The sequence below is a fragment of the Cyrtonyx montezumae genome, unplaced genomic scaffold (genome assembly GCF_038088225.1).
Source record: "Cyrtonyx montezumae isolate F1298 unplaced genomic scaffold, pur_monq_1.0 scaffold_1, whole genome shotgun sequence".
NCBI lineage: Eukaryota > Metazoa > Chordata > Aves > Galliformes > Odontophoridae > Cyrtonyx > Cyrtonyx montezumae.
Genome location: NW_027071825.1, coordinates 14,547,588 through 14,619,098, shown reverse-complemented (window position 1 = coordinate 14,619,098; position 71,511 = coordinate 14,547,588). Strand labels below are relative to the sequence as shown.

The following is a 71,511-nucleotide window of genomic DNA, read 5'->3' as shown; positions in this document are numbered from 1 at the left end:
TGTGGGTCTAAGGACAAGTTATAGTCATAATATCAGGTTGTAATCATGAGCAAAGCCATTATCTCTTTATTTCTTAATTTGTCAGAGAAAAGGAAAGTATTTCATTTCATAGGTGACAGGCTTGGATCAAAACCTGCAATTCTGTGTCTCTAAAGTAATAAAACCTCATTGTAGGAAAAGGAAGACCTGACTCACCCAGGTCCAGAGTTCAAGCTTTTTATCTAACTAGAACCTGGGTCTGGTACAGCAGTCAGATATTTTCCCTCCCCAAGCTCAAGATGGCAGCAGATGCGAAGTCACAGACTTAGGAAAACAGCTGAGTGAAGAGTACTGTAGCCTGAGGATTTCTTCGATGAGCGTTCTAAAACTGAACTCCTGTCCATTCCCCATAATCACGAGAGAAACAGATGCAGATAAAATTGATAATCCCATCCAAAATATGTCCTTCTTCTAGCCTCATTGCTGACTACTCAGCCAAACGTGAGCTTGGGCAAAGCAGTGATTTCTAGGGCCTAACAATTTATATACCGATTTGTTTGTGCACCCATCCATTTACATATGCACTACTGTGCAAAATATACAAGTTTCTTGCATTAAATATGAAAATTACAGCTGGAAGGGGTGGCTGACACATCAGGATGCTGTACTACCACTCAACAAGACCTGGACAGACTGGAAAGTTGAGCAGGGGGAAACCTGATGAGGTCTAACAAGAGCAAGCGTAAAGTCTTGTTCCTGGGGCAGAATAACTGAATGCATCAGTACAGGTTAGGAGATGATCTGTTGGAGAGGAGTGCTGCAGAAAAGGGTGTCCTGGTGGATAACAGGTTGGCCATGAGCCAGCAGCATGCCCTTGTGGCCAAGAAACCAGTGGTATCCTGGGGTGGATTAAAAAAAGCATGGCCAGCAGGTTAAGGGAGGTAATCTTTCCCATCTACTCTGCCCCGGTGAGACCACATCAGCAGTACTGTGTCCAGTTCTGCACTCCCAAGTTCAAAAATAACAGGGATCTACTTTTAGGAGTCCAGCAGAGAGAAACAAAAATGATAGAGGGCCTGGAGCATCTCCTGTATGAGGAAAAGCTGGGTAATCTGGGTCTGTTCAGCCTGGGGAAGACTAAAGGAGGATCTGATTAATATTTATAAATATCTAAATGGAAGTGTGAGGCAAATGAATAAGGCCAGGCTCTTCTCAGTGGTGCACAGTGATAAGACAAGGTGCAGTAGCTAAAAATTTGGACATAGGAAGTTCCATACTGACATGTGGAAGAACTTCTTTACAGTAAGTGATAGAGCAATGGAAAAGGATGCCCAGAGAGATTGTGCATTCTCCTTCTTTGGAGATATTCAAGACCTGTCTGGACACCTACCTGTGTGACCTATTGTAGAGAACCTGCTTTAGCAAGGGGGCTGGACATGATGATCTCTTGAGGTCCCTTCCAACCCCTGCAATTCTGTGATTCTATCTCATCTTTGCAATACAGACTCCAACTCTGCTAAACACTGTCTGATCTGTGATCTTGTGTCTGTGAACAAGAATGAGCAGATGAGTGCATTGATGTACAAGCACAAGAGGTTTTGTTAGAAGGCACTTGCAGAGAGGGCCAGCTGCTTCTTGTCTCAGCAAGCTTGCCAAAGGCCTGTGCACCCTTTTAACACAACCTGGCACAAACACTGTCAGTCTCTTCTCAAGAAACAGAATATTTGAAGATTTTTCCCCATGCAAGATAACGTGTGGGCACAACTGTATGCATTTTCATCTGTGCTAAATAACATACAAGTGAGGAATTAAACAAATACACATATATTCACAAAATCCAAAGGCATCCAGGTAACAATTCAGAACAAATGTGGTGAGAATAAACTGATTTTCCCATGTGGTTTAAAACATGCAGTAGTCAAAATTTAAGTATCGTTTCTGCTTGAGAAATTCTGTACATGCTGCAGGATGAGTTACTGAGAAATGTACTGAGTGGATTCTCAACCATTTCCACTGAACTTGGCTGGATCAAGTGAGTTTGCAAATGAAAATGCTCTTGAGTAAGCAGCACCGAAGGGAGGACACCATACAGAATAGATAAAATTGTGTTAACTGGAAGGATGTACGCCTAACAGTTATTCAAAATAAACACAAAGATCCAGAAAACTTGATTCAACTGGATCAGTTGCTCCTAAGACTATTAAAGGCAAATGATTTAGCTGTTGCCTTGGAGTGAAACATAGTGAGGGATTCAACAGAAGAAACTCTCCAGTAAGCTACACAAGACAAAGAGACTACTGCATAAATGACAATAGGATTTAAAAGGGAGTGCCTGAGGGGAAAATACTGGGTTTGAACAGGAGATTGTTAAGATGACAAAGAAATTATTATGAAACGTTCAAGAGAAAGACCAAAGACAAGGAAGGAAAAAATAAAGGGAGGACTTGGAGAGGGGTATAAGGAGCAACCACCATATCCATGCGCCTAGGAGAGGAAGGATCTCCAGGGTCCTACTTTTGCAGGATCTGCTGCAAATTAGTTAACAGTACTAAGCATTTGCAGTGCCCGAGCAGATCTTCATAAATACCTCTGGACTTGAAAGGAGACCAAACATACCTAGAAATCCAACACAGCCCATCTTAGGCTCTGGATTTAATCTCAGAAATGGCTTCTAGATTTATAAGGCTGGCTAAACTGTGTCTTGACAGACTGAGAATGGGTAGAAGCAGGACCAAGGCATGTAGCAGTCCCCATTTGTAGGACATTATTCTGCTAAAGAACATTTTTTCTGTGACTAATCCATCGGAATATTTACTCATTGGAGTATCCTGGAAAATAAATGCAATAGGAGATGCAAGGAAGAGTAAATGCAATAGGAGTAAAGAAAAATCCAGCAGGACACTAATAGTAGTAACTGCCTATCAAGTTATAAGAATACATGCTTCTCTTTTTCTTACTACCCAGAGTTATGGGGTTAACCCTCTATATTATCTTACTTACGTTACACTAAAAATCTGGCTGCAAAAGCTCAGATACAGGGCCATGAGAAATCAGTGATCACTGAAATCAGAACAGACAATCATACAGACTTCAGGAAGCTCTGAGTTGGGCCCATGAATGTAAAATGTGGCAAAGTTGCTCGGAAATTGCGTGCAACACCCAAATGTTGTTATGGGAATTATTGCTCTCCTATGGGTCATTTCACCACCTGAGAAAGTTACTGACAGCTGAGGTGGTTGTTATGGGGACAAGAGGGAAAAAGTACATGACAAAGAGAGCATCAAATGACGAAAAATTTGTTCTTGTACCAAATAAATACTCCAGACACTAGACAGAGAAGTGGGGGCTTTTACATGCAGCCCTGAAAACATACAGATATATTTGGTCTTTTAGTGTTATTGTCCCAGAAGCAGAAGCTTTGGGAGAAGAAACTGTATCTGAGGGTAGAGGAAGGCTATAGCAGGTATAACATACAAGCCTTTGGATTCAATACAAACAGGTCAGCAAAAGCGTATTATTTTAGACTTAATTATGATCAATGGCCCACTGTTGCTTTGAGTCTTTTTAAAACAAAGGCTCCTTCTTTTCTCCCTGCAGGACTCCAAAAAGGAAAAATCTAATCTAAGCAAAGCAAAACAAAATGGAGACATAATAAGAGAAAGGGAACAGAACAGTATTGTACTTCAGTAGTTCCTGATGGTCAAAAATATGAATGTTTCACTTCAGTGCAGAATCTCCCTGTGCAATCCTGTTCTGCTCTTGAATTCATGTTTTGCTACTTCCTTGGTTTTGTTTTGTGTTTTGGTGGGGGCTTTTTGTAAATTCTTCAGAGTAGTACAGGGATAAGAGAACAATCAGTGATTTATCCAAGCACACACAGCAGCACGATTATTGTGAAATACAGCTCTTCTGTAGTTTGGTGCTGTAACTACCCACACCCTTCCCTCTGCTTTCCAAGTGCCATGTTTTCTACTAACCTTCCATTTAAAGCATTGTCTAAAACCTGAGGAAACTGTGTAAAATGTCTATCAATTGTAGCTAGCTGGTTAGCAACCAGGTACTAGCAACTAACGCTAACAAATCTGTATTTCAGTGTCGTGGAGTTGATCTAAATTTCACTGGCAATACTTGATGTGGGGGGGTCATTCTTCTGACCTTTGATGAAAACTCTCTGTCTCTTAACCCCGCTTAGAACAATTGTGACTGACATAATATCTACAGGAGTACATCTCTACACAGGCTGTTAAAACAGCATTCACAATAGTGGAATGTACACGTATTAATCTTTAACATACATCTCCACTCATGTGTTACATTTTCAGGAGACAGCCTTCTTTGTATTTTAAGACAATGGGGAATGGGACAGGAACATGAAAACTACATTGATTCCTTCTAGAAATCTGATTCCCTTAGATGTTAACACAGAGTCAGATCGTTCCATCTGAACCTAGCTGAAGAACCATGGTAACCATCCAGAACCATGCTGCTTTCAGTGGGCTCTGATGTCTGTCATCACAGCATAAATCAGAACCATAATATGATATATCCAAAGCTGGCATATTATGTCCTTTGCATGCATATACTATACAACACAAGCATAAGAAGTGTTCCAAAATTCAGCCTGAGGGAGTGGAAACATTCTAAAGCAGAACTATCTTAGTGATGTTATCTATTACCTCCAAAAAAGCAAACCAAAGAAAACAAGCAAAGAAAGAAAGGAAAAAAAGACAAACAAAAAAAAATTATGGAACGGATGAAAAGTCAAGCAAACTTAACTTACATGCCCCTTTACAAAAAGGGCTAGAAACTTTCAGATGCACCATAGCACCCATCTGCTGGAACTCGTGTGCTGCTATGGCCTCACTGGAGCCCCTTTGGCATCCCTCAAGCAGCGGCTGGCAGTTGCCAGAAAAAGCAATTGCTCTAACTTTTGAGTCACAATGGCCAAGAACTGAGCGCAACAGAACCCATTTTAGGCTTTGGTTTGAATTTGGCATGATTTCCCTCAGCTGGTTTGTTGGGAATAGAGAATACAGGCTCTGTTATCACACATCCCTAGAGGAAAAAGGATCTTTACAGAGCAACCTATCAGTAATTGGCAAATTATTAGTGAAGTGCTCTACTTTTCACACATACAAATACTTAGGAGCAATTATGCTTATTCCTTTTTTGGTTCACAACTTACACTTCCTTCACTCTCCCTGGAGGCCATCTCTAGTGTTACCTAATCCTGCAGGAGAGTGCTGCTGGACTTGTGAAGGACTCTGACTGGGCTTTTTTCCCTACAGCCTCCATGCTGAGAATCTCAAAGCTATGTAGCTGCTGTGCCGTTTTATTTATTTATTTATGTATCAGAAAGTTCACAAACCCAGTTACTTTTTCCTCACCAGAAACTCTGCTTTTAAGCAGATTTTATGATCTACCACTGTCTTACAGAGGGTAGCTGAAATACCAGTGTGCCATTCACAGCAAGAGTTTATTCATGCTGTTTTCCTAGAAAGTCTGAGTAGGCATATACATTTGAAACACTTTTTAGGTAGAAGCATGTATAAAAAGATGTGAGATTCCAAGATGATAAAAAACACAAAGATAAATAATGCAGCACATAGCAGCAGACAACTTATTTCTAAGTATAAAGACGTTATATACATTTCCCTTTAAAACTAAAGTTGCCATTAACAAAGGTACTGCTGTTGTGAGTGAAGACAAGAATGCAGAGCACGAAAATATCTCTTATTCTCAGAGATACAAGAAGGCACATAGCTTCTCCTATCAGAAAAAGAAAACTCATTCCTGCCTTAGGAACAGAAGAAAACACACAGAACTCTGCGGTGTTCAGTTGAATTCCTGTCCTTATCTCTGGCACACGGTAACATATTTGTTACTCTTGTAGGGAAATGGATTGAAGAGAACGTAGCTACACTTCTGCCATGCTGCAACAAGCTTAGAATATTTTCAGAGGGAAACCTCTTTACAATTATCATTCAAAAAAGTTAGGTGCTCTCTATGCTCCTGCCTCAATCCTCAAAACTCCCTGGGATCTCCTGCAGAGCTTAAAAATAAATTAAATAAAAAAGATCAAAAAAGGGGGTATGTTTATTTGCCCTTGCATCCACTTTCTGAGGTTTTGCTGTTGGACTTCATTCTTGAACTTTTCACTTTTCTCTGTGACTCTGAGCAACATTTTTTCTCATCTTTAATTTATCATCAATATTGTTATTTAAAGCTCAGGTTTCCGTGCTCACTTGAGTCAGACTCCAGAGACACACAGCAAACACACGAAGATCTGTGATAAAATCGCCAGAATGTCAACAGACTGCTTGACATAACGTTTCAGATATTTTTTACTGTACTTCCAAAGTAGTCTGTTCCAGGAACAATTTCCACGTGGCTCAACACATCCTGCCATCAGAGCGCTCAGCATTTTTTTCATTAAATTGTGTTATGCTTGTAAGCGTGAATGAGGGAGCTGGTCTGAAGAAGGTATTTTCCCATAGCACAGAAAGGGAAAATTGCCGTCTGCTTTTGCCAGATTTATGGTATAATGTGTACCCACTGGCATACAGTCAAGCTTTCATGCAGCAGTTTATTTCCAGGTTAGTGAAAATAAGCTCTGATAGGGGAATCAACACACGGTTGTGCAAAAACAAAGAACATATGCAGAATCCTTTAGAATGTGGCAGTAAATAGCTGCAGTCTGCTTCTCACACTTCATGCATTCTGCTTCCCATTCACTTCAAGGACGACAAAAATTTCAGCACTTTACCTTTCAAGGCCCGTAAAACCTGCATTTATAGCACCTGTTTCTGGATCACCTTTTCCCACATACTGTTTTTTTCTATAATCTGAGAATTCAATGCTGTAAGCAAGGTGTCTGCTTTCTGTTTGCTGTGCTTTGAATTCTCAGCACAGGGGAGCCTCTCATCCCAACATTCTGGTTTCTGTGAAACATCTGATGCTCGCACACAGCATTAGCTCAATAACAGGGTTATTAAGCCTACTTTGGAGCCTTTCCCTGGAGACAGAGGCAGGTTCAATCACCACAGAACGAAGGTGCTGGGCCACCCTCCACCACCTCCCACAGCCTCCACGTGTCAGCAGCCAGAGCAGCAGCTGCTGGTGTGGCATGAAGATGCAGCTCAGAAGCATGGGATTCTCAATGTTTGTCATCATCTGCCCCACTGGACCTGAGAGCACTTTGAAAGCAGCACTGTCTGTCTGTTAAAAGTCCTGGGGAAATGTGGATTTCCCTCAGCTCCATGCTTCAGAGGCTTGAACCTCCCAATCCAGCTTCATCCCCGTGGTGCCAATCCGGAGGCACGGTATGTGCAGATAACTCCATCCAGCAGTGATCACGGGCTTGAATACAAATGTACAAAACAGATTTTCCACACCTGCGCACACATCTTTTTTTTGAGGGCTTTTTAAAATCTCATTTTATTATTCTGTGTATGTGCAGTCACACCAGTAGCTGAGTCAGCTCCCACGAGAGGACTTTCTGATGGGCAGGGGCTCTATGGGCAGCCTTTCGCACCTGGTTTTGCTTCTATGGGCCACATAGGAGGGAACACCCTCAGGTAGAAGCACAAGCATGAACTGTACAATGAACCATAAGCTGATGCCACCACACTGCTGGACATACCATTGGATATTGCCATCAGAAGTACTGCTGGATGCACCTATCCTGACAGACATGCCTTGCACAAACACCAGTTCTTCAGTTTCTAGCCCCTGTGCATGAAGGCCCACTCAAGCTCCCTATTTCAGTCACGTGTGAGATGCCTACCCCACAAGACAATGGGGGCCAAACAGCTTGTGCCTTCATTTCATATTATGCGGAAGGTACAGGAAAGGAATTTTCTCATCCTGTGCTTATATGCAGATGGTGTCTGTGCTTGCAAAGCTTATAGTTCAGGTGTGGGTGCAAACAGGCACTCATTACCCCTTGCTGACCTGCTCCACTTCCAGCCAGACCAGCACCGGGTACCATCCTGCACTGTGATCTTGTCTTCTCCCTCGGCATATACACATGCCTCACGTGGAAATGTCAGAGATCTCTGCATGTTTTGTCACATCACAGAAAACAGTTTAGTGCTCAGTGTGAGATAGGGCTTGCTGAGGACACCAAGTGGAAGATGTGGGGCTTTGAATCAAACCTTCACATCTCCTCATACTACGTTAACCTGAGGATTTGAGCAAGAATAGGGAAAAATAAAATTATAGTTGCTTATAAAGTCTCACAGCTCCACCAGGACCAACTTCTTGAGTCAATTTAAGCCTCATATGTACTGACCACAACCATCAGGATGATGCCCCACTTGTCTGGGATCCATCTTGCCCAGAGAGACCACAGCAAATGTCTATGCACTATAAAGCTAGTTCCCATATGCCGTATGTCTCAAAAAGGGCAGAGCTACATATCAGCAACTGTGGATATGGCTTTGTCAATGCCAGCTCTCATATTAAATCGGTGCTCTCACTTCCTAACTGCTTCATGTGAAATGAAAACAAATCGAATTGATGGTGCTGGACCTTTTCCTAGCACGTTGGTGCCCACATCTCTGAGCTACTACAGCAAACTGCACTGCCTGGCTCTTCTCTGGAAGGCTGACAGCAACACACAGTGTGGACACAAAGAATGAACTCTGCCTTCTCAGCTTCGTGCCCAGCTTCCTTCTACTCCCTGGCTGAGGGCACCAGAGTAGGGTTGCGTGGCAGCCACTGCTGCTCGTTTCCTGCTGAACAGAACAGCAAAGGCAGGAGCAACATGCAGCTCTGACATCGTTGGCCACAAGCATGTTTCTTTGCCTGTTACTCATGCCCTTGTAAACATTTATACCCAAGTGACATTTTAAGAACCCTGATTCTGTTATGGTACTTGTATTTGCCCTTTGCACGCTTTGAATGGTGAAAATCAGTCACTGCAGTTTTACTTGCAGAAGCTTCAATTCAAGCCATGGTGTTAGCCCAGTAAACATGGCATACACAGAGCCCTTCATTTCCACAGAGAACTGCACTGAAGTATAAATATTGCAGGTACTTCTCCTGATTCTAGAGCTTATAAAAGGATATTGTTACAGAATCTGAAGGGCTGGATTGTGCAACACTTACAACACCGAACGCCTACTTGCACAAACAGCCCATTCAGGAAGTCTGGCATAGAAATGTTACCCACGAGTCTGTGGTTTCAACAAACCAGCAAATTAGTTAATGAAAGATGTAGCATCTTCAATGTAGCTGAGGTCTCATCCCCAGATTTTAGAGGGCACCTTTTTCTTGGAAACTTAGCATAACTGTACAGCAAGATCATTTCAGAAAACAAACCTGATACGGAGCTGTAGTAAAATGGTTCCTCCAAATCAGTGGAAGTTTTGTATCATATTTTAATAGGAAGCAGCGATGTAGTCAGACTCTACTGTTCCAGACTGGCAATCAAAAAGAAGAAAAAGTGTTTATCTGAGAAATTTATCTCAGCAGCTCCAGTCAGCCTGGAGTTTCTTACATGGAAATAATTGAAATTCAGAAATATATAAAAGGGTGGTCCAAATGTCATAGGCCCTTTAATCCAATAAAGGTGTTTTAGGCCACTGTCAACCTGACTGCAAGGAAGAAATCTATGGCAGAAAATAAACAAATAAATAAGAGGGAAAAAAAAGAGAAAGAGAAAATAAAGACTGCAGAGATTGTTTTCAAGCTTCTAGCAGGTTGAAATAGGAGCTGCCACGTACAATGGCTCGAGAGTGCAGTTTTCAAAAGAGGCAACTGGAAAAAACAAGGTTAGAATCACTTTGGCTGTAAAGCCAAAGGAAAGGGAAATAAACATATTGGGAACAGAGAGAAATCCATTAAGAGGGGGCAGGACAGAAGCAGCTCACCTCTCCACCCCAGCTATTGAGAATATAAGCTATATAGAATATAAGCTACCTTGAGAAGCAGCCCAGTGTTTTGGAGGATGGCCCCAGCAGATCTCGTTTAACCCCACACACTTTGTATGATAGGGCTTCAGAAGCTGAGTGGCAGAGAGGCAGAGCAGCCCTCTGAGCAGCTAGCAAGCTGACCTGCAGGATTCCTTTGCTTTTTGTGGTATTAAGACTGATTCCAAACTCCATGTAATTTCACAAGTTCTGCCTGACTTCAACTCTATGACATTAGAAACCGAACATTTCCAGCCCTGACTTCAACGGTCATTTAGCTACCATCCTTTGAGAATTCTGCAGGAGGAAGAACACACTGTTACCAGCACCCACTCTGTCAGAGGGCTCAGAGGAAGGGAGAGCTGCTGGGAAGGGGGTGGAGGCTGTGTGACAAACACAGTGGGATGGATACCCACTGATCCTTCTTCAGCTATGAAGAGCAGAATGGAGTGGAGCGGGCCATGGGACTGCCTAGGACAGGTGGGGTGGCACAGCTGAGGAGGGCTAAGTCCCAGGCTGCAGCAGGCACCACACAGTGTCTCCTTTGACAGATAATACCTCCATGCCAACACCGTGGGCTGGTCTGGGAAAAGCCAGAGGGATGTATGCTGTGGAGGGAGGGTAGAAGAAAGCAAGGCCAAGAACTGAGAAACTAGCTCTTCTTTCAGAGTTATCACAAATAACCCATAAACACTGTCATGGCACAGGAATGTACGTTCTGTCCGTGGCTACCAGCCACATGGTATCACTCTGGCCTGTCACCACTAGCTGTGTTTCCATTCATGCCATTCAGGACCATACCCTGAGAGGAGGCTTCTATGTAGTAGACATCACTGGGTTTCTCCCATACCAACTTCCCTTGCCTCCTCTTCAGCCTACAAAAATTCAAGGCAATCCTGCTATCCCGTAGCAAGGAATTTAAAAGCTCAACCCTCTACAACAGCACTGCACCAAAGAAAAAACATTCTTCTTGTGCTAAGGCAAACATGTTGGGGGCTGGTTTTGTGGGTTTTTTTTGTGATCTTTGTTAGGTTTTTTTTTTGCTTTTTTTTTTTTTTTTTTAAACCAGGACATGCAATCTACCACTACTGGCAGGAAGGGAGACACCCCTTCTGGTGGAGGGGCTGCTGAATGCAATAGCCCAGGGCTCAGGCCAGCCCAGGGTCCCAGCCCAGGTTGACTCCCCTGCTCCCCACCCCATTGTGCATAGTGCCAGGAACAGCACTGGGCTCAGTTTGCTGATGAGCACCACAAGCACAGCAAGTGGAGAACTGGTGCCTACACAGATTTTCTGCATTTCATAGGGCTGCTAGAGTGCCTACATTCCAAATGCATGAGCCTGTTCATCCTTTAAGCTGCTCTGAACTCTAGTCCTGCATGGAGCTTATCACACTGCAAACGTTTTCTAACATTAGCTGCAGCCCTTCAGGCTTCCAGAAGCACCATTCTGCAATACTGCAGTGGTGCTAGATCCACAAGGTATGGTAAAGCCAACCCCTCTCAGCCTGGTGAGGGTGGAGCAGCAGGCTGTGGGGCTAACACACTCATTTTGGGAGCCCCACGAGGCCCCACGCCTGCTGCTGTGCTTCTCTGAGCGAGTCAGCAATTAGGAACGTTAAAAGCATAATGAATACTAAAAGCAGTTAATTAAACGAACGAATATATTCAGAGTTAAACACGTTGCTAAGGCTGATCAACACAAGCATAACGCTAAACAAAGCCCTGCAGGCACCAGGACCTCGCCTGGGCAGGAAGGCGACCGGCAATTCTGTGCTCTGAAGGCACGCTGCCCTCGCAGCTCAATGCCCCTCTTACCCTGGACAATGGCAGCCAGCTGGTCCTGCTCTGAGCAGGTTGGCTCCAGATTCAATCTGTGCCCAAGGGCCAAGGCGGGGAGCGGCCTAACAGCTTCCCTGAGGGAAAGGCACTATAGTGTGCAGAGAAGCCCATAGCAAAATGCTCCCAACAGATGGGATTGGCATCCACCACGTTCAGGTGTGCCCTTGCACTGCAGAGGAGGTGAAGAGCAAACTCGAGTAGCAGACACCTGCCTCTGGGTGGGGGCACTGAGGCATGCAGCACCCTGGCATTCTTACCTGAAAACCATCAGACCAAATCACACTGAAAGAAAGAAAATCTGAACCCTTCACCTGGGCAATGCCAGGCATTCTGTATAACAAAAGCCCTGCAGACAACCTCTACAGGGCTGCCCAGGCTGAAGCAGTTCGTACCCTAGCTGAGATCATACATCCAACCAAGTTTGTCAGACAAAAAATCCTGAGAAAATTCAGAAGAGCAATAGGAGTGGTGAGCATTATAAAACAAACACACCCAAGCAACACATGAAGAAAGGCTGAAGAAATGAGTTTTAATCTATAGCAGAGAAAAAAATCCAAGGGGTGAAAAAGATGCACTCACTGCTGAGGGGGCTGTGACAAGTACAGGCACCAGGTGCGCTCCACACCCATTGCAAACAGTGTAAGAAACACTGTTATGGTTCTATGATTTTTGTTGTATTATTAATATTCCACATCATAACATCATAGAACCATAATCATAGAAATCATAAAATCATAGAACCATAACAAACACCCAACTCTGTTTCCAGCAGGCATCAAGGGAAGCCATTAGGACACAGAACAGAAAGAGACTGACTATGGTGGTGATGTTATGGGGACTGCTTCCATAAGAGGGCTGCAGTTCCCATGGGATGATAAAAACGGGTGGCAAACAGGCCCTGCATGTCCCCCAGACCTGCAGCACTCCCATGGGGCAGCCCCAGAGCTGGGGAGGGAGCCACAGACTCCCTGGGAGCCAGGGCTCTGCTTGTGCACTCATCACCTGCTAGGAGGAGCTGGGAGAATCCCAATCCCACCCTAAGGGGAAGCTGCAGGCCAAGACAGGGCCTGTCCCTTACAGCACAGCAGTTTCCCTGCAGGGCACTGATGGGTATTCAGCTAGAGGCCGTGCTGGTTGGTAGAGTTCTGGCCATGCTGCAGCATTAAATGCTCTGCAGGGCCAAGCTTATTGTAGGTACTGGGACTGGAGTGGGAGGGACACATGTAGGCAGCCGCAGCACTGGCATCTGAAGGTCCCAAGAGACAGATGTGCAAACAGGAAATAAACAATCCCAGGGTGGCCAGTGACTGAGCTCACCTGGAGGCAGAAGCAGCAGGCAGGATTTCACAGTCTAAAACCTCTGAAGTGTCATACTTCAGGGTGGATGGAGGCTCCATCTCCTCTCAGGACTTCTTTTTTTTCTTATCTGCATTTCCTCCTGTTATCAGGATCCCCATCTTCCAAATGCATTACTTGTCAATTTCAGCAGCAGCCTCTTTATGGCGCAGCCAGGGGAATGATTTTGCACAGGATTTCCCAGAGATGCATTCAGAGGAGCAAGACAAGCTCAGCAGCAAGGAATCCTGTGTGGGGGAGGGGGGGGGGAGGTGCTCCCCAGCCACCCCCAGACCAGCAGTGTCAGGGCAGCTCCAGCAGCAGGGATCTGTCTGCCCCGGGCTGCAGTGTTAGCTCCAGAGGTGCTACAGAATGATGTTACAGAAAAGGCCTTGAAATTCCACTTCTAAAAACCACCTGAAGCTGCAGAACTACCCAGAACTGGTTTCCAGAACAGCAGCGTGTTCATGCATTTATTTCTAATGGTCTATGCAACCCAATCCCAATCCACAGTTTTATTCTTTATGGGCACAACATGTTCATTTTATGGGAACAGACCTGCTCTGTGCTGGAAGGCTTCCGGCAAGAGTCTGTGGTGTTAATTTAGAAGATGGCATTCTTCCCAAACAGTCATTATTAAACCAGCAACCCTATGTTACCTCCAGCATCAAGGGGCAACGTGATGTTGGAGGCAAGACAGAACAAAGGTTCTGGCTCCAGCAATTGTAAGAGGGCTTTAGGGGCTGTTCTCTTCAGGGCAGGGAGATGCAGGCTGGCCCCCCTCCAGTGCCTGTGGTTTTACCGACCCCCACTTCAGCTGCATTGTGTAGAAGTGCACTGCTCCAGAGCTGCCACTTCTGCACCCATGCCTGGCTGAGTAATAGGAGCTATTTTCAGCATCTCTCTGCCAGATGCAACATCTCCCATGACTTTTAACATGGAATGGATGCTTGTTTGTAATCAGCCTGGAAAATCTGTTTCTGAGCTTAATTCCAGAGCTTCATCTTTGCTACAGAAACAACTCTACTTGGTGTCACAGCTTTCCCTCCCTGTAACAGCATGAGGAATGATTTGCTGTCCTGGGAAACTGGTCACAGCATAAACCCTCAGGGTTTTGCAACATCAGTGCTTGATGCCACTGGTTTAAGTGCTGAACACACTGTACAAGCACAAGTGGCCAGCCTGAACCGGGAACGTTTCTGCTAAAATCACCCATCATTCAGGAAACCCGAATGTAAGCTGATCAGCTGCTCATGTGGCAATTTTAACAACCTGCAGCAGTAGAAAAGAGGTTAAAGACAAGGTTAAAAATATGTATGATTTTTTCTTGATTCTTTTGGTAACATTAAGGCCCATTTTCTAGCACGTTCCTAAAAAAATCGAGAACAAACAAATAAACAAAAACCCCCAAAACTTGCACATAACAGGTTGCAGATGGTCTTACTGTCATTGGGGGATCTAACGCTTTTACACTACACTTGTAACAAAATAGTGGCTAATACATCTTCAGATTTATTTTCCAAGTGATCTCAAACTTCAGTCCACCTCAGCTGCTTGGCAATCAATACATTCAGGCAGAAGTCTGTCTCAGTCTGCACTTCCACAAACGAATAACTTTCTTATCTTTTGATTTGGTCCAAACAGAGCACTAGTAGTTGCTGACTGGCTCACATTCAAGTTGTGTTGCATTGACTGGGAAGAGGATTACTGGAATCACCATCACTAACCTGTTGCTAAGTCTTGGCAAATGTTTGGCTGGAATGAGTTAGGGAATAGTATTTCTGCATGTAGCAGGGTGACAGAGTCCAAGACATCCTGAGATTTCTTCTCATCTTACCTATGAGACTTCATCCAAATCAAATTGTCCTGGGATCACATCAGAAATGCACTGATAAGACTCTGCTAGGCAGCTAGTGTTGAGACTGCCTGTCTCTGTTCAATCATGCTATTTGGCCTCATTACTACATAACTGGTATTTTTAATAAAAGAAAAATACTTGAATGATTGTTAAAGAATCCTTGGCATTTAAACAGGAAATTTTAATATTTTTGTTACTTGTTTCCCCAGCTGAGGCAAACATCAGGGCAAAACCAGAAGTAGGTCCTAGGTCACAGGTCCAGTGCTCTTCTGGATTTTTAGCCACCTCTTCAGTTCAGACAGAACTGCAGTGCTGTACTCCCAGTTACCTGCAAGGCCAGTAATCCCATCACATCAGACCACAGGAGCTCCCTCAGCTCACTACCACTGTGGCCTATGGGCTCTGCCATTCACACTAGAACACCTCAGCAAATTCAATTCTTCTGTTCTCGTCCTTAGCACCCTCACAGGTTAATATCCCACACACCTCACAGAAGCCTCACTTTTGCCAACCGATACTGGAGAGCAAAGAATGGACCCCCCATGACCAAACATGAATGACAGTGCAGCAAAGGGGAAGCCCAGGACTGCAAAGCTATTTATTTAGCAGCAGAGCACCTTTGCTTAGTGCAACATATTCCTGCCTTCTCAGAACACAATAGTTCAGTTTGTGCCACAGGACACACCTTCCAAAAGGACAACTTACTGGAAAACTGAAGGATCTTCTCAGAATTGTGTTGCAGTGGTGAAAGCAAACAGAACGGGCATCTTCTATTTCCTCTTATCTAAAGTAGCACAAACACTTTTCTTCCAGAGCAACGGGTATACTGTGCAAAAATCTGCTAGTCAAGTAAAAGCGGTGGTATCTCATTTAAGTTATGTATATGAAAAAACAACCCCACCCATCTTGAAATGTGCTCTAGCTAGAAACCATACCTACAGAATTTACAGATCCTTACATCTTCTTAAATTTACAGGCACCAAAGAGCAAGTTCAGCACAAGACACTTGAAATTGGAGACTTCACTATGCAAACATGTTTTTCCCCCAAAAAGAATAGATTAGAAGAATATATAAACATCTTATTTATTAAATCAATAGGAAATGCAAAATATGTTTCACATGCCTTACATGGAAAAGAAATGAACTTCCAAGACCTTAAAGCAAGACTGTGTCAGTTGACAGGCAGGAAACGGGAACATTATAAACAGTTACAGAGAGGAGGAAGGCGACCTGGGGAAGATGGGCAGTTCCTCCCTATGCTGAGAAAGTTCTCCTAAAAACAGGAATGGAGGTTATGCTGAGTAAGCATCACAAGCTTGAAGTTAAAACACTTATTTGGAGGGAGTTGCCTAAATGAGTACAATTGGCTAACAACTAGTCATACAGGGACCTAATTTATTCATACCATACTCATATTAAGTGAACATGGGCTTATTTTGGAACAACGGTAGGGACACTAGGAGCATCAGAAACACCCAAAAAAGCTTTTAGAAAAAGCAGGATCAGTCCGTGGCTGCATTCTGTGTGACACTGCTATTAAAATAAGGAAGAAAAAAAACCATGAAAAATATAAAAATAGTTCTAAATGTTTTAATTACTTTGCCATCTTCCAACTCTTCCTCCCTCCTACACACAGTTTCTTGGAGACTGAAACGACAGTCAAATACAATGAACACACCAGTATTATATTCCACAGTTTTTCTAAGAATTATTAGTCCAGCAATTTTAAAGTGATCTATGTGCAAAAAATAAACATGTGAAAGAGTTTCTTAAAAGCAGAACCAAAAATCCACTGCAATCTCAGCAACTCCTACTTAAAAAAATAATACTCTGAGAATCAGCACAAACATTTCCCAGTGGAGAAGAGATCAGTAACTGTGAGTGTTCTGCCAAACCTGTGACTCGGTGCTGCAGAACTGTCAACATCCCAAGTTTACCGGCAGCTGGCAAGGAGAAGACAGACTGTGTCCCAAAAGTGGGAAAATCACCGTTCATTAACCAGTCTTCTGATACACATAAACATATGGTGTAGGTATGTATGTGGAGACTGCTACCTACAGCTGAGAACAGTCATCCCAGCATGACTAATAGTAAATGATTAACAATAAAATGTGCAAGAATCATAAGAGCAGTATTTAAATTATTTCTGACTGTTCAATGCCCCTAGGCCTAAACTATCCCCTCGTTAATAGTGGTGTAAGTCAGGGCAGCTCTGGTGAAGCTACAGTAGAAATTGCTGTGCATGAGGATTTGTGTGTGAGAAGAACGGTCCCTTGAACGACAGACTAGTTCAGTCCTGACCACACTACAATAGGGAATTGTGTTTAAACCATGAGTAATCATGTAATCATCTCCAAGCATAGTACTTCTTTTCTGCACACATGGAATGTAAATGGCTAGGATTTACAACTGATGATTTTGCAGATTTAATGGATTGTATTTCTTTAATGGTTCTGGCAATGCAAGCTCAGTTAAAAAACAGAAAAACAAAACAAAACAAAACAAAAAAAAAATCACCAAAACCAACCAAACAAAAAAATCCCACGCTCACTGCTGTCTGCTTTTTTCTTTATTTGATCAGTTATCTGGCACACATTTAGGGATTTCTAACAGTGCATAAATGTTCAAAAATATCAAATTACTGGGGCTGGGGTAAGGGTATCCTACAGTTAAAGTCTATGCATGGAAGATACGCTACAATAGGCGCTAAAGCTAAATCATGTTTGGGTAAATTCTAAGTCTCTGTCACTAGTCTGGAAAATAGAGCAGACAACCCCAATCCTATGCAAGGGCTGTGAAACAAAACAATCACTGACTCTTGTAAAACATCTAGAGTTTCCCAGATGGAAACTCTGAAGAGGAGCAAAACACCAGCAATAAAGTCACCTGCTGTTTAATGACTCTCAAAAGTTATCGTACAGAACAGTTCGAAATCAAACTATCCCCAACTTGAAAGGCCAGTGGCACTACTCTCCCTTCTACCACCCCCTGCTGTTTGGGACAAAGGAGTCTTACTGAAGCTGGGGTTGAGGAGCTGTAGAACAGTACAAGTCCTTGCAGCTCTGAAGCAGTCATACTATGTCAGAGACAAACCTCATCCAAAACCATGAGGCCTTGAGAATGAAGAATGAGGGCAGACACATCTGGCCCCATGCAAACCACATACCTTAGTGCAGGAAAATGGTGGCTTCATTTGCTGAGAATGGCTAAACACTAACAACACACCAACATGCGTTTCAAGTGCTGTTAGAACCATCCCATATACAACACTTATCTTTGTTTTTCCTCCCATAATGCACTAAATAATTCCAGACCTTAAAGAATAACTTGCATAGTAAGAAAAGGTCATCAATTTAATCATTTACTTTAAGCAGGCAAGCAAATTTGTAAACATTCAAAAGCGGCAGCATCCAAGTTACAAACAATTTAAGGAAAAAAGAATTGAGATTATTAAGGTTGGTTTTTTTTTTATCCTCTCAAAAATCTTGGAAATAATTTTTTAAAACACTGCAAACATTGAACACTCGGTTACATCTCATAATCCCACTAGTAGTCTTGCCTTCCAAGGATTCTGCTTTCTAAAAACGCATGGTCTCACAATAGCCACACTTTTTAGCATTTTCTGTTCGGAAGTTAGCTGCTTGAGCATTTCACCTCAGCTTAAATCCCATTAGCAAAGGGAATGCTTGTGTCTTGGTTCAGTACCTCTTTAACTTCCAAGGGCAAAGTGTCAAAGAGGTGATCTTCCACAACAAGCCCACTTTTCCTGAGAAGCTGACACTGCCCCAGCGTGGCTGGCAGACGGTCTAAGCAGTTTCCCTTCAGTTCCAGATGAGTCAGCTGCAACAACTGACCAACTTTATCTGGGATTGAGGTAATACAGTTTTGTCCCAGACTCAAAGTCCTCAATTTAACACATTTAAACAACTGTTTTGGCAAAACGTCGACTTTGTTTCCTGTGATGTGAAAATGCTGCAGATTTTGAAGCAAACTAATTTCCACTGGAATCATTGCAATTGAGTTGTAGCTTACATCTAAACATCTAAGTTTCTGTAAACTGAACACTGCAGCTGGTAAGGATTCGAGTTTGTTATTGGAGAGGTAAAGAGACTCTAAGTTCTTTACGTGGGTAATGGAGGAAGGAATGTTGACTATTTTATTGTGCCACAGCTTTAAACAAGTCAATCTTTTTAAATGCTGGAAACTGATGATTTCTTCAATTGTGCGTATGCTATTTGATTTTAAATCCAGTTCCTGTAAGTTGGAGAGGCTGAAGATGGCATGGGGAATTCTCTCCAGTTCACAGTTCTGCAGTTCCAACTCTGCAACATTCATCATCTTCTTAAGGCTATTCAGTACCACGAGCTTAGTGCCGTCATTATGAATGACCAGCTTTGTCAGATGCGGTGCCACATCTGTGATATTGGGGGGGATTTTGGTCAAATTGCTCTTCACATGGAGAATTTTAAGGTGTCTCAACTCTCTGAGAGACTCCAGTCCTATCATTTTATTGTTTTCAGAGTTCAAGTTGCCTATCAAGTACAATTCACGGAGGTTTTTGAGCAAATACACCCACGCAGGAATTTCTGCGACATCTGTGAATTTTACATAAAGGCATCTCAAATGGTCCCGGAGGAAGCTGAAGGCAGTCTGCTCGACCTTTGCAGGGCAGTGGCACAGATGAAGCTCCTGAAGATTTATCATCTGGGAGATTTTTGCTGGGATTTTTGCTTCGGGAATCAGCTCCAGTTTTAACACATCCAGATCCGTCAGATCAAAGACTGCATCAGGGACCCCCGACAGCATGAAAAGGTGCAGCTCTTGTTTATCCTGGGCGTTGCGGGAAACGTGTTGCCGCAGCTTTTCAAAAGTCCACTCGTGGTTTAAGCTAATTTCACGTAGTTTGTTCTCACTTACCTCCGACAAGAAGACACCAAACCTTTTAGAGTAAAGCTGGTCGTACTGATCCACCATATGCAAAAGAAACGCAAAGTCATTTTTGACATCAGGAATATCACTGAAACTACTCTCTTCTCTAACCTTTTCAAAGGAATATTCTTTTAAGGGTATTCGGAACAGCCAGAAGAGCGTGTAGAGGCAGATAAAACCGTAGACACAAATGAGAGAAATATAGCTGATAAGCAGCTTCTTCAACATGTAAGCCATGTTGTGCGTACATTCAAACTGCGTGTAGCCAATCAGGTGTTCCACTTTCGGGTTGCAGATGTGTTCAAAACTAATGGTGTTGACAAAGTTTGCAGTATAGCAGAGAATAAATATGAACTTGATAGTCTTGATGACAGTCTGGCCAACGTAGAGTTTGTAAATCAGATCACTGTCCTCCACGTGAGCCCGGAACTTACGGACCTTCTCAAACAGTGCTTTGGCTTGTTCTCCATCTTTTTTATCTAAAATAGTGACACTGGGAACTTCAATCATCGGCTTGTCAGCTGAAAATTTGAAGCCAGACTTTGTTATCATAGGGGTGCTGGCACTTGGGCTTCCTTCATCGCTGCTAGTGGAAACGTACTTGGGCAAGGACTGGGCACCAGTCAACCTCTGTTTGTTCTCCTCAGAGTCCTCACATGCTGTTTCAGACAGTGCTTTTGTAGTCCAGGGGGACTCAAAGCACTTCCCTAATATGGAAACAAAATGCTCAATTTTTGAGCAGGTCTTGGGATACTTGAACCAAAAATTGCTACTGACTATTAAAATAATGGTATGGATGAGAACAAGATAGGGAAAATACTTCGAATACCAAGGAAGAGCCAAATGATAACACATCTGGTTAATAAATACATATTGCTGAAAATCCAAATTTGTTTTACGGCCTAAAGAATCCTTCTGCTCCCTCTTTAGCTCCTGACCTGATTCAGTGGGTTGATACTGAGGAGAGGTAGCTCTGCTCAGAGGTACATCAGGTGTTACAGTGGGGGCACTTCCATAGGAAACCGTTCTCATTGACGCTTCTTCTCCTTGACCAGTGGTTGTTTCAACAGTGGTAAAGTCAGCCTTCCCTGATGTGCTGGGTTGTGCTTTTGAATTTATAGTAGATTGCAAAACTGGCAAGCAGACCACCTGGTCTTTGGTCAGTTGCATGGTTCCAGCAAAAATGGCAACCATTAACATAACGACCGCTAGATAATCCATAAATACATCCCACCATGGTTTCAAGATACGATAGGTTGGCTGGATGTCATTGAGCGATGCAACTTCTGCAAGGGTAAACATTCCTACAAGAAAACAAAAATGAAAACAGTGAGCAGGTTGTTTTACCACTTGAAAAACAATCACAACATGACATACAAGTCTTCAAGAAATTCAAGTTTTCATTATATTTGGTGAGGTATCACGCATTGTCTTTTGTTTCACTCAATAGGGTTCTCTCAAAATATATGTACGGAAACAACTCATTATTTAAGCATCAAAACAGGAAGATCCTCACTTCAGGCCAGATGTCATTTATTGAGCTTTCCCTCTTCACAGTACGAGCACCAAGGCCTGCTCTATACAACTGAAATATCTAAAAGATGTGTAGCTGATAACGTATTAACAACAATCAAAAAACTGACAACGTTGCATAACATCTGATTCTGTAAAAATGACTGTTAGAGTCTTTGAAAACGTGAAATTCACCATTGGCTGTTTTTGTAGTTTCTTGTACTGAAACAAAGTAGATAGCATTTTTTAGATGCTTGCACATTGCTCATGACTTGCACAGCACATTTTAGGTCTCTTGTACCATTATGAGCAAGGCCTCTCACTTCTTTTTGTCTAACCTTAAGTACCACCACACAAGAGAACATCTCGCCATTACTATATGAAAACCAGGTACTTTTTTTTTTTTAGCATGCTATTTAGGATGTTTTATACTGAGAAAGCTAAGACATATTTACTGGATCAAATAGTACTGTATACAAATATTTTTTTCCCCAATCAATGAATCACAGCACGGCTTGGATTGAAAGGAAACTTAAAGATCAGCTAATTCCAACCCCCTGCCACGAGCAGGGCTGCCACCCAGCAGATCAGGCTGCCCAGGGCCCCATCTAGCCTGGTCCTGAGCACTGCCAGGGATGGAGCACCCACAGCTACTGAGGGCAGTTGTGCCAGAGCCTCACCACTCACTGAGTGAAAAGATTTTCTCTTAATGTCTAATGCAAATCTCCTCTCTTCTAGTTAAGAGAAAAACAATATCCTTAACTTTACAGGGAAAATATTTATTTTTATATCATTATCACAGTGTGGTGATGGTGAACTTTGGTACCACAGGAGCACAGGTTGTAGGTTTCCACTTCAATGTGAATGTTCATACTGTGAGGCAAAAAGCTTGAAAACAGCTTGCTTTGCTTTTCGTTTTGACGAAGTCTAGAGGATTAAACTTATCAGCTTACAAAGAAAAGGAAAAAAAAAGCATCCTGTGCAAGCAGGACATGGTAAAATCATCATTTTAATTGTTGAACTCATAATCCAAATTTACCACTTCTAAAGTAAAATAGGCAGCTTGTATTCAACACATGGAGTGAGGAAGGATGAGACACTATCACCCTCAGCCTGTGTCCTTTTGGTTGAGAGAACTGAGCAAGGCACAAGATTACAGCAGACAGCATAAAGAAGCATCAGATTCATTCCTTATAACTTGCTGTACACCAGTTTGTACAGACCTGCACTATACAAACCCTATACAATACCGTCACTGGCCACAAATACACAACATGATGGTTTTATTATTTCTATCACACATTTCTCATTGTTACAGACCCCAGCAAGGAGCTCACGATGTAGGTATCACCTCAATCACAGGGTAGAATCCAGTCCCCCCGTTCTCCTCCCACAAACTTTTACTGGTTTGTGCACCTGCACAGTGTGGGTCTTGGTGAAGGCAGCCACAGAGGGGAGAGCTCCACCGCACCGCAGTATGTGCTCACTGCGTGGTGGGAAGTCATGTCCCAGTTGCTCAAAAAAAGGGCAGACAGAACTTCCAGATCTCTCTGCTTTGTTTTCCACTGGGAAAATGAATATCCAATGCTCCTCCCTCACCAACATAAATTGCTGGGGTATTGTAATGCCCCCTGCAGCACAACTTTCCTCACTCTTGCCCCTGCAGCTGCTGAAGGGAGTGCTGAAGGAATACAGAGCGGCAACAGCTTGCAGCTGTCACAGTTTCACCCTCCCTGCATAACGATAGCTACAAATTCCTGTTTGCATTCACCTCACCCACTGCTTACCTAGATGGAGTCACAGCAGGACTGCTTGGCCCAGAACTGCTACCCAGAACATTCAGGTAACAACGCCAGTGTGTGAAAGAACAGCAGAAGCCATTTATGTTAATGTGAACAGACATATCATTTATGTTAATGTGAACAGACATTTCGAAGGGCCCTCCTTGCTCCAAAGGCACAATCGCTGCCTGCCCAGGACAGGTGAACCCAAACAGCCACTTCTTCCTGCATGGATGCTTTTATAATGCAAGCTGTTCAAAAGAGATGCTCTGCGATCTCAGGCTGCTTTCCCTGTGGGCTCATCCACCTTGCCATCTACAGGAAATTCCCCTTCACTCAGTTCCTAATGCATCAACATGAGAATGCAGTGCCAAACACTGAGAGGAACAGTCATGCCTGCTGGCTACAGGAACTCCTCTCACCAAATGAAAATGATTTTTTGTTTCCACCATGAGAACATCTGTAGTGCTTAAAGCACTACAATCCAACCACTGCACCTCTGTCTGCTCCGAGCAGCCAAAGCAATGAAGAAAAAAGAAAGTACAAAGCATTTTCAGCTACGATTAGTAAGAACTGCAATAGTAATTTAAAAAAGCTAAAGCTAAAAGTCACCTCTGTCAGACCTCCGTTGTACATGTACAGCACAAAACTGTTTAAAAAAAAAAGTAAGGAAATCCAAAAGAGCTTCTGCCATCCTCTTTGTGAGGCCGTAGCTAGCATGATGTAACACAAGCTTTGCACTCAGAAGCACCATATCCGTTGCTCTGAGCATGTATTCTCTTTCAAGTTACTGATACCCACAGATTAACTATTTTGGCAGAGATCTGCAATTACAAAAGACATTACAAATCCTATGTAGTAACTTTGTACATCACAGAAAAGACATAAAGCATTCTGTAGTTATCAAAATCAACTCTGGGAACTGAAAACTGGTTTCTCTCCACACATCTAAATAGCCATGTGCTCCAAGCCTTTAAAAACAAAATGCAAACTGTAAGCCTACACACAGTCCGAAGGCAATTTCTGACTGACAAGCTGTAAATAACTTTGTTATTTTCTCTCTTGAATCCATCATTACATTTATCAATCTTTGATTTTGCAACAATACAAACCACAAAAGTTAATTTTTGTTCTACACTTGCAGATGCCCAGGAAAAGTCAAAATATTAAGAGGTACTCAGAACAATGGATCCAAAACAGTACAAAGTTTTGGGGCTTTTCTTATGCCAACACTAAATTTAGACTATTTTAAGTTTTTATTACCCATTCTTAAGACTTACTGACTGGAATATACCTTGGATTTGATATGAAGTATTTTCACTCCTGATTTTTACCTCCTTTCATGGGTGCCACGTTGTGGCTGGGGTTTCACAACCAGCCATAGGGATGGCATAGCTAAGTAAGAACCACACAGTTGGAAATCTCAGCCTGTGGATGACTGCATGAGCTGTGATTCACTGTCCTGTGTCTTCTCCCCTCAAGGCTACTGTGGGCTCCATTCACAACATCAGTGCAAAAACTGTAAGCAGGCAACTCATTAAGTACTATGCAAATGAAATGTCTGATTTTTCACAGTAAAAACGCATCCTTGTGACTCAGAAGGCATCAAACAGACCTTAAGCATCAGCAGAAACAAAGATCTAGACCCAAATTGTGGTTCCTGGAGAGAAGTTTCCCAATATGCAATGTAGGGACATAGTCTCCTTTTAAAATAGCACATTAGTTCAGTATTAGTAAGAACAAATTTTAACTCAAGCCTGTCACAGCATGAAATGCAGGGCTGCACAGCTACACAAAATAAGGAAGACCTCTAATTTAAGCAAAATAATATTTTCTCCCAAGCCCTTTGTCTCCAGTTCTGTAACCTGGATGACTCTCTAGGATAACACCAGCTTCCCCTAGCTCCAGATCCAACACCTCCAGCCAGACACTGGGGCGTTTCTCTCAAGAAAATATTTATTTGATATAAGCTAATATAACCACTCTAAATGCAACTGCTTCTTGCTAACTCCCAAGGAGGAAAAATAAATTCTCCAAGCAGAGAAACACTATCTCCCTTTCCAATGCTAAAAGGATATTGAGCTCTGAAACGAAAACCACCTTGTTTAGTTTGGAATTATATACATGTACTCTAGAAAGAAGCAACTGCAATGAGAACTGACAATCACAACACTATTTTCAAAGTTACATGCTAAGTTAAATTAGCAAGGGTGACAATTAAGTTCTTAAGTCAGACTTTCTTTAGTCTTAAGGAAAAGATAGAATAGAGCTCAGAATGTGATTAACCTGTTGAATTATTCAAACTTATTTCAGATTATAAAATCTGAAATACAAAGTGAATGTATTGGGGTTATTTCCTAAGAAATATTCCTGCTTAAATACAGAATTTAGAGGAAAAGGAAGCAGCAGATTGGTATGTCACTCTAATGTTTATTTACATCCTACTTCTTCCTGTAGTTACTGATAAAACTTCATCTGTTTGACCCTGAATTCACTGGCCCTCCTGTTTTAAGAGTATATTTAAAGTTAAAGCAAATTCAAAGTTAAAACAAACAAATAAAAACAGAATCACAACACATGAACCACTTGTTTCACTCTCAGGTTCCCAAGACTCTGAACAAGAGCACATTGTCTCAAGGAACAAGAAGATTCTTGAATGAGCCTTGTCACTGTAACTGGTCAAGAATTCCTTAAAAAGAATAATAAAAAAATAACAAAACAAAACCAACACATTTCTAGTTGCAAAGGAAAAATAGTGCCCTGTCCAAAATCATTTGCTTCCTTCCCACAGGAAATTTTGGAGAAGAAAGGTTTTCCCACAACTTAAAGGCTTTACTTTCTTGCTTTTGATCAAGTCACCATAGATATCCACTTATTTCCTCTGTATATTTTACTCTCTTCCTATCAACCATTCCTACTTCCTTTGCTTTTCTACTTCTGCAGTATCCTATGAAGACAGCCAGTTGGGCCTGGATGCGCTGTGAACGCAGCATGAACTGCCCCCAGCCAGGGGCAAGGAGCATCAGCCAATCCACAGACAAGCTGCAACCACCACGATGGCACAATCCTGTCTTTGCATCTCACCGAGACAAGTGGAAGGAGCCCCAGGGTCTTCACAAAGTAATGCCTCACACAAGGAACTAAACAAATGTATCCTGCACATACAGACACACACAGCATCTGCCCTGCTTAGCCTGATCCTGAGATTAAGAGAAGTTTAAAATGAACAGGAAGAGGTTTCACCAAGACACCAGTAGGCATTCAACTGAGAGTAACCGAGGGATACAGTATCTACAACTGCAGCTGGGGATACTACAATTCCCACCCAGGTCTGCAGCGCTTTGTTCTACCTGACAGGAATCAAGTTCCAAAGCCAGCATCAGGCATAACTGTGGCTACAGCTTCTCTTCTCTTTGTAAGCATCTTGGGAAGCAAACTCCGAAATTCAGTTAGGGATGGGTTGGTGCACCAAGTTCCTCTGTTCCCAGAAAAGTCCAATAAGCATTCCACAACACGCATACTTTTAAAGACCTGCTTTCCTACTATGCAAAATCTTTTGCTGTTTCTTCAGGGATTTAAGGTATTCCAGAGTAAATGTAGCATCAGAATACCAGGACTACAGTGCAGTTTATGGCATTGGATACTTCCCAATGAGTGCTTATGCCTTCGGAAGATCAAAAACAGACTCCACATGAAGAAACTGTCATGAAAAAGATTTATTTTTTTTCCGCCAGAAAATTAGACTGATGGGAATTCATCCTCACCATGACTTCCTTACAGCCACTGCTTAAAACATCTGACAGTAACTGAATCCACCAGTTTTAGATCAATTTGCAAGATCTGGGTTGGTTTATTTTTGTTCGGCTACCACCTGACTTGAGCATACTGTTGTTGTTTTGCCCTATTTTACACTTTAGGCTAAGCAAATTGCTATGGGAAGAGTTATGTGATTTTCTTAAAAGTAATAGAAGTTTGACCCAAAGGTAGAACTTCAGAGACGATGTACCCCAAGATGCATTGCGTGCATCATTAGTGATAACTGAATAAGGAGAATGCAACAAAGGCAAAGGAGATTTCCAAAAAAAGAATGAGAGACTCACATTGCCTTTTAAATGTATGAACGTACATGCATGGAAGAATATGTTGCTGTTATTTGATACCTGTATAATTAAGGAGAAGGATGGATTAGCACCATTCAAACACACTGAGACACAAAAGAACAAGAATATTCACCACCAGTGCAACCCCCCCACTCCTCCACCCCACTGCCCAAATTGCACAATTATAACTTTGGACTCTGCCTGAAAAATAACATATAATCCCTCTGATATAGACTGTAAATAAATTCCCCAACTGGAAATCACCTTTATGTAAAATATTGACCAGATTGACAGTAATTCAGTAAGTGAACAAGTAACAAAACACAATTCCTCTCAGGCTGCACATAGACACGTTAAGCTTCAATAAGCTGGAGACAAAGACAAGATTCTCACTTTATGGAACTACGGTCAAATTAGTACCTGTTGACAAAAATATGGGGTTTTTTAAATTATTTTTTTTTTAAATCTTCAAAAAATTCTGCCATTCAAAGCTGCTTGTATAATACTCTAACCTACTTTTGGATGCTGCTATTTAAGTGTTTACACTCAATCTTCCCTGTTTATCAGCTCTTTGGAAGTCTAGTGCTATACATCACTCCTACACAGATGGTTTTGTAATCAACATGGTATTTAAAAAGCAGTATTAGCAGCCATTATTTCCCTAACAATAAACTCTCAAATCCCACCTCAGTCTTTCCTTGCTATAAATCACCAGGTCTGTTTAAGGATGACTTTCAAGACAGAAGTCCAACTCTGCATTGCTGAGTAGTTCCTAAAAGCACCCAAAATCCATTAACGCAATTAAGTTGGCAATTGCCACATGTGAGTTCCGTTTCCACGGAGCACAGAATATGAACCACTTCCCATTCAGCCTGCTGTGCTATTCCTCTTTTATGAGAGGGGCTGCTCTGACCAAATTGCAAGCTTGAGTTTTTCGTCACATTTATCCCAAGGCTTCAGGATGCAGAGCAGGGAGCTCAGCCTCTTTCAGAATATGACTAGTCAGTTTCTGACCTTGAAAAGCTCAGAGAGATCCCAAGGTGAATGTCCAGCAACACTAAGCTCCTTGCTCACACATTAGTAGTATCAGAAACCACAACGAGCCTGAGAGAGAAGCCAGGAAATGAGCAGACAATGAGAGTGGTCCTCAAGCATCTCTCTGCATAGCCAGTGAAGAGCTTGCTACAACAAAATGCGATACAGCTCAGACAACCACTTGCACTCTTAGCATTCTACAACAAGCCACCTAGCAGGGCAATGGGTAGGAATCCAGTAGAACTGACTGATGGAGGCTCAACCCAGCAGGAAAACATGCTTCTCATGTCTGCAAGCAACAGCCCGTGAGCGCACAGAACTTTGATAGACAATTTCTTCTCTCATGGAGAACATGAATATTCTTCAGTACACAACTGTCTACAGAAACCTTAGAGCAGAGTAATAAATGGACCTTGAGATGAAGATGAAACTGTGCCTCAGCATAGCTGCACACACCCGCCCCAAACCTAGCTTGCTTGCTAGAAGCACACTATACTGTGCTAGAAGCACAATACACAATATAAAAGTGATACTAGGAATTTAGCAAGATGCAAAAGCAAAAAGCACATCTGGTCATTCCACCCTCCTTTTACCCAAGGCAGATACATTACTAGTGAGCAAAACAGTGACAGAAAGGCTGCGATCAAACTTGAAAAAGCATTTTCTCTTTCACCTAAGCAGCCTTGAGCAAGAACAGTGAGCTTCCTATCTCAGGCCACAGAGTTCCTAACACATACCCAAGCTGGTAATCCCAACAAGACAGGTTAACTTGTGCGAGCAAAACTCAGCTTAACGCAAAGCACTTCTACTCAAACACAACTGGAAGTTGTTGATTTAACTCATGCCTATATGGACATAAAACATAACAGTTACACCACACACGGCTGCTTGCACTTCAGTGTTAAATGTTTAATTCCTTTGTCCTTTCAAAATCTGATGTTTCTGCAGTGCTTTCCTGACCACCATCAGAAGAGCAGGAAAACAGCAAACATCTGGTGCTTCTACTGGCCAGAGCACTTTGGGAGTTCATCAAGATGCAGAAAATACACCAAAATAAAAGCACATCTGGTGATTCCCTTCCTCCATACTGCTTGTAATCACACAATAAAAAATAAATAAAAAATAAAATAAAGTCATTAGAAGAATTGGGAGAGAAAAAGACAAAAAAATATAACGAAATTTTATTTTATTTTTAGCTTAGAAATCTGAAAGACAAAACAACTCAATACGTTGTTTGCTATACATATATCCTCGTGGCTACCAAGGTTCTTATATAAAATTGCTTGATGTCAGGTAGAAACAGCACTCTGTGACTCATGCAATTACTCTGAAAAATATTATTTTCTGATCTATAGCCACACACACTGCCAGTCTGCCTCATCTTGTTCTGGATTTCAATAGGAACTGAGGCAACTTCAAAAGCTGTAAGAAATTAAACTTGGCATTGAGTTACTCCTTCGGTGATTTTAAGCCACAGTCTGTGAAGATACAAATCTTACTACAGAAGGTATTAGTACCTTTAACTACACACCCAAAACATGCAGAAGGAATAGGAAGGAATGTCTACTAAAGAAAACACGACGCATAACTGATGTTCACATTGCTGTAGGCTTTAAAAGTCCCTCTTCAGAGAGGAGCAGCCCCTCCACCCTAACTCACAGCACTCAGGAGTCCAGGTTTACTTGGTTTCCAAACCACATTTCCATCAGAATGTAAGCAGGTTTACTGAGTAACTAACACCAGTTATTTTCAATGAATACTTTCCTTCTTTTTACTTCTAACGGATGTGCCAGCGACCTTGTCCTGGAACATTTACAGCACCTTCATGGAGATCCACAGCCAAGAGCAGACAAAAAGTTCCTTTAACGAAAGCACGGGGTCCATTGTTCCCTACCTGAGCTGGTTCATCTCTGCAGACAGGACAGCAAACACTGTGACTCCCACCGGTTTACATATTAAACAGAAGTTTCATATATAATTTGCACACACATGAAATACTGCTGTTAAAGTGACCACAGTAGCACTCTCATTAGGTACAATTTATGTAGGAGAGGATAATACTTAAAAAAAAAAAAAAGACAAAAAAAAAAAAAAACCAAAACAAAGGCAAATTAAAACACACACAAAAAAGCACCCAGTGACACAAAAAGCTGCAGGTAACACCAGACTACTCGCATATCACAGTTTCTCTGCTCCTGCCAATATCTGTACGAAGGTGCGCCAGAACAGCTCAGAACCAGGATACGAAAGTACATTTAACAGGACAAAATTCAAACTATGCTCCTACTTAAACATCATGCAGCTTCTTCTCAACCCTGGGAGAAGCAACTTCCTCACTCAAGTCAAGGACTGTAAAGCCACCTCACAGAAAGTACTCCAAACAACCGCTGCACAGTCTCTGATCCCCCTCTGCCTCCCACCCTGTGTCCCCCCCGTCTCCTAGGCAGACATCCAACAGCAGCAGACAGGCTGCTCCTTCCCTACCTGCTGTTTATCAAGCAAATAAATCTATGCTTCAGATGTACCAGTCAGATAGGTAACAACGGTGATTCCTCACTTAAGAACTTCTGTTCTGTGACTTATTAATGTCTCCACATTCCTGCCAAGCTTCCAAGAGCTGAAACTTCAGTGGTCTCATGCCTGCACAAAATGCCTTCTGCTCAAGCGTTTATCCTCCAGTGAATTTAAGATTACTATATTTCTTTTCTCTCATCTAAACTTAAGCTCCTTTCTGTAAGAGGTAAGCTATTTACTTAAGTCCATTCAGTCCCATAATTGTTCAGTTCAGGGTGTGTACTTCAATCTCAGTACTTAAGCATAAAAAAAGGAATTACACTACCACACATCAGCTGGAGGCTGTCACTTGGAAATTCTGCTAATGGATTCAGATCACCTCCTTTCTTTTTGTGACGGATTTTCTTACAATCCCATTCTAAACGTTGCATTAAAAACAGAAAGAAATGTTCCAAAGGACTTGAAGATTGTCTTTCCTGAGACTGCAGCATACCTTCAAGCAAGCTTCCAGCTCTGCAAAAGGGTTTAGTGAAGCTCAATTTTGTTGCCTGCTGCCAATCACCAGCACCAACACATCCATTCAGCCTCCAATTTAAATATTTACTATTGCTAAGTTTATATTATGGTTTGACCCAAATGCTCCAGCTGGAACTGTAATCTCTGCACCGAGGCTCTCCAGCAGTGAGTGGGCAGACAACCCTTGCCCCAGAAGTCTTACAATCTAAAAGTGATTATTTGTTAGGCAATGACAATCACATTCAAGGCTGTAAAAGCAAGAAAACAAGAACCATCAGGCTTCCAGAAAAAGACAAAAAGTAGAATAACAATGTTATTAAAAATGAAGTCAAATTTAATATTTAATGCACTATGTTTGAAAAGGCTTAACATTATTAATCTGTTTACAACATTTCGCTATACTTAGCCACCCTCCTTTCTACTGGTTTGAGGATGATGCTATCTCAAGAAAAAGGCATTAAGTACAACAACTCTTGAAACCTACCTTTATCAGTTGCTTCTGCTGTATCAAGGACAATGAAACTTTGAGAATGTACTTCAGTTTAACTCAAATAACCAAAATAGAAATACAGAAAGGAGAATGTGATTCCAGATAATCTACGGGTAAATCTCACTCCTGCTCCACCCTGACACCCAGCTACCTGCTCTGCCCAGCACAAGTGAAAGCACAAACTACATGCCCCCTCGAAAAGATGCCCCAGCTCAACTGCTGCTTCTTTTCTGGTCCTTAGCACCTTGCCACCATTCCTGCAGCTGTGACCATGTGCACACAATAACCTTCACAGCCATCCAGTTGCACTCCATCCCACCAACTGGCTCCTATGACTGATGTGCAAGCTAGTTGGCTGGCCAAATGGGCAAATCAGGTCACAGATGTATGTGGCTCTTCATTTTCTACAGGCAATGCTTCCCCCTCACCCCAGGTGCTCAGCTCCAGAGCTAGTTTTGGCAAGTTACTCATCCTTTAAAACAGCACAACTGCCGCTCCCCAGCTGCTCTCGAAATGAAAGGGAAGTAGTCCTCTTACTGGAGGAAAACACATTAGTCAGCTTTTGTTGTTGTCACTGTTTCCATACACAGCCAAACCAGGTAACTTTCTCAGCAGGCCCAGGAGGTTCCGAGCAAGCTTGAGTATGCAGCAAGGCACGCTCACCATGCAGCATTAGCATCACATTGAGCTGGGAGAAAGATTCTCTTCTTATAAATTGTCTTCTAGCCCTTCCATCAGCATACCAAGATTTCAGAAAGCAGGGGAAAGGCAGAAAGCCTGTGCTTGCACAAGTACCTCACTGCTGATCTCGGAGTGCTGACTCTGACTGTGCCTCCCACCAGGCATAATGCAAGGACTCCGCAGAGAGGTGCCACCAGCTCCTTGCTGGTCTTGTGTCCTGTGTAAGGTGACAACTTGGGACTTGTCCTAAAAAAAACTGCTCCATAACTTCCAGCAGTATTTCCATGTGCCATAGAATCACAGGATATCCCAAGCTGGAAGGCATCCATAAGAATCACATCCAACTCCTGGCTCCATCCAAACTTCAAACCTTATGTCTGAGAGCATTGTCCAAATGCTTCCTGAATTCTGGCAGTTGATGCCACGACCACTGCCCTGTGGAATCTGTCCCAGTGCCCAACAGCCCTGGTGGAGTTGAAGAACCTTTTACTAGCATGCAGCCTGACCCTCCCCTGATGCAGCTCTGTGCCACAGGCACACACAGTCCTACCTACACAATACTCCCTAAGTGGTGGGGTGGCACAGCCTCATACTTCACTTAGTACAAGGTATCCTGGAGGGAACCTGCAGCTATCAGGAGACACACAGGGGTTACTTCAGCGCTGTTTGCATTTGAAATCAGTAACTCAACAAAAAGTAAACACCAAATGGCCACAAGGTACCCATACAGCGACCCCAATCACACCATTCAAGTAGCCTTAGATATCACCAGATCTATTTCTTAACCTTGACTGGCACTGTTTTAGCAGGAATCTAGTGAAGAACATCAGGACAAACAGCCAGCTGCTTTATTTGTGTGCTCCTGTTACCTCCTCTGCACATCTGGATGGCTGCCTGTGAAAGCGGGTGTACTGCAGTAATACACACATGACTAGATTCCCATAAACCATCACTGCCAGATCAAACGATGAGCAAAACCATCCATTTCATTTATTCCAAAGTTCTGCAACAACTTGTCTTTGACCAAGAATAAATACATATGGAAAAAAAGATGTATATATACACACACACACCCGTTGCTCCGAAAGTAATGCCTCCTATTTATTTCCACGGAAACTACAACAAAGAGTACAAGAACGTGGTTTGATACAGGAAATTCTCAGCTACAAGACATTATTTTTCAACATAGTTACCACCATTAACTATACATCTTTGCCAGCAATGAACAAGAACTTGAATGCTGTGTTCATAAAAATCAGCACCAGCGGAAGTGACCCACTGTTTCACAGCTGCTATGCCAGCATCATTGCTGAGAAAAGGTTGCCCACACAGCCTATCCCTCATGAGCCTGAACAGATGTAAGCCAGAGGGCACCAAATCCAGACTATGTGGTGGGTGTGATAGGACAATACAGACAAGACAGGCAACGTGCTCTGTGCTCCTCAAACTAATGTGGAGCCTGGCATTACTGTGTTGCAAAGAAAAGGTTGCCTTCTTATCTGACTTGACACTGGAAGTTTGAGACTTCACCTTGTTCAGTATTGTGATGTAGCAGTCAGAGTTGATGGTTTATCCATGTTCCAGGAAATCCAGAAGGATCATCCCTTTCCTATCCCAAAAGACAGTACATATCACTTTACTCACTGAGACCCTCTGTCTTGAACTTCTTCAGGGAATTCACACATCACCACTCCATGGACTGCCATTTTAAAGCTGCCAGCTTGTAGTGGTGATACCACATCTCAACACCAGTAATGGTGCAATCCAAGAAACTGTCACATTCAGCCTCATATTGGCTCAATAGGGCCTGTCACACTTGCACCCAGTATTCTTCCTGTTTCTGTGTGAGCGTTTGTGGGACCCAACTGGTGCAAACTTTGCAATATTCCAATGTTGTCACTATCATTTCCAGTGTACTGAAGCCAACATTTAGCTCCATACACAGTTCCCTGGTTGTAATCTACTGATTCACACGGATGGGGTGATCAAGATGCTCTTCATTTTGTAGCATGACAGCTAGGCACAGCCACCGAGAACATGGCTTGTCTTTTACACTGCTGTCACCCCTGCTGAAATGCAACACTCACTGCCTCACTGCACTCCTATTCACTGTTTAGTCTCTATAAGAGTTCAGTAAGCATCAAGGAATGTCAGCGGGTGCCATTTTTCCCACATGGAAGAACTCAATTACATACCTTTGTTTCATGCACACTTCCATGTCAGATGACATTTTGTCAGAGTGCCCCTCTTCTGCCATCTGCCACATGGTAACAACATGCAATGTGATACTGGCAGGAAATTTCAACCTCTACTGCAAGCTGCAGGGTTTTTTTGCACATGGACACAGCCACACTCATGTTCAATGTGAGCTGCTTGTAGACCACAAGGCCTTTACAGGAATATCAAAGTTAGATTTTGTTCACCACATACAAGCAGACACAATATGGCTGCTATTTTTGGTTTGAAGTTGATAAAGGGAAAAGCCAGTCCAACAGCTGGTTATCAGTCAAACACGCATCTTTCTTTAGGTTTAATGGGAAGTTGAAGCCTTGTCCCAAAACAGGGCTAGTGGCTGGCTGCGTTGCTTGCTCTGACATGAGTATCAGAATTACTGTTGGTTTAAAACATTATTTATGTAACAGATCTTTATGGCAATCCTCTTCCTGACTCATGAGGTGCGTCCTCTCTCTGTCTCATCATACCAAGCATCAGATGCTGCTACCTTTCACAATAATTGCATTGTATGCTCTGTGCTCCTTATCCAACCCCTTTTACAGGGCTCAGCCCTGGGTCTCAGTCAGAGTTCCTTTGAAATCAAACTAAAAATTTTAACTTTTAAACAAATATCTAGGCTCTGCTACCACTTAAGACTTACACTGTATGGAAGATTCAATTTCTTATTCTGTATCAAGGCCTTACATTGTGCAATCCAAGTATCCTGCCTCCAAAAGATTACAGCCCAAAAGTACAATTGAACTGCACCAGATTTCACACTGCGTAACATGTCAGGATGATTGAGGAAGACAATAGTTTCAAGCTTGACTGACTGTAAAAGAAAGAACCTTAAGGTCTATGCCATGGGCAAGAAACAAAATTGATTTATCTTCTACATTCTGACCACGGGAAAAGTCACAAATTAAGACATTCAAAAAGAGCTTGCAAGTACTAGCAGTGTGCTTGAATTGCTCCTTATCACGTGATTCTGTTTCATGAAGTTCTTCAGAAAAGACATCACTGCAGGACATAACCTAGCAGAAAATTCTGCTACTTATACACACACACACACACACTTTACAACTGGAAACTCTTCCTCAGATCCATATGTTCCCCATGGTTCAAAAGTAAGCCTGTAACAGTGCTCACTCACTCCACCCACACCATTACCCTTTTATCTAGCTATGTGAGACACTGCATATATTTTTCAGTAAGCACAAGGGCCTCATGGCTTTCCAAGCAGAGAGCATAGCTGAGGTTTCCACTTTTGCTTAATCTGAGAATAAGAGCTCTTAGACCACTGCATAGGGTTATGTGCTGAAGCAGGCCACGGTTACTGATGCTTGCTTTGTCAAATTAACATAGATTTTAATAAAGTTTTACTTCCATCCCTATAAGGAGAAGATACAATTGGCTGTATACGTACCAGAAAATGTACAAACAAAATGAGTAATTGTGAAGTAGCTTCAAAACAAAACAAAACCCCCACCAAAAGTCAGAATTCTCATGGAGGTAAAGGCCAACAGACTTAGACTACAGGATCTTAGTTATATAAATAAGAGTAATAATGCTATAGTGAGTCATTTATTAAGGAATCTTTACTGCCTTCAGTCAGTACACACACAAAGTGTGATGATGGCACATTTGAAATTAGCCAGTTACATACAATGACTTCTTTCTTCCGAGTTGCTGTTTGTGAATAGCTGCAATTTGAACAGAGATCTGAATAAAAATACTTCTACCCCCTCACTGTCTAACACAGAATCAAAATGAAAGTTCTATTGCAGTGAGCAAAAGCATAGGCTTAACCTTTAAAAAAAAAAATCAAGCTCTCAATGTTAAGCTTGCATTTTAGCTTTACAATTAGCAGCCCTATAACTCTATTGAGGAAGGCAAAGGTCAGCAAGGGACCGTCAGCATAAACTCAGATTCTCCCATTACACCCAGGCTACAGCTGCCAGCCTGCCCTAAGACAGCTGTCACTGTCAAAACCACAACAGACCGCAGGTTTGTTCCTCCAGCTCCTACACAAGGTCTCCCAGCCAAATGTAACACCATCTCACCCATCAACACAGGCCAAACTATTTCTTCCTAGTAATTTAAGTCACTGAAAACCACATGGTATGCTAGAAACCAACATGGCCAACGTATAGTAGCAAAGTACAGTTATTTCCCCTTAAATTAAAACCAAGGGATTTCTAGTGTTTTCTTTCTTCTAATACACAAAATCAAAGTGCCAGAAGCACGTTCCTTGGCTGAAGCCCAAAGAGCACTTAAAAGTCTCGATTTTCAAGATGTCTTAGACTACATAACTTATTTCATTACTTCCTGCTCACAAACAAAATACAAAAGCAAATTCAGCCTCCTCTGTGATCTCCTTCGACTCTTGGAACTCCTGTGGGCTGACAAGAACACCAAGAACCATGAATATCGCTCGTCTTTGTCATTAACTGAATATCTTTAATTTACAATTACACACTATAAAATACATGCACACACAAATGGCTCTTGGATCCAGCCATCTTTCCAGTTAGCAAACGATGCAATTTATGCAGTCATCACAGACCAGATCAGACCAGTGACACTGTAAGACATCACGCAAGCAATACAATACCATGTACTGAACAACTACTGAAAATCCATTTAACAAATAAAATCCATCTCATAAAAAAAATCCCACAGGAGTCTTTTGCTCCAGCATATCATTTGTGCTGTAGACTTGGCATTTCAAAATATTTAGCGCTTTCTGCAACAAAGAATTTAACTTGTGTCAGAGTGACTGCATGCAGGGAGAAATGCAGCCTTCAAGAGCCACAAAACATCACACTCAGCCCCTGATTCTTGATGCAGCACTTCAGAGTATCTATGACTTCAACACCATTCCAGCTTCCCTACTTGATTGCTTTAACAGAGGAGTACCATTCCAAGCTAGACAGGCAGCCTAAGGAGGTATCACTACTGAACTGTTCATTTCATCCTTGCACTTTCTGTCAAAGAAAGTCCCCTCATGGATCCCGTATTCGACCAGGAACGGCACGACCACAAAATAACCATTCCTGCCTGGGAGGACAGAGAGGCTGGAGGGTTTGATGTCCTGCATTTGCTGAAATGGTAAACCCTTACAAGGCATTATACCTGTGCCTATACCTGCCTGACAAGGTTTTTCTGCCCATTATTAGCTACCAGATGCAATTGCCATAAACAAAGCTATGTTTGTGCATGTACATGCCTGCATGTACCCTTGGGAGGGGAAAAAAAGAAAGGAAAAAAAAGGTAGGGCAAAAAAGCTGGAAACATTACTAACTCCATTTAAGAAAAGATAGTTTTCTCCAAAGCAAATGCCAGGAGGCAGCTAATAAAGGAAACTGAAAACTTTTGCTTATCAAAAACCACAGCCAAGCCTTCTTCCTTCCACATCTTAAATCTTGTTGTTTCACTCCCTTTCCTTCGTTCACTTCTAAAGACATCAATCTCCAAAATAAAGACTGTGCATTTTTAATGTAGGTCAATTACTTTAAATACAATGGAGTGGTACTGTACAAGTATATCACCAAAAAGCTGAACGCTCAGAGCCAGTTTGTTATTCTGATGCAAGTAACTTGTTTGTGTATCAGCATCTGTGCCCTGCAGACAGAGGCACCATGACACATTTCATGCAGGGTGAGTTCTGCCTTTATCACTAGCTCCTCTTCATACACACACTCTTAGTGTTCCTGCAGCCACCACTACGCTCCTTCTCAAATTAAATTTAGAAACAGATCTGTGAATCACCAGTTCCTGTTGTTGAAAGTAGCTAGAAACAGATGTTACAGAGAACTAAGTTTCCTAGTAAACAGTTATAATCTGTCCACTATGTTAGACCTCACTGTTACCAATTGTTTTTAAACCTTAAAACAAAAATTTATATATTCACATTATTTACAAAAATTTACAAACTATTTCATTCTCTGAGATCACTAATCCTTTCTAGAATCAAATTAACACTTACCCACAATGATATCATGTGGCGGAGAGGTCCAGAGGTTAACCATCCACTATGGAAAAAAACTTGGATCAAAACAAAAAATCTAATTCCTCAAAGGCCTCCCACTGCACTTACTCCACTCATTCTACACGTTTCTGTCACTCCACCTGCCACTCCAAAAGGAGCAGAAAGATCAGACATACTACCCTGCAAGAGAAGAGCAGCACAAAGATACCAAACCTGGTTAGATGTAAGGAGGACCTGCTCCATGTGCAGAACATGGTTCATACACTGTTGCACACAAGTTCATCCACCTTGCATACAGGAATTACTTCATTGCATAAGTCCCTAAGATGACATACCATAAGGTTAAGGATCTTCACAAACACTTGCAGACCATAGTTTCTGCCATGGCTCTCAGAACGTAAGAATATCTATTGGAGATGCCATCCATGCATACACTTCACATGTATAAACACATATATACAATATATACTATCAAGCAATGTCAGCTGCTGTTTCAGCATATGAGGAACATTTTACTTTTCAGGTTTTGCTATATTTCTATTTATGAATTACTAAAGCCAAGTTAAACTGTACATCAAACCTTTGTTTGCCTAACATAATTCCACAGAACCACAGATTAGTAGAGGTTGGAAGAGACTCTGGAAATCATCTAGCTCCAACCCCTGCTCTTCCAACAGGTGGATTTTGAATATCTCTGGAGAAGGAGATTCTACAACCTTTCTGGGCAGCCTGTTCCAGCGTTCTGTAAAAAGAAGCTGCTTCAACTCCAGAAACATACACAACTCCAGCACTGCTCCCATCTCCTGCTGCCCATTGCTCCTACTCACTCACACACCCAGTGTGCAAAATCCTCTGAATAAATGGCCTTGTCCACTGCCTACAGCGACATGGCATGCTGGCTCTATCAGCACAGACCCTGTCCTGTCTCCAGACACATGATGAAAAGGTTCAGAGTTTGGCCTCATTTCAACCCCTTAAAACAGATTTCTGGAAGCATTCACATTTGATAATGATTCACCACCAGTGACTAACTGTTAAATGCCAGTTAGTCAGTTCTTAATTCATTTACTTCTGCAATAGCACACAGCACTAACGTGCCCAGACAGGAGCCTCGAAGGGGGATGCTGAAGTCCAAGCTGGCTAGCCCAGCTGTTGTTGATGAAGGGAACTACAGGTAGAAGGAAGGAGGCAGGGAGCAGCAGGGGCCTGCTAGGGAAGGACCATCTCACTGCAGGTGTATCACATGCCTTTGGAAGGAGAAGCTGTATTATATCTCATGCAGATCCCTCTCCCAAGTCAAACCTGGCTTCCAGCATGTCACTAAGATGCATTTCCCATGAAGTGATATAGACTGGCATTAGACTGTCTAATGTTTTGGGTTGTTTTTAATCAACTGAACATTGCTTTAGTTTTTCCAGTACCTTGATGAGGATTAACATCAGCCTATTCAGAACACAACTAACGCAGTCACCCACCCTCCCCTTCTCTACTTCGACACTGTTAATTTTAAGACCCTCTATGTCAATGGTTATTAAAAGACTGTTGTCTGCAGGCCCACAAACTGTTCAGTACACTATTTTTAACAGCTGAGTTACAGTGCTGCTCATTTGCATGTCTATCCCTAGAAGTTATCAGATTCTTATGATGGATTTAAAGAAACTCGTCTTCTGTTAGAATAGCACAATATCACATTCTGCACCTTCATAAAGATAAAGGAGCATTAATAGATACTTATACTTTTTTTTTTGCATGATCTGTTTTATTATCTTCATCTAGTAATTTGAATTATGTCTCCTAATGCTTAAAATGTAAAATAGAAGCAGAGTTAAGTCCCTTACTTCCTAATTTCCAATTTCATTGATTCTCATTGATCCATTGTCCTCTTCACAGTCATTATTATGCTTTGAAATGTCTAGATGTGCCCAGAAGCAAGAGGGATGTTAGCACAGTTGGGTTTGGTTGGTTGTATTTTTTTCCCCCCCTTCTCTTTTCTTAAACAGAATTTCAGCTTTTTGGCCATTTCAAGTACTCTCAGAGATCTTTGTTTTCCATTCCCGCTTTTCTTCCTAAAGTAACGATCACTAAGTTCAACTTTCTCACAGGTATTCTTTTTTGAGACATCAAGTATATATTTCTTTGGGGTTGCTTCTGTTTATCAATCCTGTACATAAGTATGTTGGGAGTAACAACACAAAAGCAACAAGAATGCACAAAGGGAGGCAACTCTGTATGTTTGATGGTTAGCCACTTCAGACACCTAACAAAAAAGAATTGGAAAAAAAATATCTGTATTTGTTTGTCCTGTTCTTTAACTGTAAAGGTAATGCATTCAGCAAGTCACCAATTTGATGAGTCAACCAAAGTAGACAGCGTACACTTTCAGGCCCTTCCTCACCAGCCTGACCAGGTTAAAAGCTTGTGCACATTACCCAGCCATCTGCTGCTCTTCTGATGAACGATGCAAAAGGAACTGGCCTCAGTCCTATTCCCAGTGCAGCGCTACCACAGAAACTACTGTGCGGAAGTCTCAGTAGAGAAGAAAGACAACACAAAGCACACCACTCTGCGTGTAGATGAAATATTCCTAATTCACCCAAGGGAGAAGCATCCGCCCTCTGCCCAGATTTGCACATGCAGTGGATTAAACCTTAGTACAGAATCAATCCTTAGCCTCTAGGACCAAGTCTTTAACAGGGCAATAAAACTTAATATATTCAGCAAGGAAACCACAACATTTGGTTTTGTAATTGCCACTATAGTAGGAAAAACACTCAGAATCTTCCAGTCCCCAGCATAACTTGATTTAAATAAACATGCTAACTATTCATATCCAATGAATCCTAGAAGCATGGTGATAGCCTATAGAGATAATTCTGTACTGCAGCAAGTATGGACTCCTCCACATACTCCAGAGTCTCACATAACAGCCATAAGCACCTACTTACAAGCATTTTGTTAGAGCAGAAATCCATTATGTTTACCAATAGCCTGCACTCAGTAACCCAAAAGAAAATAACCTAGCTGCTGCTGCACAGACACCACAGCTTATTTTGCACAACCGAAAATGACAAACGAAAAATTCATACTGTAATACAGTCTTTCACCCTTCCTATTAAAACAGAAGAAGGGGAGGGAAGGTGAAGGAGGGGAAAACAGACTGCAGCAGTACACTGATAAGCAAAATGGAGAGCCCTGTCCACACCTTCTGCAACAAATTACCCCAATGTTAGGCAGCAAGCATTCAAAGCCATCAGTCTGCTCAGACAGCTCAGGCTGTGAAGCACACACTCCCTGTGCTGGATTCTGCTGACTGCTGCTCTCAGGCTTGAAGGTAAACATAACTATCCATGCTGCCAAAAGCACAATATCAAAACTTTAAACCTTTTTCTACTGTCTAGATATCTAAACATCTTTCTGAGGGATGAAAAGAATCTCAGTTTGGGCTGTGAGTCCAGGAGGGTTTTTACTTATCCAACTTCCTCTATCTTCTTCTCCATCACCTCAGAAATTCTTACAGGAACCCAGCATTCTGTACACTAAGAAAGATTCAACATGAGAAGTTTCAATTGAAACTCTCAGTAATCACACTGAGAATGATGGTTTTAAGAAGTCATAACAATGTTTCAAAGGTCTGTTGCAAAGACTGAAGTCAGTCCACATTCCTCTCATAATTTCTGCTTAAGGTTAGCTGAGCCAGAAGGAGTTGCCTGAACATTAAATTCAGATGAAAGAACAGAGCGCCTTTAAAATGTAAGTGCTATTCTTGAGTAGTAATGCTTCTACGTCAACATAAACCTTCCCAAATCCTTATGAACAGCCTTCCTATGTAACATAATCCACTTTGAGCCTTGTCTGTGCAAAGTATTTTGGATTACTTCTTAAGAGACAAAGAGCATATAAATTAAAAAATGAATTGGTTAAACTGCTTTAGACCCTCTTCGTGGGTTCTTGTTCAGAACTGGAGTAACTCAATTATTCTGCCTGGGATGTAAATCAATCCATGTGAAATTCACACCTTGGGCTGACTTGAATAATCGCTCAATGGCATGTGAAGGCAAGCCCTTAACTCCAGAACCACATGCTGGATTTACAGGGGAATAACCATTCAAAATACCTCCCCTGGGAAATGGGCCCAGACAACACAATGCGCCACGTTGCTGGTTCAACACCAAACCAGCCTAAGAATGCAAGAAATCACACAACTGTAGAAACTAGCTCAAATTGTGGTAAATGAATTCAAGGCTGTGTATTTGCCAGGTTTGTTTCAGAGAAGGAATTTCCAATAGGCACCTAGCCTTAGTTCTAAAAGCCTCTTATTCCGACACAATTTTCCAAGATTTCTCCATTCCTGCCCTCTCCATTCCCACCCCTTCCCTGCAAGCTGCATCCCCCAGCTCCTTCCTCTCATGACCTGCCCTGCTGAAAGCCCAGCCTGCCACCCAACAGCTGACAGGCTGAGCACAGCCTAGCGCAGAATGCAGCGTGATTTAAGGCCCTTATTGGGAGATTTTAAGCATCACCTGGAAGATGGCAGAAACCAGAGTGAACAGGAACTCCAGGTTCAGTGCCAGCTGACTCGATTTGGTGTGCTCCCTCCCACGCAGACAGGCACTTGCTGTTTTTCCTGAGGATACATTTTCAGATCACAGCCACGACCTGCTGCAGATATAAATCAGCTTTGCTCATCCCACAGTTTTGTCACTGACAGAAAATAGCTCTGGAGGGAGAGGAGGAGGTTTTCAGCTGTTTTCTCCAGTCTTCTAGAGCTGTTCCTTCCATCCTCTCCTTCCAGCTTTTATACCTTGCAGTGAGGGATAAGCCATTTTCTCATTCTGATGGCTTGACGTTAGAATAGCTGTTTTCTTATTCTACAGAGCCCATGCATCCTCACAGCTGCCTTTAAAACAAACCCAACAGTAATCACAATGTTCCAGCAGTGCCCTCAACACTGCAATCACAGGGTTTTTTCATGGAAGAAAACCTGGATCTCCTCATTCTTGTACCAAAGGTGGCCTTGAGAGGCAGCCAGAGCCAAACAGGAGTGGTTTGGATAAATGCTTCAACTGGGCACCACTGACACTTAGAGTTCAAAAAAACAGGAGCGTGACATGTTCCTCGACTGGATCAGAAATACAAGATTTTAAGGATGGCTGGAAAATATGCAATATATGAGTCTTAAAGTTTCTAATAAATAGTAACCTGATTCTCCCCAAAACACTGACCAACATTTGATCCTGTTACAAACAGCCGAGGCCTCCCCCACAGAGCATCTAGCTGCATCACGTTAAGGCCATTCCTTTCTCCTTGCCTCTAGCATATTCCAAGCATGTAAACAACTCTGTTGTGCACATGAACATAGTCACAGCTAGCCAGCAAAAGCTGCAGCACTAGAGGCACCATAGGAACCAATCCAAACCTAACAACCAATCATTTTTATAGGGCACTGTATTTGTTAACTAGAAGCCAAATGCCATTAACGCAAATATACTAGGGAAAAATGATTCCATTAGAAAAGATGAAGGAATATTTTAGAGTATTATATTTTCCTGGATAAAGTCACAGGCTTTGTTACCCCCATCACCAAAACATACAAGAGCAGTCAGGCTGAATGATCATCAAAGAGGTTTCTCATCACCACAGCTAAAACAACCGCGACAAGAACAGGAGAAAGGCAAGTGTTAGATAATGCAGGCAGGCTTACTGTCTGGGATTTCTTGATTCATGTGATTCCACATGACAAGTAATGCTCGTGGAGTCAGCCTTGAGAACTTACAGGAACAAACTATTTGCAGTTCATTAAAAACAAATAAACTCTCACATATTATCAATTCACAAGTGAAATAATTAGAAGGAGATAAATGGTTATAAAAGTTACCAAAATGTAATGCAAAAGCATTGCCTCTGTAATTTATTTTGTAATGTTAATTCTGTTTGCTTTTTTTTTTTTTTTTTTTTTGCTCTGCACTCCCTGGACCAAGCTTCCTTGCTGTCCTGTCTGCATAACTTGACAAAAGGGAGCAAATCAGCTCTGGGCCAGCACCCACCAGCTTCCTTTGGCTTTCTTTATATGTTCAGAAATGTCAGGCTGTGAATTTCAGATCTCGCTTCTTCTTTCCACAATGCAAAAATACTTCTCCCCTCCCACCTCTTGTCAAACCTCCCTGACCGTTCTGTCACCAGGACAGGTTTTATCTTCATGAAGCCAAGAAGTCATCCAGTGCTTCCCAGCATCCCAAAGAGCACACTGCTCCCCTGCCCTCCCTCTGAGACCCAGTGGGTGAACACCTGCTCAGCCCAGCACATGGCATTTACCTACAAAAGTGTTCAAGTTCTAGTTTCATAGATAAAATTGAGGATAATTCCCTGCAGCTAAGAGCCCTTCATCTTCCCCACCTCCATTCCATTTAACACAACTTTTCTTTTTTTCCTTTGTTCTGAGGCAAGTTGTCGTTTATTATCGAGACAAAACAGTTGCTTTTACAAACTGGAGTTTAATTGCAATGCTGTGCTTGCAAAACAGTTTGCACCCTCTCCCTTTCCTTTTCACTCTACTCATGGTAATGCTGTACAAAACACAATGTATTATATGAAGAATTCATACAGCACTGCAACTAAATCTTAACTTCTGACTAAGGTAAACTGAAGATCGTGGTTAAAGCAGGCTGAAGTGCCTCTCATTCTGTAAGCTGGAAGACATTCACAACTCTTCACAAACTCAGGCCTTGAGAAGTTGCTGCACCCTGTGTATCTGACAAGATGAACAGCCATAAATACAAACACCAGAAGGTTGTAGCTACATCTCAGTGCCAAACATCTGACAGGAATCTCCCTTTTTAGAGGAGTTAGGTCAGAAGACTATAGCCTGGACATAATTGAGGATTTAATGACACGAAGAACTGTTGAACTGCAAACACAAAGCATTTTAGGTGTAAATTATGAACAATAGCAACAACCCAAATTAAAATTATTACAGATTTTAATTCATTCTTTACATTTATAGGTAAGTTAAAGAAAGTTGGAGAATGTTTCTGTTGTACACCATCAGCAAACAAATGCCTTTGCCTATGTCCACCACGCACACAAGACATTCAATATTCTATATCAAAAGTGCCCAGCACAGGACAATTAAAAATTGAAAGAAAGACAAAACTCAGCTTACTGCCTCTTCTAGGATCAGTCACATGAGTACCTCAAATCAAAGGTCTGCCTCAGGCAGAAGCACTCTGAGTACATCTGAAAGGATTCTGAAAGGACACTGAAGCTTCTGTCCTTTGATGAATTGGTTTGAATTGACCCCTTGTCTTTGGCCCACTGCAGCTGAAAAACTGAAGTCAAGATTATTTAAGCTAATTTAACTGAATTCAAAGGGCCAGTTTCAAGTCGTCCTGTCAGGTTAACACTGCAGTCTGCAGAGTTTCCCAGTTTTACCACAAACCAGCATAAAGGCAAACAGGCACCACAGACCTAGGCTTTCCTGCTGAAGCCCAGCTCAACACAAACCTGTCAAAAGATATGTTTGATGAGGGAAAACAGATGGAACTGCATGCAAAAGCATGTGAACACTGAAGAACAGGACTAAGACAGGAAGCAACCAGTGTGCCAGTGCCACCCAAAAACATTCGCAAACAAGTAAGACAAACCTTCATGCTCATACTCAAAATAATGGGCGTCACGTTGGCTCTTTCAAGGTGTCATAACCTCATGGAAGCACTCAGAATGAATTTGACATTTATATCTTTATAAATAATGCATAAATAAAAGCAAAGGAAAAACAACATTTGCAGTGTAGGGAAAGCCATCAAAACAAACACATCCACAGCGCTCAAACGCTAAACTACACGAGAATCTTCTGAGTGGCTGAAATCTGGGACACAAAGGAAAGGTCGTCTTGTTTTTAAATTAATTATTAATCAATCTTTTCAGTCGTTAGATTTCTGCAGTGATTCATCTACTTTCTTTACCAAAGTCTAAATTGTTACAAGAAGACAGCAATTCCAGCGGTGCATCGCCATCCCGAAAGCAATACTTAAATCTGGGTATGAAAAAGAATATTAGGTGGTTCATTTATCCCTCCCATGGAAAGATCGTGTTCTCACTGACTCTAAAAATAATATTAAAAAAAAAAAAAAGGAAAACCAATACTTATAATTTTTATATTGAGAGAAACAAGGCTTGCCTCAGTTATTCACAGCAAAAGCAGTACACTCGTACACTCCTGGTGATGGCACGCACTGGAAGCAATGAGAAAATTCACATCACCAGAAATCCTCAATAACATGTCATTAAATAAGCCATTCTTTTACTCACGCAGACAGTTCCAATTGTCTATAAGGGAATTTAAGCATTATGGAAAGATGACTTGACAGGAGTTGCTTTTTATGTTTACGGAATTAAGAGCTTGATCCTATACTCCACATCCATCTAAACCTTTTTTCAGAGTTATCAGCTCTATTTTGTAAACTCAGCTGTATGACTGAAGCTCTGTTGGAGACACCTATGTACTGAGCTTGCTCTTTTCCTACACTAAAATTATATCAGAACGCTGCAACACATTTGCATATCTCCCACACACACTGAGTTTCTTTGCCAGCAATAACAAGAGAACAGCATCAAGGCTTAGAAAACATACCAGACAGATAGGGAATGAGGGTGGAGTTTCCTGCAGGAACACCCAGAACGAAGTCCAGCCACGGCAGGAAGGTGCTGCCTTTCTACAGCCTGATGCCTTCCTATCAGCGTCCCACTTATCAGTGTCAGATGTGAAACTCCTCCCAGGAAGTGAAAAGCTTCCTATAGTTTCTCTTCTCTCCCCAGCCTCAAGGCTAATATCAGAAAAAGTGGTATCACTCCACCCTTCTTCCATCAGGATGGCTTCCATTTTCCCCTTCTACTGTAACTACCGTGGAATGGAAGAAACAGGATTAAATAAACAAATAATCTGTTGGGTTCTCTCCTTTTGTCTCTCATGTATAGCTTCCCTGGGAATATCTCCACTGGCAACCCATATTGATGTCCTCAATTGCAATCATACATAAGTAATGTGAAATTCACATGACATTCATCAGTTTCACAGCCACGTAAGTTCTATGGTAACATCATTTAAAACAATTAGGCCTCCTTACTTTGCTCTAGCAAAGCTACAAGAACTAAAGGTAGCCGACCTGTTGGGAGCATGATTTACACACTTGTGCAGAGCTACTTTCAGAAAAGCTATTAGTTAAACACAAAGATGACAGAGCTGAAGATTTCTGGCACCTTAACTTCTCCTAAGTTGCCAGTAAAAAAAATAAGTGAATTGAACCAAGTAAAAGGAAGCAATAAGAAGTTACTACAAATAATGGGAAAATACCTGTACTACTGCAAATAAAGTGCTACCACAGCATAAGAATAAGCTTCAGAGGTTCTGAAACTCAATGAACTCCAGTGTGATAATTCAAGGTGTGCTGCACAGCAGAAATTGTAACTTGAATGCTCAAACTGTACAGAGGCATGTCCCCCCATTCCTTCCATTTTGCCCAGTCGCACCCTCCCACAGTATCCCAACAAAGCAACCCCGATAAAAAACATAAATTCAGTCTAAATGACTCATTCAGCATGTAAGACAAAAAAGTTTCAATCATTATATAGGGAAAACTGAAAACAAACCTACAGATGTAAGACAATAACAGTAACAAACTAAATACAGTACCCCCCCCCCAAAAAAAATAAAAATAAAATAGATTAATAGTCACTTCTTAACCATCATGTTACACAGCTACAGGGAAAATGCCCTTGTAGCACAACCTGAAAAGGCACATCTATAAAGAAACAAAACAACAACATGTTGGGTTTACTGGAATCAATCGGGCTGAGTACAAACCATGCAGACAGGATGAGACTCCGAGCTAGGAAGCAGGCTTTCTGACACCAGCACACTTAGGGAAGTTCTAAATTGCCATGGACTGGGGAATGGAAAAACTCAGAATCACATGAAAGAAAGGCGAACCCTGCTTACAAAACAGCAGTGAGTCAGCTCCTGAGGTCTGGTCTGTGACTGCTCTAAAAACAAGTTGCACATTGCTGGTGTAACTTCCAGTCACATTGAACGAAAACATGTCCATCTCCTACATACCTGTTTACTTCGGTAGATGATATTAAAAAACAAAACAAAACACTAACAAGAGACACAGTAACAATGTCTAACCCATTCCAGCTTCAGAAAATGCCTTCAACAAGTGCTGACCCACACGGCCTTTTAACCCTACACACATAAACCCATGTTCAGTACATTCAATAAGCAAGAGCCACTCATATCCCTGGCCTCAGATCAATCAGAAACAACTTATCTTGAGGACACCTCCAACTCAAAAAGGTCACTGAGTTGTTTTTCATGAGGATCTCTTTCTAAAATGCCTTGACCCCTTAGCCTGCCTAGTTCCATCATCTTTGATCAAACCATCCAGAAAGCTAAGAATGCCCCAAGGCCTTTTGTGACAAGATGTGAAAGTCAAGCCATTTAATGTTAGAAGCAACACCAACCCAAAGGGCTACTGCGAGCATTTAGTCAGAAAGAACACCTTTGTCCTCATTCAAAAATCTAAGATAGCTCTCAGGTTTTCCTAAACCATCTCCCCTTTAGCAAGTGCCTTTTGTTGCAAGCAGCTCTCTTGTTGACCAGATTATAACTCGTTGCTGGGGCTTTCTAGTCTTTTACTTTTTTGTTGTTTTCAGATATTATTAGTGACTGTGGCTTTTCTTGTTATATTGACTCTGAAAAAATTAATGCATACTCAAAATAATTACTGCAACACTTGCAGAAAAACACAGGTCAAATAAGGTAACTAAATCAATTATCAGGTCAAGGAACTGGCCACTGACTATCATGTCAGCCACGCACTGCATGGCAGCACCTTGTCCAACCCCTCCTAGAGGAGCAGAAACCTTTAAACTGGCTCATTTCAGAGACAGGATTAAAGGTTGCTTTAGGTGTTGTTCTTGCACACCAAATCCCTCTAGCAGCTACTGCAGTTTATCACTGCTTAACACTTATAGGTCAGGGCCTCAGCATGCAAGGCATAAAATATATACCCAACACATGACAGCCTCGCCTCATCATGTTCTTCTATTTCAAGTGTTTGTCTCTTCCTAGTAAGACAGCTATGTGAGCAACCCACACAAACAAGAAAAACTTGTGACTGTGTAGAAAAACCACCAGAGTCCTACTGGCTATGTATGTAAGTCTATCCAACATACAGGGAAAACAGAAGCAGTTCTTCCCCTCATTAGGATATTATTGTAAGGACGTAGCCAGATGTCTAAAAAAAGCAGGTTTAGGGCTTTTTAGTTTGGTACAACTCCAGTAATTATAGGAAGGACACAAGTCACAGCTGGTTTTAGTGGAAGAAACAGAGTTTCTCCTCCAATACTGCCTTCTGATTGAACTCTGGTTTAGACATAGCAGGAGCGCAAAACAAACAAACAAAAAAAATTAAACTACAAGAGTTGTAAGGAGAAAAACTACAGCCAGAATGCTGGAAACATATTTGCATATCTTAAATCAGATGCATTAAAGAGGAATGAACACACCATAAATCTCCAATGATGCTTAACAAAATGATGGAGTTCCTGGCAGCCTGATTATTTTATTAGGCTAACAGCCAGACATGCCAGGTTGTCTCACTCCGGGTACACATCCCAGGACAGCACTATCCACAGCATCAAACCCATATACTACCCATGCTCCTGGATGCATGCTGCTGTCTCATCCTGTACCTCTCTGCGCTACCACTCACCCTCCTCTGCCCAGCTCCTGGGGAAGCATGGGAAAGAGACTGTAAGGGCATGGGAAAGAGACTGATGCCTTAGCAATTCTAATTATGCATAGAAAACTTTTTGATAGCTTCCATTAAGACACCGAGCAAGAGTTACTTCATGAAATGCATGGAAAGTTTGGAAATTCGACAGCAAAAGCCAGGTCTATTATATTTAATCACCAGAGGCAGCAGAACATTCTAACTGCAAACAAACTCTACAACACCTGAAATAATAAGTAAAACTAAGGAATGTATTATTTATTTAAATGTACAAGTTTTCTATAAGGAGCCCGGGAAAAGCTGAGAACAGAGTGACACAGTATTGTAGCTAAACCATGGCAGCACAGGAATTAAGCAGCTGGGAGAGAAAAAGAGAGAAAATGAGGGATAAACAAGCCCTCAGCCTTCAAGGTCAGCGCAGGAGGAGGGCAGGAGCTGCTCCAGGCATGGAGCAGAATCTCCCTGCAGCCCAGGAGAGGCCTGTGGAGGAAAAGGCTGTCCGCTGCAGCCAACGGGCACTGTGCAGACCACATCTCCAAGTGCAGCCACGGAAGAGCCCGCAGTGCAACAGTGGACGTGACCTGAAGGATCCACTGCTGCAGAGCGGCAGCCTCTCCTCCCACCCAGGCTGCACTGCCTGCTGCCCTGCCTACCCCCTGACTGTGGGCTCCAACAACCAGTGCGATTGGCTCTGACCCAGCAGAAGCTGGCTGCAACTGCACTGCCAGCACCTCACAGGCTTCGGCCAACACCGACATCATGGCTGACATCAACAGCCACGTAACACAGGAGTAGGCATACCGGTGGGGAAGCCAGCCCCATCCCCCTGCCTGGGGTCACTTAGAAACACACAAGCTCCTCAGCACACATTTCTGCCCTGGGGAAATCACAGTCAAAACTAGTGGTGGGAGCATATTCCCTTTATTTTCTAAAGCAAGCAGCTGCTGCTGCCATCCCCTCCTGCCATAGGCTCACAGCTCCAGCACATGGAGCACAAAGGACTCCTGGTACTGCTGACCCTGGTGCTCAGTGCATGCTGACTCACCTTACTTCTGAACGGGAAGCATGGTATCAGTACACTTACAGTTTGCTCACAGACTGAGCTGATGTGTACCAAGCAAATCCATTCAAATTTCCTGCCTCTGGAGGGCTAACATTCTGTTTTACACTGCACAGAGGGACAATGCATGCCCGGCTCACCGGTGCTACAGCAAGAAACAAAGGAAGAAAACAACCAAGAAAATCTTTGCATTCCTCAGGTCCCTTTCATTCTATTTCCAGTGGCACTGCCACTTGCTACATGTGCAAAGTAAAACAAATAGCTCATGCAAATGAGCTATTTTTAAAAGCACATCAGTGAAATGTGATTTAAAATAAACAAGCTGTGTTTGAAGATATCGCTATTTCCCCTGGCACTTCTTGAGTCTGCAGCTGCAGAAATTCCTCTTAAATTCAAAAGAGCTTAAAGCTTATGTTCTCATGAAATGAGTTTCCAGACATCAATTTACATATAGTATATACTATACTCACACTTGATCCCAGTCACCAGACCAGAATACTTCCACAGTAAAGCCCCCGACACACCAACGTTTTGCTGATTCAGTTGTATCAGTCAAGAATCTCTCCTCTTTCGCCGGGGAGAAGGCTTCTCAACTCTGCCAGCAAATACTTTACTGCAGAAACCTTTCCAGTGGCTGCAAATTTTTTTCTGCGTGCATAAACCTCAGACCCAGCTGAAGCAGCGCCAGCCCAAAAGTCCCTTGTTGCCGTAGGGGCACCTCAGGAGGAAGTGGTGAGGCACAGAAAAGAAAGCATGCATGTGGGAGGGCTGAGGGGAAGGAGAGTATTGCATCAGTATAGCTTATGTCTACAGAAAAAGGGAGGAAACAGTGACTGCCATCACACCGGGTCTGAGGCAGTAGAACAAACTGCAAGCCCTACCATAAGCAGTAACAGCAGCAAAGCTCTGCATGCAGGTCAGAATCGACAACTTTATTTTGACATAGGTGGCATTTCATTTCCTGTGTGGGCTTTTGTGTATAATAACCTTCACAAATACACATACAGTTTCAAAACATACATGGATACTATTCCATTTTTTGTCAAGCAAATAAATACTAATTCAATTCCACACACCCTCCAAGGGATGATTAAGTGTCACATCAGTTAACTGCTTCTCTACTGAAAAGATACACTGTTATAGGATGTATACTAGCATTTCTTTGCTAAACCATCTGTAAAAGCCTCTAATGGGTAAAACCCTCCACATACTTTGAATCTGGGATTAAAGAACATCTCCACACTTCCTAATGAGAATACTTAAACCACAGTCTTATCATCCTGACTACATGAGAAATACTTAAAATCGAGAACTAATGGTTAAGAAACAAACAAAAAAACAAGTGTTAGGCAAATTAAGCACAGTCATAAAGACAGTCCTGTCTGTGTTTACTCTCAAATATAAATTTATTCCCTGCCCTATTTTTTTTCCCCCTTTAAAACCCAGATCTGCTGCAGGTTATCCATCCAGCCTGCCACATCCCATCAGTGCAGAAACCAGAAGGCTTGGCTGCAGAATTTAGGTCAGCTTGTCTGTGGAGTACATGAGGTCTTGCACATAGCTATATGTTTTCTAGTAATGCTTCAGTAATCCCTCTTCATCCTGCTATGCAGCTATTTCCCCAGCCACTACCAGCTTTCCTCTAACTCCCTGACAAAGACGCTCCACAGGAGGGATGTTTGCAGGCAAGTGAACCACTATCTCTTCCCTGTGAAGCAGGAAGCCAATTGTTAAATCAAATAAATGCTAATTCCTATTTCCCAAGACAACATAGTAAAGGTTACCATGCCAGAAAAAGACCCCCCCTTTTTTAGCCACGCCAGGAAAGATATAATCAGAATGAGCTGGAAACCACCCCAAAAACATTAGATGATCTGTTTTGAAAAATATTCTTAAACAAATTTAATTTTTCAATGTGGTATAAATAAAAAAATGACATCAATCTGCGGCTATAATAAATTCTGACAATCCAAGGGACAGATGCTGATATTTCTGGAGAAAAAGTACCAATCAAGGTGAAAATCTCTGTGCCTTTTCAGGTAATGCTTCCCTCCAAAAGTAAACTGTGAGCTGCTGTTGTCCCAACTATTGTATGAGCAGCACGAGTGGTAGTCCCGTTGCTGAATCTCTAATGTGCACAGAGAATATGCACGAGTCTTTTCAGAACACAGTACTCAGAGCAGGAGATCCACATCAACTGAAAAGTGCAGTTATGTAAGGAAAAAAGCTGAATACAGTACACCAAAACCTTGAACTTCTCTGGCTGTCTTTATCTACAATGAGCCCAACAAAGCCCTCTGGATACACGACAGTTTGAAAGATGTGTATACAAGAATAAATACCAGTTTCCCAGAACAGTTAAGGGAATCTCAGAAAGAAAAAAAAAAAAGACAGGAAAAAAACCCAAAACCATGGTTAGCAAGCTGACAGTTGGTTTTGTCCCAAAACTTATCAGCCTGCTACCTTTCTGTAATGTACAACTTTGTGCTCCTTGAAATCTAGCACTTAACAAAAAAGAAATCTGTATTCAAGATATTAAATCACTCAACATTCACTCACTCACTAAAAGCATTCCCAGCCAATTCTTTCCAACCCACACGGAGCCTTGGTACAGGTATTGGCAAACACTGGGCTGCATCACACACTGAATATCTAAATCAAATATCCCAGAAAGCATAAAGCCACATCTGTTTACATTCACCTCTGATCCAATACAGAACAGAGCTCACAGCACGCACCCACGCTAAGCACAGGGATGCTATAGATGTCATTCCCGGACCACGCTGTGACATTTACAACACTTCTTAAGGAACAGAGCTCTGCCTTTTCTAAGTTAAGGACCATTCACAACCTCACTTCATGTCAGCAGCTGGCAGCCTGCCCTGCTCCCAGCCCCGTACCTGACCAGGCTGTGCTTTCCTCCTCCCTCCTCCGGCTGCAGCTGGGCTGAGCTGTGGCTCCAGAAGGCTCTGGTGACACCACACCAGGCGTTGCTGGTCACTGGCTCATGCTGAGGAGTGCCACGGATGCTTCCTGTGCAAAAACAAATGGATGTGAACCGAAGTGATCGGGTGAGGTACTGCTATGGGGTGTCAGAGAAACACCGCTGTATGACACAGAAGCAGCACATTAGTCATCCTCTTACCACAACCCCTGGCCTCTGGGGAAGGCTGAGCACACCTTCACTTTAATAATTTCAGAAACACCTATATGAGTTGCCTTCTGGTCACCTCCAGCTGCTCATGCTGAGCAGAGCCCGTGGACAGAAAGCAGCAGCTCAGCAAAGCCAACAGCCATGCATCAGCATGTTATATGTAAGTATTCATTTTCATTTGCTGTTTATTAAGTAGGCCTCATTATAAATCAAGTATTTTATGCTATTTGCCTCCAATCAGAAAACAAGGAGCAAGCCACTAGGTGTGCCAATGCCGCTTCACAGTCAGCACCCAGAGCTGCTTCACTCCCAGTACAGCCCACTGGGAGCTGCTGTGCCAGGCCCTGCTCCGTGTGGGGACCCGTGTAAGGAGATGGGAAGGTGCTGTCATGAACACCAGGGAAATTTCACAGGGCAGACATTATGAAGGTTTTCCTTTCCCTCCATCAGAGGAGCTGGGGATTGTGACCAAGTGGTCTCTTGGGAGGACTTGCTTTCTTTGCAGCACCAGAAGCAGAGACATCAGAGCCTGTTTGTTGTTTTTAAATACATGGGAAAGAAAGCCCTGACTGAACACAAACATCTGCAGTGAGCAGTTTCAGGACAGACCTTTGGAGCGTATTGAGCTCTGACAGAACGCTCCAATGGCCGCAGGGCCGTTCCCCTTGGCTGTTTCTGTAACCTCTCCTGCAAGGTCATAGATCCACAGCAGAAGGGTTTGCCATACCTCAGCCTCTCCTCTGCAGCCATGCCAAAGGCAACAAGCCGCTCTTGAAAACAGAAGGCAAAGGCACCTCTCACTGCCAAAGCAAGAGAGCTGTGTTTTTGGAAAACTCATCAGCCGTTAAGGTGTCAGCAGAGGCTAAGCACCAGGACCACAACAGTGTGGCATGGAAGAAAAGGAAAGTCCTTGCAGACAAGTTCTGTTTCAATCTGAAAGCCTGCTGAGGTCCACCACCAGCCTCATCCCCTTTCCAGGGAAGAATAAGCACACAAAGTGGAACATACCTAGAGGAGAGGTGGAAGAAAACATATCACAAGAAAAAATACTCAAGAATAAGATTTTGGTTAAAAAATACTAATAGTAAAACGGGAATTGCCATATAAACCACTGGGCTATGGCATGACCCAGCCAGCCACTGGGCATCTCCAGCACAGCATGGGCCACCACCTAACACTGTGTCCTATACGTTGCAGCTAACATACAGCTCCATTTGTGCAGTCACTCAATCAAGCATTTTTTTTTCCACTAATAAAAGCACTATTTCTCTTGTGCTTGGTAGAGAAACAATTGCTGCTAGCACAGTGATAAAAGGAAATCAGATGACACATTTGCTGAGCAAATTATTGTGAATTTTGTTAAAAAAAAAAAAAAAAAAAAACGTGAGAGAAGTCACAGTATCCTGAGGAAAAGAACTCAGTTAATAAAATAACTACAAATGAAGCAGTTTCACTCATTATGAGGTTGAGTTTCACAACAACTGAGTAATTCTCAGTTCCACACTTCTCCAAGCGCCCAAGCAGCAGCCAACATTTGACAGTCGCCTTGGTTAAAATGCCATCTTCCTCCCTCGCTGCTGCACGAGAAAGACAAACAACAAGCCACCACACAGGAAAAATGTCACGCTACCACGAGCGAAGAAAATCCCCAAGCCAGTGCAGAAACCTACTCCAGAAGCATTGTCAAAAGCAGCATGTAACCCAACCAGATAAATACCAGATTCTGCTGCTATCTCCCAGCGAGGTTTCACAACCCACTGCAGCTGATGGAGGCCACCCCGCTGCTCCAGAGGCCCCCACCCACTCCCCAGCTGAGCCTGGGCGAAGCTTGAGCCCTGGGGCAGCAGGCAGGCAGCACTTTCCTCAGCAGTGGGGTGAGCAGCCTGCTGCATGCAGGCCATGAACAACCCCGCTGCTGCTCCCAACCCACAGATCACAGCCCACACCTGAGTTCTGCCACAGCATTTCCTATGTCACCTCTCCACTCCAGGGGCTCCCCACCATCCGCCCCTTCTTTTTGCTGCCACACCTGCTGCTTCCAGAGCCAGGAAGGCAACCACAACACAGCAAATCAAGCCCCACTGGGCAAGCAGGAAGAACGCTCAGGTGGTGCAGGGAACTTGACCACTGACTCAGGCAGCAGGAGTGAGGGGTGCTGGTGGTAGCTCTAGTGTTACATCCATTATCACAAAGCAGCCTAAGTACAAGACTTTACAAGCTCAGCCAGCAAGAAGATTTTGCGGAAGCCCCAGGATGGAGGAAGCAATGTGAGAGGGAGTGGAGGAGCAGCACCGTGTCTGTCCTTGCCCCACCAACTTGCAGCTCTGGGCTGCCCTGTACATGGACACTGCAGAAAGCTGTGATAAGGTGGGGGTAAAGCCAGGCTCTTGCCAGTCTAGCCTGGAAGCCTATAGGTGCCAGTTAAATGTGCTGTAATGGACGCATAAGTCTATACACAGGTCTAGATTGCTTTACAGAACACTTCAGACTAGTTTCACCTGGCAGAAGTTGGGCGTCCAGATAGGAGCACACAGCCCTGCTGCAGGAGGGGGATTCACCCCGACTACAAACAGCACTTACATGCTTTGCACACACAGAGGATTACACAGTCTAATGCTTTAAGATTTTCTTTTACATTTACTTAAACGATTCTGCCATCTCCTTGAGTTTGTCACACTGTTGCTATTATCTTTTGCATTTCTGAATGCCTATTTGGTGTTTCTATTTCCTGGTTCTCATGAATGCTTTACTGGTCCTGTGCTAAAACAACTCTGGCTCAGAAGTTCCTTTAAAAAATCCACCTTGGATAAACCAACTGACGCTAATATGGGCCCTCACTAATTCACCTTTCAATCTAGGTACATCTTAAATCACACTAAAACCAAACAAATACAAAACATAACCGTGATTTTCAACCGCTGGAGACTTGTCCAAACCAACACATTTTTCATGTTCTCATTTTATCCATACACCTCTGTCTCACTCTTAGCTTAATCTTGTTCCCAAGAGCCATTCCTCTCCACTGCCCTTATCAGACCCTCTGCTACCTGCTGCCCAGTGTGGTGCTCACACTGCAGCCAACCCCTGAGAGCACTGTGTCTGCCCTCCTCCACTTCCTCATTCCTGGGGCCAGCGCAGATGTCAGAGGGACAGGAGAGGTGGAGGGCAGAACTACTGAGTCTGTCTTCCCCTTCCTTAAGCTAACAGTGCCAATGAGTTAAGACAGCAGAGAAATTAAGTGTGGATGATAGAACAACAAATGCTACTTTATTAAAAAAAAGAAAGAAAAACTCAACCGCATGAGAAGTTTCATGTCCCTCTTGTCAGTTCTTCTTTGAGGCTAAGGTAGCTTAGGCATTATTTCTTAACTTAATCAGACAGAAATTAAGTTTCTGGATGGCAGCCACTGATCCAAGCCACTATGTAGATTTGTGAGGTTGTATTCTTAAACACCAGTCAGATTAAGCGTGAAGTCTGGTTCCTCTGTGCATCTTAGATGAAGGCAATTGCTAACGCATGCATAAAGTGTCTGTGACCATAACAGAGCCTGAATGGACATCACAGTCATTACCTTTCACACTTCTCAGGTTTTCAGGCAGTAACCATCTGATCCTGATTTCTGTCCTCCATTTCTGTGGTCTGTATACAGAGCCCCACGTACAGATATGCAAGATGGATTTAAATAAAAACATCCATTGACATTTGCCTTGGTTTAGTGGGCAAATTTATACTGAACAACCAGAACGACACAAGCTGGAAAATGCATTCCTCTGTGCAAGTCTGCAAAGATGACAAAATGCCTATTACATAATACTTCTGTATAAAATATTAATATTCACCGAAGAAGCTTTTGAAGTGAAAGGTTATTTTCAGTGACTAGCAAAGCACTGTTGTATAAGCCTGTTTTGTTTTTTTTTTTAACCATTGTATTTGACACAATCTATACCTTTTGTTGACAAAAGACGCCAAAATCAACTTTGTACATACACACGTTGAGGTACATGCAAGATCTCCTTGGCATGACAAGCCTCTCTTTTGACCTTAAAGTACTACAAAGTCACAGAACCTTCTCTGTCCCTAGCACACCGCTCCTGCAAACCCACACCAGGGCTATTGTGGGAACAGGCATTCTTTATAAAGCTCTCACATCAACTGGAAGCGTGTAAGTGCCCCTTCCTCCCCACGCTGTGATGGTTGAAGAACAGATACATCAATCACTCAGGCTCCACATGCATTTTTCTCCTTACAGCTATCACTGGAAGTTGGAAAGCTGCTGCAGCAAGAATGAAGTTCTTCAAACAAAGCCTACCCAAACCAAACAAACAAATAAACACTGCTTTTTAGGGGCATGCTGGCATCTGTGGCATCAGCCAGGCTTGAAAACACTTCAGGTGTGGCAGCCCCATCTCCTGCAGAACTCAAGGGCAACGTGAACGACTTTATAGAGAAAACTTATCTCAGTGCTGACTAGCATATTTTCCCCTTGGACTTCATTCTTTGCATCTTGGCTGAGGCTTTACAGCCATTGAGTTGTGTGGGGGCGGGTAAGAGCCTGCTGCTTCACTGGAAAGGCTATGAAGAGTCACCACATTTGGGCCAATCTTCACGTAATGGATCTGTCCAGCAGACGCTTGGGGACACTGTCTGCTATCAATCTCATGTCTGCCAGCTCCACGGGGGCATCAGAGGTAATGCATCCAACACAGCAAGGGACAGCTGCTTGGGGCAGCTCCACAAGCAGTCTCAACACTGGGGAAATATAGAAACACAACCCAGACAGAACAACTCTGAGAAAGAGTGGAGAAAGAGATTTATATTAAGGCTGTTTAAAACTCTGGTATGGGACTGCTTTTTTTCAGTTTTAAAAGACATCTGATTACAACAAGTAGCAATAACATTTATCTGTTATGTCCACAGTTTGGGTCAAAGAAATCATCTGCTGCAGCTTCCCAGCCTTCAAGGCAGAGCTCCATGAGACAGAACACCTGAGATGCCCAACTTTTAACATAGAGACCACACACAGAGAGAGCTCATTCTTAACACTAAGAAGGAGCAGGATAGGTCACAAGAACTGGACCATTTCTTCTATGGATCAGACAACACAAAATACAGGACTGCAGTGCATAAAGGCGACTGCTACCCTCACCTGCTGCTGGATACCACACATATTCAACCTAGCTATTTTTTCTGCTTCACCAAGTAAGTGGTCTCAGACAAGGAAAACCATTTGAGGAACAAATAACCCTTCCCTCCATCCCTAAGGGTGGCTGTATTTCATACAGGGATGGTTTCAGAAACCTTCAGGACCACAAGTACTTCAGCCTCAGAACGAACCGCTTTTGAGGAACAAGCTCAAGCGGAAAAAAGGAAAACTGCAGGTAGGAACAGCTTAGAGACTACATAAACAACATGCTTTCACAGCTTGGCTTATACATGAGAAGGAGGAAGAAGAAAAGGGGAGGTGTTTCTTTTAGAACACAACCAACAAACAGGTTCTTGGCACAGACAAGCTCTCTTCCCATAGCACTGCTTCCCTCTTGGCGCTGAGGAAAAGAGGCATTTTGCTGGGTGATTCCAAGAAAACAAGCTTCCTCCTTCCAAGGATGCCTCCTGAACACCTGGGGAGGGACTCCAGGGGGTTTTTGAGCTGCCTTCTCTATCCAGTCCTGGAGGGGGCCGGACTGAAAGAATACAGTTGAAAATAATACAGAAACAACCAAAAAGAGACTCAAATCTTTTAGTTAAAGAGATCTGTGGTGAGGGAAAGATAGAAGCAGTGTAAGTTCAATGATGCGGAAATGAGTATTACTGATGGCATCAGAAAGTGCCAACTTGACTTGTGACGCACTTTGCTTTTTAACGGGCCAAACCCCAGGATGATTCTCATCAAGTTAAACACTAGAAATGCTGGCTTTGTTCTTTCCTAAATTTGTATGGAACCCCCGAGGGGAAAAATTATTTGGCAAGTAATCAGTACCTACTCATTGTTACACAGTTAAAAGAAAATTGCACTCAATTTGCTTAGACCAAAAGATCTCGAGCCAAACCCATCCCCAACACAAGAAAGCCAAACTTTGAAAAAGCATGTTTCAAAGCCTCCTCAAGGTAAGAAGTGTGGAACTGCTTTAAAAGAGTAATCAGCTTTTATGAATGCAATGCTGGTAGTTCCTAGAAAATAGTATTTCACAGAAATCCTCTGTATTTCAGCCTTTTTCTGCCAAACGCTTCCAGGTCCAGGCCCACGGCAGCTCGACACCACAGCCAAGAGAAAATACTCCAAGATGAAGCAACGCTGCTGTGACCCCAGAGAGCCTTCACCATGCATGCATGCTCGTGAGACTGCACGTGTGCAGAAAATTAGTCATATCCACAAGTCTTTGCATGGTAAAGTCCATAGGCTTTTTTTTTTTTTTCCTAACAAGCAGTGAAAAGTTTAACAAGTCAGCTATGAAAAAGCGCGAATAAGTCCTTATGTAATTTTCCCCAGAAACTTTGAATTTATTTCTGTTTATCTTAATATATCAATAGCATAATGGTATAATCTCCCCATGGCAAAGAGACAAAAAATAAAATAAGCAAAAGGAGAACAGTGCATTCTAGTTTCAATACAACAAAATAAAAATGTTAAGCTTCTGCAGCTCTTATGTTCTTTCCATTTTATTTAGTAGCACTTGAGTCTAAGGTAAATACTGTTCACTGCATTTTAGGAGTATTTGGGGTATTTTTATGAATTAATTGAAGATACAGATTGCACTTTTGAAAAGAAGAAAAAACGTTCAAGTTCATTATTTGACAAGAAAACAAAAGAGCCACCACTCTGCACCACTATGTAGAACTCTCCTCTGTTTGTATCCAGCCAGTTGAGAAAACAGTTTCCTGGCTTCCTCCATGACGCCGCTAGTGATTAAACCACTTCTTGGTAAAACCACTACCTTCAACCCCACTGATCATATGGCTTCAGCCGCAGGACACTGATCAGTCCCTAGCAATCAGCCAGCATCCCCAGCCAGAGACACAGGGGAGGCACAGCAGGCCCGGCCGAGGCGCTGAGCCAGCACTGCTTCCCTGGCAGCCCAGCGAGGAGCTGACACAGCCAGCAACACGAGGGGGAACCTCAGCCAGTAACACCACACTTTGTTCGGTGTCCACTTATGCTCACTGCCTTCAGCAGGCTTTGAATGGGACCTGGACACATCGCACAAGAGCAGTATGAAGATGTGGAGAAGCGAGAGCTGCTTGGACACTAGAAGCACAGTCACTTCTTGCAGAACCACACCCAGCGCAGCACACATGGCCACAAGTGCTCCTGACCACAGGAACGCATGCACTGTTTTCTGCGTTGGCACTCTCAGCTGCTGTGCTGCTTCTTCCTAATTCCCACCCCAGCTCTGAGGACAACACAGAGCTGCCTGCTGCCTCCCAGGGTGCTGGGTCCGTGGCAGATACCTGCTGCACATCCATGTCCCACAGCCCAAAGTGCTGCTCCCTGCTCTGCCTCTCCTTGGGTAGGCTCTGTGAGCTTCACGGCTCTGTCAGTGACCCTGCTTACAAATAACAGCATCGATTTCAATATTCCCTTTATATTACATGCAAAAGCAGAGACCCAGAAGACATAGCAGAGGAGAGTTCTTCATGCCAGGCAAGATGCAAGCAGAGCTCTAAAGGAGTTTACTATGAAGGTAACGCTTGCTCAGAAACATCAGAGAATATGGTTCACAGCACAAAAAATACAGCCAGGGCAGCATATCCCTGGGTCAGGGCCCCATGAATAGGTTTCACACAACAACAAAAGATTTATGGGGCTTTATAAATCACAGAGAATGAACATGACCCTGGCCTTGGAGCAAGCCTCGCTGCATTCATTTAACATGGCAATCAAGCGCAAATTATGCTGTCTGTACCACCAACCCTTACACTCAAGTTGAAAAAACGTGAAGAAATGTGTTTTTCTCTTTTTTCTCTGAATAGAAGGGGGAAAGAGACAGAAGGGGACATCTCGGCTACAAACACCTTCAGATAGCTGCGATCCGTGGGGTCGGCACTGCTCCTGCAAACCACTCAAACATCTCAGAGCTCCAACAAGGGGGCACAGCCATCCCCACCTCCAGCCCTAGAGGCAGAAGGATGGTCGCTTCCCACGGCCGCCAAGAAAACCTTTCTTTCCTCTTGTCGCTTTGAAAACCGCAGCTGACAATGCCGGTGAGCGGCACGCACCCGGAGCGAGCAGCGAGGACGTTCCGCTCCACGCGGCGGCGGCTGAGCCGAGCAGCACATCACTTTCAGCACCACCATTACAGGAAGTACACGGAGCCGTCCCCAGCGCACGGCGGGCTGCTCACCGCCGCCGCCCTCCATTTTCCAGCCCCGGCAACCTGCCGCGGGGCACTGCCGGGCCGCCCCTCGGGCTCCCCGCCGGGGGGTGCCGGAACGCCGCGCGGGGCCGGTGGGAAATGGAGGTCGCGAGGCTACGCCCGGCTCACGGGTCCGCGAGGAAGAGAGATCGGCATCACCGCGTACCGGGGACGGGGTAAAAGGGGAAGGGCGGAGGGCAGACGCGCCTCGAGAAAACGCAGACGGCGCCCGGCGAGGGCTGCGCTGTCCCGCCGTCCCCGCACCGCGCGGAGACGCAGCGGACGGCGCGCGGTGCCGCGGGCGCGCCCCGGGGCCCGGCGGAGGAACGGCGGCGTGTGCGGCCCCGAAGCACGCGGGCACATTGAGCCCGGCCGCTCCGAAGGTGGAGTTACAGCGAACAAAAACAAAATGGAAAATAAAATGAGAAGGTAATAAAGAAAGAACGGACTGCCGGGAAGGCAGGCGCGGGGCTGCCCACGCGGTCCCTCCGCCGCCCCCGCCCGGGGCTCCGCCGCCCGCTTCGCCGCTCCCAGGCGTGCCGGGGAACCCTCGAGCCGAACCGAACCGAGCCGAGCCGAGCCGCGCGGACACGCACCTTCCCGGGGCTCCGGCTGGCTCCCGCGGCGCTCACTCCCGCCGCACTGCCATGTGGACGGCCGCGAGCGGCGAGGGGAGGCCGGGCCGGGCGGGCTCGGCTCCTAGCGGCGCCCTGCAGCGCGCTCCCCGCGTGCGACGCGTACCCGCATGGCCCGGCGCACGGACAGCACCGGCTGCCGGCAGCCCGGCCCCGCGCCCCCAGCGCCGCCCGCGGCTCAGCGGCGGCCAATGGCTCCCGCGGCGCCGCGCATGTGAGAGCCCGCCCCGGCCCGGCCCCGCCGCGCTCAGGTGCCGCGGGAGCACGGCCGGGAGGTCGCCCCTGGAGGAGCGGGGTCGGGAGCTGTCCCCGTCCGCCTTATCTCAGAGTCGGTTTCAAACTGTGTTTTGATTACCTAAACGGCACCAAAATAAAATAAAATAAAATACTGTTCTTGGGTCTACAGCTTCTCCGAAGCCAATAACAGTGCTTCGAGCCCCATTCTCCCCCCAGAAACTGTTGGAGCCCCTCTTACCTCCTGCCGCTGGGAGCGCTCCGTGCCTCGTGCTGGGCACTGACAAGGGACCGGAGCCGTGCCGGTTTGTTCGCTCGTTTGTTTGTTTCAACTAAAACTGGATTTGACCCATTCCTTTTTGAATGATTATTGAACGTGATCAAGAATAGAATTAAAAAAAAAAAAACCACATTCCAAATTGTACTTCTTTCCCTCTGACTTCGAGGAATGGGAGGGGATGGGAAACAACCGGTGCGTGCTGGTTCAGAGCAGCTCTGTGGCCCCTTGGAGACTCAGAACCTCTCCCTTTATGTTTCTAACAGCATTTTTTAATCAGCCCTCCCCATCTCCGTGACTGAGATATATCTGGGGTTGGAGTGGAAACACTGCTCAGCAGCACTCAGCTCTGGAGGCTGAAGGAAACCAGGGCAGCTTGTCCCATTCCCAGCTGCTCAGCACTATTTCCATAACAGCTTTTTCATCCGGTAGAATTTTAGCACAGTTCGCATTTAGTCTAATGAGTTGTCATTTATTTTAGGCTTTGATTTTCAATACCTTCATTTGAGCTTTCAGTTATTCTCTTCTCTGAGATCAGCAGCGCTTGTTTTATTTTTGGGCAGCTTTTCAGACCTCTCTGTTTCCTCAGCAGGAAAATGTACCTCCCTGCTTATTCATTTACTGTCACCCTGACCCAGTGCCCAGCCCACCCCGTGTCTGCACTAGTGCATGCTGTACACTGTGCCCCCATGGCATTGCCCAGCAGCTGCCCACACTCAGCCTGGGGCGGGCATGCACTGGGGATGGCAGCAGAAGGTGCCCGTTGAGCAAGGGATGGTAAGAAGTAAGGAGCCAGTGGCTCCTCAGAAAGTGATGAGAAAATTAACCATGGGCAATTCTTTAGTCTTGGCTTTGAGTGGGATGACTCATTATTTCTCCCAAGACATATTTAAAATGAAGGGAAATATCACCAAAAAGGCAGCTGAGGCACTCACGTGAGAAGCAGTGCAGATGGCAACAAAGAAGAGAGCTCAGGGAACTACCTTTCCCCTGTCCAGAGGCACACTAATTTGTCTTCATGGAAGCTTGGAGAGGAAAGCTCCTGCTTAAACAAGGGAAAGGAGGTGTATGAGTCACTTTGACTGGGAACTGGCCACCATTTCCCAATAAAAAGGGTTTGTAAGTACTGTAGAACTGTATGGTATAGGAAGATGGCAGCACTGCAGGGATCATGTACCTCTGTGCTCCCTATGCCATTGCCCACCCACTGTTCTTGCCTCTTCTGTGTTCTGTCTTCTCATAGCAGCTGTGGTGAGTCTGACTTTCCAGACAAAGTTAGGCAATGCTATGGCAGCTGTTTTTCCGCCCTTGAGGCCCAGTGAGCTTGGCAGGGACTGGTGCTGCCTGTGCCTGCAGTCAGCTGCAAGAAGCTGCTGCCAGAGCAGTAGGTGCCTGCAGCACCACATGCCCTGCCATCATGGCAGCACAAGGCTTCAGAAAGCTCTGACTTGTCTTTCAGCTGCAGTTTTACTGACAGTCCCAGGGATGTCTAAGTGAACCAAAGAAACACAGTTTTTCACTATAGAAGATTTGTCTCTACCACACTAGGTTCATTTGTAATTAATTTATCCTACTTCTCGTAGTCCAGCTTTGCTACTTCATAGCTTCATCTTATAGAATTACTCAGGCCTGCATTATGATTGTCTGAATGCACTTCTATGTTCCTTTCATCTTCAAACACCCAGCACAGTCAGAGCGAGGATATGGCTACCTGTGAATGTCTCACAAGGTGTAAGTTGTGCTTGGTGTGTGACTTGCTCCTGGCTTCAGAACTTCCTGTTTGGAAAAGGAAGCTCTCCTTACCTGCTCTTTGTGCTGAGAAGAGGAGGAGTTTCTGTTCTGCAGCATGTGAATGGTTATTGTAAAACACAGTTCCTACCCCCTTCTTATTATGTCCATGCCACTGTGTGCTCAGCCATTCTTCCAACTTCTTCTGAATGTAGAAGAACTTCCATTTTGTTTAAGATAGTAGGAAGTCATTCACTCAGCCCTCTGAGTGGAGTGAAGACTGGGACTTGAGACCTCACTCTTAACCAGTACCACAACCTTTATACTTTGGAAAAAGAGAAGCAGTATATGCTGTCATACTGCAGCCCAAAAAAAAAGTTTTCCTTGTGAGGCAAGAACAATACAACAATTTTACACTTGCTGCTCCAAATTGTGCTGAAAACCTAGTTTGTGTGAGTTTTCACTTTTCATCCAGTGGATATATTACCTGATGGTCAGTTCCTTCATTCTGGCGTGTACCAAAAAAGACCATAAATTCACAAAGCACAGAGAGCCATCTCAGTTGAAAGGAGACATGGTAGAAAAGCAAGAAGCTCTGCTGCAGCCAAACACCATTACCTGCCCTTCCATCTTGTTGCTCACACGAGCAGGGCTTTGACTTGGCAGAAACAAGAATAAGGTCGCTTATCACTTGCTCATCCCACAACAGGGTCCATGTCCTCAGCCAAGCATAGCCCTGTCAGCATGGCATCTAAGTGGTTAATACGTATCATGGCCCAAATTAGCAGGGTGACCCCAAAGGAAGTTTTAGCTGGCACAGTTTGGCCAGCCCCATGTATTGGGCCAGTCCCCTGCCTCCCCCACATACTTCAGTCTGTTATTTCTTACTTCAAATCATGATGGAAAACCTTTCTTCCCTCTTCAGACTGCAATTGGCTTTCCCTGTAAAATGGCTGAGGCACTGTTTACAAATGACACGACACAAAACCTAAAGTGCCCTGCCTGGATCTAGGAAAATGGTGGTCTTTTGAGAAAGGAAAAGCCAGTTGTCTTCTGAGTGCTTTGCTATACCTTTCTAGTACTTAGCCTTTACTTTCCCATCCCCATAGTTACAATAGTTAGAGGCTGTTGATTTTGTTATTTCTTTAGAAGTTTTCCTAAAATAGCCTAGCCACAGGGCATAACGAGGTGCGCAGCTGGGCAGAGCTTTCTGAACAGCGGGAGGAAAAAGAGAGAACATATGTGGGGCCAAAGTGCTGAGAGCCTGCAAATGACTGATTGCAGTCATTCAGATGGCTGGAGACTAAGGATGCAACCCGCTGGACCATTAAATAAATAAATACATTCATACATACATACATACATACTTAAGAAAGACCCAGGAAAAACAGTAGAGGAAAAAAAATGGAGGAAGGGAATGATATATAATTTATTTCTTCCATTCTTACATACTGTATCTTCTCTGCCACCCAATTTTTCCATGGAGCAAAGAAATCTCCAGCCATTCCGTAGACAGAGAGGAGAGAAAGTGTATTTATAAACAGGTCCTTAAACAGGGACCTGGAGGAATGTAGGGCTCTTTTCCCACCTCAGTACCTGAGGCAAGGCTCTTTGTGTGTGCCTGGGGTGCTGCATTAGCCAGGCTTGCTAGCCCAGCTCTGAAAGAAGCTGGTTTTGCCTGAAGCAAATGGGTTAATCTTTTCACTTTCACTGCAGCACTTTCTGCTAGTTATGTGTACATGTTATAGGTCAAACAAAATCAATTGCTGAATTCTAGATAGGCTACCATTGGGAAAATACAGTAACAACACATATTACAGCCCTGACATCTTCCAAATACTTCTTCAAACACGACGAAACCTGAAGTTCCTAAAGGTTGTCCAAGTAGCTGTGCACTGTCCGTTTAGCATCACGCTGCTCATGGCACACCTCACACCCCCCCTGCTCCCACCCGCAGCCACACACCAGCCAACACACTGCTCTACAGCCTGCTCCACCTCCTGCTTCCCTGTGTGTCTGACAGCACTGCACATGTGTTCTGTGACAGGGAAGCAGGTGGCTGTGATCAGCACATCTCTGTGTTTTCTTCAGAACGTAAGTTAATTGGAGAAAGCTCTGACCCCGTATTGCTACGCGTTACATGGCTGTGGGTTTGCTGCCAAGAAGTGCTGTGCAGCCACCACAGGATAGCTACACATCTATCTGCCCAGCCCCAGGCACATCCTGTTTTTATGTGATCACCAAACTGAAAAGAGCAGAAGGAGAAGGAAGATCTGTCTGTCCCTCAGCCCAGAATAAGGCTTTGCTTTGCCACGGCGATTGTGCCTGCTGACACCAGGCCTGCAGCGAGCAGGCGGTTCTCCCCTGGGTCACCCAGAGACAGTGGAGTGAATCATGAGTGCTCGTGTGCTGCCCAGGGCCATGTGAGGAGCCACGGGAAGACCAGAGCATTTATTTTCTGGCTCAGCTGTGGCCAGCGAGTCACAGCCACAACGCTGCCTTGCGTGGCCGTGGGGGCTGCTCGGCGCTGCCACCGCCCCACACGCGGCCGCAGCCGCCATTGTCTTCTAGTACGGGCGCATTACACAGCTACAAGGCATGTTGGCTGCACGGCTTTGATTTTGGTGTGAATTTTCCAAAAACGCCACTGAAATTTTCTGAAATGAATTCGAACAGTGCTCAACGCAGGCCATTTTCCTTGCGGGGGAAAACAAAACCCCGAGCTTTTAACATTTCTATACACAGCGGCCACTCCCAAACCACCGGGACCCCCCCCTCCCCTCCTCGCGGCTCCGCCGCAGCATCCCGGCGCTCGCATCCCAGGCGCACCGCGCCCGGCCCCGCCCGCTCCTCCCCGCCCGCCCGGCGCAGCAGCGCCCCCTGCCGGAGCCCCGCGGCGCGGTCGGGCCGCCTCTCCTCGGCTCGAGCGCCCCCTGGCGCCCCAGCGCACGGCTGCGAGGCGGCTCACATCGCAGGGCTCAGCGAAGCGCTGGCAGTTTTCCCGCCTTCTCTATTTTGCTCGTCTTTTCACAGTAAGCTTTCGGAACTTACCGCGCCCAACAGTCCCCTCTCCTGCGCGCACGGCTCTTGAGCGCACGTTTGCAGCTCGGTTTTGCTACAGCTCCATGCATTCCCGCTGACGCAGTCTGGAGAAGCTTGCTTGTGTTGTGCGGGCAGCAGCAGTGAGACAGCACTTCGCTGATCTGTAGCGGCATCCCTGGCCCCGGTCACTTACTCGGTCCTTTTGAGCCTGCTTGCAGTGCTCTTCTAGCTGCTTTTTGCACACGATGTTGCCCTGTTACTCATGGACTTGGGCTCCACACTTTCAGCTCTGTATCCTCACTGTCTCTTTGAACAGCACCCTGAATACGTTTGAAATTAGTTTGATCACCTTCTCTTTCCCAGATTCCAGTATTTGAGAATATGTGATACCTGTCTAGTCTCCAAATGCCATTTTCTGATGATGCTGGTCTGGATTCTGACAGCTATATATTCTTCCCTTCCTTTCCTCCAAATCTCTGGAAATAAACCCCATCTCTTTCTGTGCTGTTATTCTCAGCTCTCATTTTTCCATAGATTTTCCTTTACAGAGCAGCCTGTGTTACCCGTGCCTCCTGCAGTCTCTTCTTCTGAGCTCATCCTTAAAATCCCCTTGTGAGCCCTTCCTAGCATTTGCGCCTTTTTCTTTGTGCTATCAACAAGCATTTCTGTCTTTCTTATTTAAAACCATGCAGACCTTCCCTGTATGTGCTCATCTGCAAAACAAATGAAAGTTGGTGCAGCAGCAATTGAGAAACAGGTATGGCAATTCAAAGTAACATAACCCTACACTTAACGTTACTGTGAAGTGAGCTTTTCTGAAAGAGTGGTCAGGCACTGGAATGGCCTGCCTAAGGAGGTGGTTGAGGCACCATCCCTAGCGCTGTTCAAGAAGCGTTTAGATGAGGTGCTAAAGGACTTAATTTAGTAGTTGGGTAGAGATAGTGATAGGAGGATAGTTGGACTAGATGATCTTATAGGTCCTTTCCAACCTTATGAACTTATGAACTTATGAACTTATGAACTGTGCTGGTACCCAGATACATGGTTCTGATATGCATTTTCTTCTATTGCACATGCCCTTGCTTGGAAAACAGAACAATAAACCTAAACATATGGAAAATAACAACAATATATTTCCAAATCTACATCAGTCCACTAAAAACAGTCTGATTTTTGCACTGGATGCCTGACAGTGGTCTATAACAGTACTTCCCAGATACGGTCTTCATGTGCATTGGGTCTCAGAGCATCACTTGTTGTGGAAAGAGCTGGCTCCACCATGCAACATCTCTCACTTAGAGCTTATTTACAGAAACAGAAATGCATCCACCAGAGTATAAGACAGTCCCACAGTCCCACAGCCTTGTTCCTAGCCCCAGAGAACACACATATTTCAGTTCTTTTGTAAATGGGTTTTATTTCATGCATAGATAAGATCTTTTTGGATCTGACACACTAACAGGCAGCAGAAGCATGGAGCAGTCACCACTTGTGTCATAATGAGGATGTTTCTGGTTAAAGAGGGAAAAGCCAAAACACACAGAAGAAAGAGCCCCAGGGAATATTTGACAGAAAGTATTTTGGGTTTAAATTATGCTCCACATCAGAACACCCCCTCTCAGAAGTCTGCATGACACGTTGGGCCCAGGAGTAGAAAACTGAGCAAGTGGGAGAACTGCTGCTACTGATTACCCCACCTTACCTGAGCTTCCAAACCATCCAGTGCTAGAGGTGGGAGCTTTGCCAAGAAAGGTTGATTCCAGCCCGGTCTGGAGCATGCACCGGGAAGCAGAGGGGTCCTTAGAAATGCAGGTCTTTATCCCTGCAATTTTCCCATCACAAGTTCAATACTTCCATGTGTGCTGGCCAGCTCTGCAGCAACATCAGCCATCAGGCAAATGCTTCCTTCTATTGTCTTTGCATCTCCCAAAGGAACTTTGGCTTGAGTGTCTTTGCCAAGAAATAAGAAGTAGCAAAAGCAGTTGACAGATTGAGATCAGTGATGACGGTAGAAATGAGCTGTCCATGATGCTGGTTGCTGTTTATTCTTCTGAACGACGTGCAGCATCTTTGCCCAGGCCTGCATGAACAGGAAGGAAGAGCTGATTTCTGCTGTGCCTGGTTCAGCATGTGATGGTCTGGGGTAAAGTCTCACCTTGAGAAACTGGTTTGGGCTATAGCTAAAGATTCTTTTCATTCATCCATGTCTCACTTTTTGAATCTGTTCTTCCCACGTGGAGTTGCTGGATATGAGTGAGCAGAGCAGCATCTCAGAAAAATGGGTGGGCACCACTGATGGCAACAGGGCCATGGGAGACACAAGATGATAGAATCATCAAGTCGCAGGATGGCCTAGATTGGGAGTTACAGGTCATCTAGTTCCTAAACTCTTGCTGTGGGCAGTGTTGGGCTCCAGGGTTACTTGCCTTCACTCAGCAGGTGGGTTGTGCTCTCACCTTCTCCCGCCGGGCTTGGAGAGAACAGAAGCGGGAGCAGTGGGTGTTTCCATTCAACTCAGCTAACAGAGACCAGAAGTATAGCAAAAATCC

At 43.8% G+C, this 71,511-nt stretch overlaps 2 protein-coding genes across 4 annotated transcripts; one reads left to right on the top strand and one right to left on the bottom strand.

The window, feature by feature from the left end:
• Positions 1 to 17,477: 17,477 nt before the first annotated feature.
• On the bottom strand, positions 17,478 to 63,791 carry LRRC8D (leucine rich repeat containing 8 VRAC subunit D). Of its 3 annotated transcripts, XM_065741343.1 has the most exons (3): positions 63,643 to 63,791; positions 54,442 to 54,574; positions 17,478 to 21,159 (listed from the first exon to the last, which is right to left on the bottom strand). In XM_065741343.1, the coding sequence occupies exon 3, from the start codon at positions 21,155 to 21,157 to the stop codon at positions 18,587 to 18,589; it is 2,571 nt and encodes an 856-aa protein (XP_065597415.1). In that variant the 5' UTR covers positions 21,158 to 21,159; positions 54,442 to 54,574; positions 63,643 to 63,791; the 3' UTR covers positions 17,478 to 18,586. The 3 variants fall into 3 exon arrangements, with proteins under 3 accessions (XP_065597415.1, XP_065597422.1, XP_065597431.1); XM_065741350.1 differs by lacking the exons at positions 54,442 to 54,574; positions 63,643 to 63,791 and adding an exon at positions 47,319 to 47,387; XM_065741359.1 differs by lacking the exons at positions 54,442 to 54,574; positions 63,643 to 63,791 and adding an exon at positions 46,997 to 47,017.
• Positions 63,694 to 69,011, top strand: LOC136054584 (alanine and proline-rich secreted protein Apa-like). Its single transcript, XM_065745871.1, has 2 exons — positions 63,694 to 64,009; positions 68,338 to 69,011. The coding sequence occupies exons 1-2, from the start codon at positions 63,694 to 63,696 to the stop codon at positions 69,009 to 69,011; spliced, it is 990 nt and encodes a 329-aa protein (XP_065601943.1).
• Positions 69,012 to 71,511: the final 2,500 nt, after the last annotated feature.

Coding starts and splice junctions, on each gene's coding strand:
- LRRC8D (XM_065741343.1), bottom strand. CDS start 21,157: ATGTTTACCCTTGCAGAAGTTGCATCGCTCAATGACATCCAGCCAACC.
- LOC136054584 (XM_065745871.1), top strand. CDS start 63,694: ATGTGGACGGCCGCGAGCGGCGAGGGGAGGCCGGGCCGGGCGGGCTCG. Junction 64,010..68,337: donor CCCGTCCGCCTTATCTCAGA/GTCGGTTTCAAA, acceptor TGTGCTGCCCAG/GGCCATGTGAGGAGCCACGG.